This window comes from Vipera berus (assembly GCF_964194415.1).
Source record: "Vipera berus genome assembly, chromosome: 8".
Taxonomy (NCBI): Eukaryota; Metazoa; Chordata; class Lepidosauria; order Squamata; family Viperidae; genus Vipera; species Vipera berus.
In genome coordinates, this window is record NC_138211.1 from 10,195,554 (window position 1) to 10,250,543 (window position 54,990).

A 54,990-nucleotide genomic window follows, 5' to 3' on the forward strand; every position below is an offset into this window, starting at 1 on the left:
TATCCTGCATTCTGGTACTGGTTTTGACCCTCTTCTGAATGGGATGATCAAAAGCTCTGTGCGGTCCCTTAGTTTGCTGTTGCTTCTGGACAGTTGAGCCAGGGTAAAAGGAAAAAGCTCGGATCTCTTTGAGGTCCCTTTCTAGGCTGGCGGCAGGTCTGAGCGAGCTTCCAACAAACATCTATCTCATTGTTGACCTGGCTTGCATTGGTGGCAAATGGACTCTGTAGTGTTGGTGGTGGTGGAGGAGGAGGAGAAACAAGGTTTGCACTTGCCCAAGAAAGTGTACTTCCTTATACTTCCTTATATAATGAGACTCACACATACTTACACTTCCGTGTATTTAACTGCTGTGTTGGGCTTTCCTCTCTGACCACTTGCCCGTCATTCCAATCATGGTTGGATCCAAACGTGTATGATGCAGTTATTTCCCTTTCCTATGCTGAGCTGTGCTTTGCCTAACTGAGTTTGTTGAAGAAGACCCAGTGGTAACAGCACAGGTAGTCCTTGACTTAGAACAGGGGCCTCCAACCTTGGTAACGTTAAGACTTGCGGATGCATCATGCCGAAACCGTGCCCACCCCACTGCCGGCAATGGCAAAAAAAAGTCACGATATGTCACGACACATCACATGACGTTGTGAGTTTGACACCCCTGGTGTAAGGCATAAATAGATGTCTTCAAGAATTCCCTCCAACCCTTACAAAATGGGGGGGGGAATGGAGATTTTTTTGCCTTCAACCAGTCCGACGGTATTATTGTGGTTTGCAAGCCCACAGAATCAAATCCATTAAATGAATCGTTAATAAATGTGTTGTAGAAGCAGAACTGCTTGAAAGAAACGTTCTTCATGGTGGCCTTTCCTAGCTACAGGATTCCCACACACCAAGAACTTTTTGACATACCCCTCCTCTTTTATTGATTTTAATATTCTTCTTCCGTGCTGCCGTCGAGTCAATACTTTTTTTAAAAAAAATGCTGTTGTTTGTTTTTTTTAAAAAAAATTCCCTTTAGCTCCTCTCTCAAATGTATTTGCTTGTATTTCATTTTAACCCTGGGTAAATGTTCTGTTTTTGAAGCCTGGTTTTTTTTTTGTTTTTTTTTAACTTGAAGATCTGAGGCTAGTGGGAGAGGAATAGGGTTTAGAAATAAATAAATAACCAACAGATCAGCCAACTTGCGAAGACTTTCTCGCCCTCCTCCCCTTCTCCGTTCCTCCACCTCTCCTCCTAAATCGTATAGGCTGGAACTAACAGGATCGACTCTGTTTCATTAATTCCCTTTCATGTGCTCTGAAGGGATTTCCACCACACGTAACACATTTTACTCCACATTTATCATGGATTAAGAAAATGCAGTGAGCTAATGTGAACCGCCGATGCACTCTTCAAGCGAGACACAGGACAGGAGGCACTTGAGTCTGGGGGGGGGGGTTGTAGGAAAAGATTAAATAGCACACACACCCTCCTCCTCCTCCTCCTCCTCCTCCCATCCCCATATTCTTTTCCCTGGTGCAAGGACAGCCTTTGCATTGGTTTTAAAATCCCCTTTTGCCCCTCCTCTATGCGGCCGTTGGAAATTCTAATGAGCTGAAGTGTTGGAATCATAGCTAAACATGCCAGGAGGGCAGAACTGGACAATGATACGTATCCCAAATGATTTTCCTTATAGGATTGAACCGAAAGGGTTCTCCTCTAAGAATCTTCTTCTGGGCAAGGATGCTTAACATCCAGTGGAGGGATTCAACCGGTTCTCGGTGTGGATGCCGCTTCCAGAAATCCATTCTGGGCCCAGGCAACAAAAAATTAGCTACCAGTTCTGCCGAAGTGGTGCAAACCGGCTGAATCCCACCACTGACAACATCCCTGGATAAGGTGCCTTCCCACCAACGCTGGGTGGTCCAAAGAGAAACTTGAATTCTTTTATATGAAAAATGACAGGTAATCCTGATTTATGACTGCAGATGGGGCCAGAACTTCCACAGCCTTGTTATAAATGAGTCACATCCAATTTTATGACCTTTTTGCCCTTTTGGCCATGGCTGTTGAGTGAGTCACTGCAGTCCTTAAGTGAACCGCACGATTGTTAAAGGAATTGGGCTTCCCCTACTGACTTTGCTCGTCAGAAGCTGGCTGAGAAAGAGCGAGCAGATGACCCCAGGATGCTGCAACTGTCAGAAATAGATGACAGCAGCTAAGCACTCAAATTTTGATCATATGACCATGAGGATGCTGCAATGATTATAAATGCAAGGAGCAGTCATGAATCACTTTTCACAGTGCCACTTTAATGGTGGATGGTCACTAAACAAAGCAGCCGTAAGTCAGGAACTACCTGTACTCAAAATTCAATTTTGTGAATATAATTATAAAATGTCATACTTAAGGCCAATCCGAACAAAAGCACCTGTTAGCACACCCAGAGCTGCATTCTGTGTTCCTCTCTCTGTCTCTTTGTGTGTGTGCATGTGCCTATATATTACACACTATGTCATCTATGCAGTATTGCAGGCTAATTCTGCCGACTGCCAGGGGTTCAATCCACACCGGCTCAAGGTTGACTCAGCCTCCCATACTTCCAAGGTTGGAGAAGACTGGCCTAGTTTAAGTATAATCCACTTGCGGCCATCTGACTGCAGAGCGATAGCAGTAGCACTTAGACTTATATACCACTTCATAGTGTTTTGCAGCCCTCTTTAAGTGGTTTACAGAGTCAGTCTCTTGCCCTCAACAGTCTGGGTCCTCAGTTTACCAACCTCGGAAGGATGGAAGGCTGAGTCAACCTTGAGCCAGTGGAAATCGAACTGCCAAACTGCTGGCAATCCACAGTCAGCAGAATTAGCCTGCAGTACTGCATTCTAACCACTGCACCACCACGGCTCTCACAAGTGGAACATAGAGCAAGAAATAGCTCTATATTCGACTGTTGTTTTGCCCAGTTTGATCATAGAGTCAAAACTTGAATTATAGTTTAGAGCAGGGGTCATCAAACTTGGCCCTTTTATGACTCATGAACTTCAACTCCCAGAAATCCTCAGCAAGTATGGCTGGGTGAGGAATTCTGGGAGTTGAAGTCCATGAGTCATAAAAGGGCTGAGTTTGAAGACCCGTGGTTTAGAGACACATGCTAAACACTGCTGATCACAGATAGGCATTGCTCTACTTTGGACTTGGCTGGCCTGAAGGACCTTTGATTTTGCAAAGGTTTTGTCATCACCACCTAAGCTCCTACTGTAGGATTCACTCATTTGCAAATCTATTTTGCAACATCAGGGCACACAACAAGCCCTGCTGGATTGTAATCACTTTCAACTTTCCATAAGAGTTAGCAACCCATACCAGAAGCATAAGATCACAGAACAAAGTTGCTGGTCAGTGCTCCATTTCAGTTTATACAAGAGTGCCACCTAGCGTCTTCAAGTAAGCTTGTGATGACTAAACCTCTTGCACGATTTTCCACAATCTCATTTCTTCTAGACATGTTGCATTTCAACTTCCAGCATTATCACTTAGAATTCTAAGGAACCTGGAGAGCATTAAGCTAAGAAAGGCTAGTGTGTTTAAAGAGGTATTGCTTAGTGGCTGAACTATTTATTTATTGAGAGACAGAGAGAAGAAGAAGAAGAAGAAGAAGAAGAAGAAGAAGAAGAAGAAGAAGAAGAAGAAGAAGAAGAAGAAGAAGAAGAAGAAGAAGAAGAAGAAGAAGAAGAAGAAGAAGAAGAAGAAGAAGAAGAAGAAGAAGAAGAAGAAGAAGAAGAAGAAGAAGAAGAAGAAGAAGAAGAAGAAGAAGAAGAAGAAGAAGAAGAAGAAGAAGAAGAAGAAGAAGAAGAAGAAATCTTATAAAATATTTAATGTGCCTTATGAACAGGGGTCAGATGAAGAAAAACATATGTTAATGTTTAAGACATCTCACAATGTTACATCATGTTGTAATCCTGAGACTCCTCAACTATGTATTGAATTGAATGCAACATGCTTGTGAATAAACATAGATAAGACTGCACTCCAAACGTATTTTCTTTGCTGTCAGAAGTAGCAACTGTGTAGTGTTTGCAGCATTTAACAATACCTTCAAGGCCAATTAACTGATTGTGGAGTACGACAACGTTACATTGATTACTGCCTGGCTAACTTTCATAGGCATCCATTTTTCACAAACTTCACCCACCCACCCACCCACCCACCCAAACCCAGTGGTGTCCGTGTATCTGTGAGTCTGTGTGAAGACTGACATTGTGTGCACATAGTTACAGGGGCTGATCACGACAATGCCAAAACGATTCAACAACAAGCATTGTAATCTCAAAGGTGCTTTTTCAAAAGGCAATTGGATTGTTTTCTTGAGGGAGAAGAAAATGTTTCGCTTCTTATTCAAGACGCTTCAGCGGTTGTGACTGGATGGGGGCGGGGGGGTGGAACGATAGGTTCTGACGAGATGGGGGGGAATGGAATTATTGTGTTTTTTGCAGACATTTGATTGTTAGCACTCTCTCTGAGAGCCATTGGGAATAAACTGATGAAGCTTCTTAGATGAGAAGTGAAACCTCTTCTTCTTCCTCCTCGAAAAACCAGTTGCCTTTTGAAAAAGCTCCTTTGAGACAAATATGACCTGGGTGACTGAGAATTTCCAGACGTGCATTCTAATGTTGCAAGCTCTTTCTTCTGCAGCACCTCAGAGGCAGAGTTTGCCTTGCATTATTTCCTCACTTGTTCCCACTCTCCCACCCTTTCCCTGAGGATGTTTGATTCCCTGCTTGATCTGTTTCCTCAGGGGCAATCCTGGAAGTCCAGGCCTTTGTACAGAGGAGCTTACAATTCAGGCAAGCTTTGACTCCACGGAGCCAATTGCTAAGGTTTACCATTCTTTTGGCTAGGTGCAATTCTCCCAATTCTCCAACCTGTTAGCAATACATTCACAAGTCTCACAAAGTCTGGATGGAATCACCAGGTTTTATGGCTGCTAGTTGGTCCTCGTCATTTTTGCAAATAAAAAAAAAAAGCTGAAGCAATAATGGTACGCTGCTTGGCGGATGTTACAGATAGCAAGTTAGTGCCCTTTGAAACATGCAGAACTTGGAGCATCAAACCTACCATAATTACTTAAGGCAAGTCCAAGCAATCAGTGGAAACACTCTTAATCTAGAAGCAGGATCCAAACTTCTTCCGTTTACTAGGCAAAACCCATGAGCATGTGCAGAAATGCTTAGAGTTGACTTACTGCTACCTCTGGAAACAGTCACAGGAAAGGGAGCTGTCTCTGTATACACAGGCACATATATACACTCTGCCAGCTGTCTTTAAGCATTGATTTCCATGGTGTTGGGCTCCCCCTGCTGCTCTCGGATCAGATGAGGCCCAGCAGTCCGAACCAAGCGAGTGGCATTTGGGGCCCGCCCAGGTGAGCTTGGGGGTCTGGGGGGGGAGCTCTGTGTTCTGGAAGTGACCGGAGACCTGACAGGGGAGCGATGATGTCTCCGGGCAGCCCAAACAGGCAGTCCAGGGGACCTTGCAGGAGGCGGCGGAGAACTGGAGTAACTGGGTGGTGACGGTTGAATGGCCTCCCTGGAGTCAGGCACGGATTCCACTTCAGCTTCAGGAGAGTCCTTTGAGAAAGAGAAAGATACAGGAAGTTGTAGTCAGAAATATTGAATAGACTCGAACGATCCCCATGCATGGTGACCACTGTTAGAAAAGCAGATTGAATCCATGGATTTATTAGTGTTTAGGCAATTGCGCATCCCATTCATTTATGATCCAGGCTCCCAAATTAACTTCTGAAATTTTACTATTCACTTCCTTTAAGAGGAAAAGCAGTATGTCACCACTACTACAATATCATGTGTGGGAAATTTACAGTTGTCTATGAAGATTCTCAATCACCCAGGTCCCAAAGGTGCTTTTTCCAAATGGCAACTGGACTTTCTTGCTTTGAAAAATGTTTCACTTCTCATCCAAGAAGCTTCTTCTGTTCTGAACAGAAGTGCGCTGAGAGCTGAAGAAGCTTCTTGGATAAGAAGCGAAATGTTTTCAAAGGGAGCAACACAACCAACAAAGTCCAGTTGCCTTTTGGGGGAAAAAAACACTGTTGTGTACTGGGCTCTTCGCAAGCAGGAGACGAGGTGAGAGAGTTCAGGCAGGAACATGCTTTATTGAATAACAGAAACTGAACTAGTAACCAAGGCTTCTACACAGCTATTTATACGGCTGTCCACTAGGCGGCGGCCTATTGCCGCCCTAGAGCCAACCAATGGACATCCTGGAGACTGCTTGTCTGAGGAGCCAGCGACCGTTACACAGACTCCCCAATTAAGCAATCTCAAACAGCATTCAAAGACACATGGTACAGTTCAAGTGAAACAGGCCCAATACATTAAAAACACCTTTGAGACATAATCTACAGTTAGATTCTCTGTAGCCACCCCAGCCCTTTGAAATAGTCTTACCACTGAGATTTGAGGGGCCTCTACCCTTTTAGCCTTTCAGAAGGCTGTGAAAAACCTGGCTTTCCCCCTAAATGTTGGGCTAGGATGGGGCTGTCAGGAAGTCAGCAGTTTGGTTGGAAGTGGGAAAGATATTTTATTTTTATTCCATTGCTTTTTGCTGATTGTTCTGAGCTGCTTACTAGGTGAGATCACTAGCTGATTCAGCCGGTTATATCAGTTCTTTAAATAAGTAAATAAATCAATTAAAGGTTTGTTGACCATAGGGGAATGGTTTGTTATATTATTAATATTAAATAACAGACTATCAGAGTTGGAAGGGACCTTGGAGGTCTTCTAGTCCAACCCCCTGCTCAAGCAGGAACCCCTGTAACATTTCAGACAAATGGTTGTCCAATTTCTTCTTAAAAACCTCCAAGGGAAACGAGGTCGTCTCCAACAGCAAAGAGAGATCGGCCACAATCTTTTCCATTAATCCTGGAAGACATCACTTTATGATGCTGAAACTTTCCATAGGCTTGTCCATACCATCTGTATGAAGGTCAACTGTTGACGTGTCAGTTAAAAGCAGTCCCCAAACCACAAAGCCTGAGATATACCTTGTCCTGCAGGATGTACAAAGCCACTGGATTCTTGCGTTCGCGTTCACTGCTTCTAGGAACGACCTCAACTGCATAATAAAGCAAAAATGGAAATCGGAATCGTTTTAGGGTCTTTTTAATGTGTAAAAACAGTTCCTGTGAACTAGTTGGGAATGTGCCAGTGATAGGTAGCTAGCTTTGAAGGACCTTGTCGGTAAAAGACCAAGTTGTATGATTGCATTAAGATCTCTGTTGGTTGTAGACCTTTCCTGAGACCTCTTTGTCCAGCTCGGTTAATATATATCTGTGTTTGGGGCTGATCTGCACCTCTATTTACCAAGACTGAATCTGAAGTTAAGTAGCTTGCCTTGACCTCTACTGGCTTATGGTGCTCTCGTTGACCCAATTTAATGTTCTTGACTGGGTTACTTCAATTGAATTTGTCTAAAATAGCCTGTCTCTTCCTTTGCTTTTTCAGCAGCATAAACCCAGTGTCTCCAAATTAAAGCAAGGTTCCATTTTTCATGCTCGTTGATAAGAACCATCCACTATACATTTGTGTAAACCTCACTGAAAAGTTATGTAAACTACAAATCCTTGTCACAGCTTGGGGCCCAGCCTGACCTTAGTAAGATGGGTTGTCAATAATACGCTGACTAGGAATTCTGGATATGGTGATCCTGCACATCTGGAAAGCATCATAGAGAGATAACAGTCTGGGATGGGGTGAATTATTTTACCATCTTGTTTGAAGTGTTCGTCATTCTGATCCAGATATTCTGAGGAACTTTGCTTCTCTAGTTTCTTTTTGTTCCTATAATGAAAGAGAACCCAAGAGCTTGCCTTAGTAATTTTGCTTGGTTATGGTAAAGCCAGGGCTTTTTTTGTCATAGAACACTCAGAACAGAGTTCCGGCACCTTTTTTGGATGGAACCTTGTAGGGTGGGCAAGGCGGGTTGTATTATTATTATTAATTTTATTTGTATACCGCCCTTCTCCCGAAGGACTCAGCCCTTCTCCCGAAGGACTCAGGACTCAGTATGACATGTGTGAGTTCCGGCACATTTTTCTTTTACAAAAAAAGCACTGGGTAAAGCCATATTGAAATCCTAGGGATGAGATATCACATACAGTGGACAACTGGCAGTTCAGCTTCCAACAAAGCTGATCAAAATGTGTCCCACGATGACATGTGGAAAATGCCTGACTTATTATACTATGCTGCCCTCTATCCAGGTTTGCTCAATGTTACAGCAACTAGAAAGACCAACTAATGCGGTGGGGAGGGTTAAGAAACTCTCTCATCCAGTCTCTCATATATGTTTTCCACTAGTTCCCAGTATCTGCTTATATATCCCATACTGCTAACAAAATACTGGAGAAAAATGAGGGGGGGGAAATCTTGGTGCAGGGTACAGAGCCAAAGGTCTTACCTTTTGTGTAAGAGCCTTTAACCAACTTTTTGGGAGGCTCATGAAGAAGCTCTCATTAAGATAAATTGTAGGAATTGAGCTATAAGAACTATGGATTCTTATTAAGGACAACTCAAACAGTACTAATCTCAGCAATTGCAATGATGCAGAGACTAACGGTCTACTCTGGAGGAGGCAAGGATGGGTTTGATCTATCATGCTCCAGAGTTTTGAAGAAATAAGTTGATTGTGGAGTTCATAACAAAATCCCTATGCCTTGTGGCTCTGGAGAAACAAGGCAGTTCAGTATGTGGTCCTTGTTTGTGATTATTATAGACTGTCTCCAGAACCCTATTTAGCACCCTCAGCCATCCTCCAAAACAGATGAGTTTTACACTGCTGCTGTCCGACACCGATCAAGATATAGCAAAGGAATGTTGCCATCTATTGTCCAGTTGTAATGAAGACATGAGAACTGCTGATTTCTTCAGCTAACTTTGATTTCATTTACAATTCCTATTTTGAAAACTTAGGCTACTTCTCAATAACTAAAATATTATTATACAGAGCTCTGATCTTTGATCATCATCAAAGGATTTGATTTGATCCAGAATTTCACTAATGTGCATTATCAGGAAGCAGTTTCACATCCATCTACTCTAATCCAGGGAAAAGAAAGACTTGGGCTAAATTATTCTTTTCTACTTCAGGATCTGAGGTTTGTTCCAGTTATATGTATAACCTTATAAAGCAGCCGGCTGTACATTTTTGCTTATATCATTGCTTATATCTCTTTTGCTGAAGAGATATAAGCAATGAGAAGTGACAAATCTAGCAAGCAATGGTGAAAATGACTTTTAAAAAAAACAAAACAGTTTTGCAAAATGGATCTTTGAACCCCAATTTTGTTTCCCTTGTTGGCTGATCCTTCAACATGATTCATAGAATTGTCTTATTAAATATACCTTGGACTGCACTGCTAAATGCCTTCTAAAAGCATGCTTTCTTAATTAAGTATTGTTCCAAGCTAAATCCATAATTTCCCTTCCTGATTTTGCTGGGAAAAACAGAACAAAGGGTGCATTTCAACAGGATGGACATCATTTTGAAAAGTAGGATTATTTCAGATCAGCTCAAGTAAATGCAGTACTGACCTGGCTTGGATAACACCCCAGCACCAGAGCCAGCAGAGTTTCACCAAGGTTACAATAAAGCAAAAATTAAAGCATCTGCTGTTAGAAAATGGCTTGTCTTAAAATGTGTTTCATGTCATTTGGGAAAAATTTGAGGACATTGGTAATTGTAGATAATGCCCCGGTTCTATATTTCCCAATAGGGACATTATGTTTAAGTTATAAATAATATGCATTTGGGTTCATACTTCTTGGATGGTTTCCAGCAGGCACAGACAGTCACTAAGGTACCCAGAAGGAAAATTCCCCCGGTGGACAGGATTATATAGAGGGAGCTCCTTCCTGTGAAAAGACAAAAATTGAATTAGAAATGTGATTAATTAAATGAAAAGAGTAACACTTGAGATTGGCCTAAAGGATTAAACTAAAAGGCTGTGGTCTTATGCTGAATTTCTGATCTCTGAGAGAAAAGGGAAAATTATCAGGAAGAGGTTTCTGCTTTTACACTTGTATACATATTGTACATACATTTATATAACTAACAGGCTGGAACTCCTGAAAATTCAAATCAATAACTTACTTCTTTCCTCCCTCCCTCCCTCCCTCCCTCCCCCCTTCCTTCCTTCCTTCCTTTCTTCCTTCCTTCCCATGACTATTATAAGCTGCTATTCTTCCAAAGTAGTGCCTTAGCACCTTAATATTACATGGCAAGGGATAGCCTGCCAAAAATAATGTGTTTCCTTCAAGAACTGGAAGTTCACACCATGCAAAATTCAGAGAAAGACATTTTGCAATGTGCACCATCCGGGGCCATCTGGCTACAGTCTGTACAACTCTGGCCTTACCCTTGATTTATAACTACCTCCTGAGTTTTATTTAGAGGGAATATTTCACACTCTTGTTTTAGAGAATCCATGGAGACTTGGCTGCCTTCTTTGGCATTACCTGCCAACTCCAGCTTAGAAGCCAGCCAAACATCTCCATTCTTCTGAGCTCCCCTTTCCTTTGTAGGATACTGTCAAGGGGAAGGGGTCATGCCTGGGTTAGGTCAGGTTTCTGAACCAAAAGAATGTTTCGATTTAAAGATATTTTTCTCCATTTTTGTGTAAGGGGAATAATAGGTACCTGGGAGGAAGAATAGGAAAAGAAAGTTGTGGAAAGCTGAGTGGATGAAAATCTGACAGAGATTCTCTTCCTGTACATGTATCTATATATTTCAAGTGCTTCTCCTACTGCACAAAGCAACACATGGTAGAAATGGTCATGGGATGTAAATGAGAAGAAGAAGTCTATGGAGATTCTCAGTCATCCAGGTCATGGTTGTCCCAAAGGTACTTTTTCAAAAGGCAACTGGACTCTGAAGAAGCTTCTTGGATGAAGGGGCGAAACATCTTCAAGGCGGGGGGGAAGAAAAGTCCAGTTGCTGTTTGAAAAACCACCTTTGGGTTAGGAGCAGAAGGCAAAGTGAGCAATATAATAAATTCTTCCTTGAGTCAACCTTGATTTTTGTTGATCAGGCAGACACTGTTGTTTTCTTGGCAATAGTATCAAACTTCTTTGCTAATGTCAAAACTGATTTCAAGCTCAAAATTTTCCCTGTTTTACTCTTTAGATTTACATCCCACTATAATCTTTACTCTTCCTACGGCATCTCCTTTCTCATTACCCTATTATTTTCAATTTGCAAAAGTCTTTTCAAAGGCTTTCCAAAGTAGCAAACAGATCAAAATATACACATAAAAACGAGACTCACACAGAGCTATTAAACAGTCAAACTCTAGTTCAAAACAATAAACAGCACTTAACTAATCATCATTACCTCAATTCAAAAGGCTGAGGAGGAAAGCAACAAACAGAAGACACAACCCAAATCTGAAGTACCGTTAAGAGGGAACACTATATTAATCTGAGTTTGCCAGAACAGCTAGCCAACTCCCCAAGCCCTTATTATTAGCGCCATGATTATCTTTTTCTTTATATTTCTTTCTTAACATTTACGTTGACAGCAGCAAGAATCTTATATGCATGAAGATGGAAAGACTCTAATTCCCACAATGAAGAGTGGATGGTAGAGGTGATGGAGTTAGCAGAGATGGTGAAATTGACTACTTTAATTAAAGAAAAGAATTTATCTGGCTGTGTTTCTACTAGGAAAATGCTTCTGGACTTTTCTCAGAACTGAAAACAATGAAACTTTGATTTTAGGTTTTGGTGATTAGAATGATTTTAGAGTTACAGAAATGAAATGTTGTGAAATGTAACAAAAGGCTGAGGTTGTATTATTTTTGTAGTCTACTGCACCAAAGAAAGTTGGAAGTCATTCCTTATTTCTCTCATTGCTCTTTTCTCTTTTTTCCTATTTTTTTTTTCATTTTTATCTTAGCATAAAACTTAATAAAAAAAAGTATTCTGGAAAAACATTTTCTTTATAACATTACTGCCCATCTTTCTCGCAGAGTGACCCTGGGCAGTGAACAAATAGACGTAAAAACATTAAAAATATACATAAATATTATCATAAAACAATGAAAAACAAGAACAAAATAGTTAACATTCAAGATTTTGTACCACAAACAGGTATATGGATTTGTGAAGCTCACACTTACTGTACACCGTCAGTTTTATGGGAACACTTTGTCCCATGCTAATGGGGTTCTCTACCAGACAGCTGTAAGTGTCATCATCGGACATCAGGACTCTAGTGATGGTGAGGATTTTCTGATCATGGGAGAGGATCAGCCGGGAGTCATTGATAAGAGGCTTGTTGTCCTTCATCCATGTATAGATGGGCTTAGTGCCATTCTTGTGGGAACAGTTGAGAGAGAAATATTCACTCAGCTCCAGCACAGTTGAGGAGGCCAAGGCAACGTGGGGCTTTGAAACTGGAACTAGAATCGACAAAGAAAAAAAAAGGCATCTCATTGGTCTTGAAGACACAATAATGGACAAGGAAGAGGGCTGATGGGAAACGCATTTAGTGAAATCATTCAGGCTCTTCTGCTCCCCTTATAGATTCTTCACCAAGAGAAAGACAGTAATTCACATAGCCATTGTTTAATTGACCTTGATTGTATATAGACTGCTGAGCAGAAAGTGATGCCAGGTGGAGGTTTGTTGGGTTTGTTTTTTTTCAATTAAACCCAAGTCAGCTGCAGGATCTAATCTGTGAGATAAAGTAATCTGGCATTTCCAGCCTTTCTCTCAGCTGGCCCGTGCTGGGAATAATGTTCATTATATTTTCACTGTACCGGTTCCTCAAATGAATATTCTGAAAGCGCTTCTTAACGTAATCTCCAACCATGCAACTCTGATGATGGAAGGGATCTAATTTAAAGACTTGCAAGTGGAAGTTATGTCAGTATTGAACTGAACTGATACAGTGACATGGATGAAGGTTTCCTTTCCTTGTCAACTCTTTGAGATAGGCCAGGTCAGGAAATGGAATTGCTAGGAGTTTTACAATGCACTTCAATATAGTTGGAGTACTTTAGCAAAATCTTGAAAGCCTGTTTACCTTGACTTATACCCAACACAGTCATGATAGAATTTCTTGGAAGTTTCTTACATTTCTACTTTCTGAAGATTTAAATAACCTTCCAGGAAAGGTTCAGCAATCTGAGTCAAACCTACGGTCCATTACTCACCGACTCTGTATGCACCAAGGAAGAAACTATACAGTCAGACTGTCAGTCCTGCCCTAGTCACCTCATCATTTGATTACTGCAATGCATTCTACATGGGGCTGCCATCCCAACTGGTCCAGAAGGCAGCAACATCAACAGTGATGGATATACAGTTTCTTATAAGCCCATATAACACCTCCACTTTGCAAGCTGATTCTGATTCTGGTTGTGATTCAAGGTGTGGATGTTACCTATAAAGCCATACATAGTGTAGGAGCTAGTTATTTGAGGGACTACCTGCCACTTTGATCTTGACTCTGGTTAACCAGTGGAACAGCTTGCCCTCAGAAATCGTGGGTGCTCCATCACTGGAGGTTTTTAAGAAGAGACTGGACAGTCACTTGTCTGAGTTGGTGTAGGCTCTCCTGCTTGAGCAGGGGGCTGGACTAGAAGACCTCCAAGGTCCCTTCCAGCTCTATTCTATTCTATTCTATTCTATTCTATTCTATTCTATTCTATTCTATTCTATTACTCTACTCTAATTCTATTCTATTCTATTCTACTCTACTCTACTCTACTCTACTCCATTCCCTATCCTATCCTATCCTATCCCATCCCATCCCATCTTCTATTCTATTCTATTCTATTCTATTCTATTCTATTCTATTCTATTCTATTCCCATCCTATTCTCTATTCTATTCTATTCTATTCTATTCTATTCTATTCTATTCTATTCTATTCTATTCTATTCTATTCTATTCTATTCTATTCTATTCTATTCTATTCTATTCTATTCCATTCCATTCCATTCCATTCCATTCATCCTCTCTCAATAAAGGAGAATATTTGTAGCTCAGGTATGAAATGAGGAGTCCTTGGTGTTCTTTGAGCTCAGTTGTTTTCTTGCAGACATTTCATTACCAAACTAGGTAACATCATCAGTTACCTAGACTGTTCTCTCTCCACCCAACCCACCTCACAGGATTGTTGTTTTGGAGAAAACAGGAGGAGGAGGAAGTATTAGGTATGTTTGCCACCTTGAGTTGCCTATTAAGTAATAATGGCATGACAAGAATCAAATAAATAAATTCATGTGTTGTTTGGGCCAAGGAATATTAATGTTAACTAATATGTAGGTAAGATCAATAAAAATCAATAAATCATATTTTTTTTTCTAAGACCAACCTACCGTCCACTGTAAGATTAATGTTCATCTCGCCTGTAAAAGTGTCATCTGTGATGGAAATTTCCACCTCGTAGGTCCCTTCATCAGATAGCTGCAATTCATTGATCAGTAGAGAGCCGTTCTCGAAGATTTTTATCCGATCTCTATACTCTGGGCGCAGGTTCCCAATGATCCCTGTGCCGATGGACTGGACCACCGTCACCGCCTTGTTGCGTTTCACTTGCCATCTGATCACAGGCTTGTCATGGCTTGTGCTGGTGTATTTCACAGAGAGCAGGGCGGGCTTGCCGACTGTACCATGAATCAGTAATACTGGACTGGTGATATTGACTCCGTCTATCAGCTCTAAGGGAGGAAAAGAAACAAAAATATAACCGATATTAAACAGGAGCTCTGGTAGCACAATGGTTAGAATGAAATATTGCAGGCGAACTCTGCCCACAGTCTGGAGTTCGATCCTGACTGGCTCAAGGTTGACTCAGCCTTGCATCCTTCCCAGGTGGGTAAAATGAGAATCCAGATTGTTGGGGGCAATAGGCTGACTCTGTAAACCACTTAGAGAGGGCTGTAAAATCTATGGGGCTGCATATAACTCCAAGTGCTATCACTGTTGCTCTTGCTGACTCATTTGAAGTCGCTAAACATGCTTTCATGGTGCTAGCTAAGAGAATATCCAGAACTGATAAGTTTATAATCAAGAGCTCCCTGATTAGAAAGACTATGCTGAATGTGGATGACGGAGCTGCAGACCAACATAACCAGAAGACAACTCACTGGGAAAAGAGGATTGAGTTGTGAGGACCCAGTACATTTCTGTTCTGTAAGTGTACATCTTTTGATCTTAGTGTAGTTCCTAAGATAAAACTGGAGTACCACATTGTGCATATTTCATTTAAAAATCATAGCACCAATTTAACTAGAAGCTTACCGAGACCAATATTGGATGAGTAGAGCTTTTGTTGTGTGAACGTCACTAGATGGGCTTAAGGATCTCTGTTATTGATACAAAGGAGAAAAAGAGCAAGGACGAGATCTACCAAGTCATTGGATAATTAATTAAATTCAATAGAAAATAAAGGTTGGTTAGGTTGCAGTCATGAGCACCCTCGAGTGTAAACACTAATGAATGCCATAGGATACGGTTGGCATTGCATGGTGTGTTCATTACAGCATGCTTGTTTAATTATAGACTATACATTTCATTCCAGGACTGGTAATATAACTGGCTAATTAACAGGATTTCTGCAGCTCCCTAGCAGAGGCCTTAATGAGACCCTACAAGCAAAGAGCCAGAAGGGCTGAATGCTAGATTGTGCTGATGGGTGCTGTACAACCTATTAATTCACTGTGCCTAAATGCAACATAATTTAAACCCTGTTCAGGCACTTGCCAGAATTCACTTTCTTAGCTTCCGGGACTGATATAATCTAAAGAGAGTTGGAGATATAACATGGCTGACCTTTCCTTTTCTTTCACCCAGAAAAGTGAGACTATGAAACGCGGTGACAGTGTCACAGTGTTGGCTTGGAAGTGTCCTTTTGTATAAAAGAATGAGTTCACTGACATTTAGGCTAGTGTCAGAATGATAACAAAGAGATGGACAAGTATGACAAAAAGATGGTCAAAAGAAGACTTTTGCTCAGAGGTTTTGCATCCTCCACCCAGGAACCCCAAGATTCTATATGTCTGGAATCTTTCTATGTTGTTTGGAGATACCAACTTGTATACATGCTTTTTTTGAAGCTCTCATTCATTTCAATAGGCTTTGGTAAAGATTGAGCTGGATTACATGTGTCTTGCTGGAAAAGTCAACGGTGGATGAATGCCCTTCAATCTAAATTAAGAACTGCTTCTGAAATCTATTCTCCATCCCCACCACTTGCTGAATCTCTTTTTCAGAAGGTGGCTTTCACCATGCTTCTGCTGATATCATCTGAAATGTAAAAGGTACTTGTGGGTCTTTCAAGTTCATCCCATTTTACTTGAGACTCCATGTATGTATGTGTGTGTGTGTGTGTGTGTGTATATATATATATATATATATATATATATATATATATATATATATATATATATATATATATATATATATATATATATATATATATATGTTTTCTGAGGTTTTCGCGGGTGCCTGTATGTGGATCCTTGGTTTTTCGGGTTTTTCCCCGCGTAGAGCTAAAGGTGTGGGCGCAACGTTTCGACGGAATCCCATCCGTCATCATCAGGCTGGTGGCTTTAGCTTCCTTCTTCTGGGAGAAGCATGTGGCAAGAGGAACAAACAGCCACATGCTTCTCCCAGAAGAAGGAAGCTAAAGCCACCAGCCTGATGATGACGGATGGGATTCCGTCGAAACGTTGCGCCCACACCTTTAGTTCTACGCGGGGAAAAACCCGAAAAACCAAGGATCCATATATATATATATATATATATATATATATATATATATATATATATATATGGATCTAATTAAAGAAACCCTTCACTGTGAACACTAAACTGAAGAAGTTAGCGATGGAGATGAAAAGGAAGAAACCTTTAATTGACAGTACAGAAACCATGATAAGTGTCAATTCTGATTTGCCGAGTACTGCAGGACTGGAAAGGCTGCCCTAAAATTTTTGATATTAGGCAAAACTCATCCAGAGGAACAACTTCTGTTGTTTTAGATCAGCTCTTCAGTCCAGCATTGTTTGGTATGGATCTCTTGAGGTATCAGAAGGACTGACTTCTAAGACTCTGTTTCTATAGATGGAATCAGGAACACAGGATGCTAGTTATCCTTGATTTACAGCAGTTGAAGTTGCAATGGCACTGAAATAAGGGACTTATGACCATTTTTCACACTTACAACCATTGCAGCACCCCCCCCATGGTCACGTGATCAAAATTCAGACGCTTGTCAACTGGCTCACATTTATGACAGTTGCAAGTGTCCTGGGGTCATTTGTTCCCCTTTGGTGACCTTCTGACCAGCAAAGTCAATGGGGAAGGCAGATTCACTTAATAACTGTGTTTCTAAATTAACAACTGCAGTGATTCACTTAACAACTGTGGCAAGAAAGGTCAAAACTCACTGAACAAATATTTCACTTAACGGAAATTTTGGGCTCCGCTCTGGTCGCACATCAAGGACTACCTGTATATCCCTATAATGGAGGGAGAGTCAAGAAACCAGGACACACCTACGTGAGCACAAGGTTGAGACCGAAAACACATTTAATGTCATATGTGTCGTCTTTGGAACAGTTTCAGCTGATAGAAATATGGATCATTTGGGGGACCATCAAGTCCCAAACTAGAAACTATGTTCGTAGCGTGGAGCGGACTCAGTTAATTCCAAGGTCATCAGATCTATCGATACCCAAACTTCTACTGTTTTAGCTTGCATTCTCAGTTCAGGACAAAAAGAAAGAAATCCTATGCTCAAGAACGACATGGTTAAAAAGAAATGAGCAGAAACCCACATTTCTGATTTAAATTGACTTCCTTGTTGCCTCATGGGAAGTTTCTGAGGAGGTCTCCTTTTTGTAAAAGCACCCATGTGGAAGGGGCACAGATCAGGGAGAAGCACAGGAACAAAAGCAATTGGGATGAGAACAAATAATGTCAAACAGTGGAGGAAAAGCAAATCAGAGCAGTGTCCTCTCATTCATGTTGCTTTTCTTTTATTCAGATCTATTTGGAACTTTTCTTAGAAGAAAACAAAACAATCTGGGATTCCCTCTAGAGGTAGGACATTCAACTACTAGGTTTCACCCCGGATAGCTTTTTGAGATCAGCTAAGGACAGCTAGGTGCCAGATTGAGAACTTTAAAAATATACTAAAGCAGTGGCAAGTCATTTATGTCCACTCTCTCACAAACCCCCAGCACCACACACACACACACACACACACACACACACCTGAATGGATGAACTTACCAGAGTTCAGTTCAGTTTGAGGACCTCTTTAGCTTTCAATTATTCACTGGTATGCACACATTTCCACAAACTTTCCCACATTCTCAACCTAGGCTTTTTTATATTTATTTTCTTAGATGTATATGGCCATCCATTTATCCTGCCATGTTTGTAGGTAACCTCAGCAAACATTTCTCTTATATTCATATTCCACCGCTGGAATGGTCAACATCCAGCTCAAGAATCCAAATAAAACTCCAGGTTCATTCTGTTTCTGAAAATCCTACTGTTTATTGGTTGGTTATGTTGGTTATGTTGAAGCAAAACTAACTCTGAGGTTCCTACACCAATTCATAGACTTAAATAATAGTTTTCCCAGCCAAACTCCCAACATCTTACGTAATCCATATCAACAAGTCCATTTTGTCTGCTCCCCCACTTAAGCTAAAGGAAAATTGAAACACGGAGGCGCATAGCTGCCAAAGTTTCATCCTTGACAGGAACATGAATATACAACAATAAACAATGTATTGGGCATAACAATGTCTGTTTCAAAAGGACCTTGAAGAGAGATAGATCTACCTTCTTCACATACAGAGAGACCTACCCCTTTGCTTTACCTGGTTATTTTGTTTGTGGTTTTTTTTTGTTTATATTGCACTTGTGTCAGAAACACTGAGGCGCTTCTGGGTTGAAAGGATGAGCTGGTGACATCACCGTTACCCTGGGGAGACCCAGTTGGGGGCTCTTTTCATGTCCCCAGCAGGAGCTGGAGTGAAGTACAAGAACTCAACCCTGCTCCACAGCAGCTCATGGGTCTTGAACGCAGGCTTGCTAACTTCCAGCCCGACGTTTCAACCATCCAAGGCACTGTGCTCCATAACCTAGCTATGAAAGACTGACAGTGTTGTGGTCAAAATAACACCCAAAGGAAATGAACAGGCCAGAGAGGGGTTCAAACCACTGTTTATTAGTCCAGAGTTAGAAGCTTATCATGAATCATTGGTCTATTTCACCAAGAAATGCTGGCGAAAGAACAAGCACCACAATGCTAGACTGGCCATACATAGAATATTAATCAAGGGCAGCATTTATTACATTATAACTAATACAGTAGATTATAAGGATGAGATGGGCACTTTTAAGAAATAATAATGCATGTGTTCCTTGATAGCCAATAGTAGCCTCGGGATTCTACAGATTAGATAAATATTTTATTTTTATTAACAAGCTGTATGATACTTATCCCCGGGAATGAGAAGAGAGATACACCAGCGCACCTCCATGGATATTTCACCTTGTGTGACTTGAATTTTATAGTCCCTGCAGACATAGTACCAGGTTTCTTTCATAAAAGCTCTCAAGTTATATGTCTGTAGAACGCACAGAAATGTACAATGGAGAAAATATATAATGTTTCATTAAAGAGGGAAAGTATGCAACTGTGTTACTGGAGTATGCAATTTTATTCCAAGCCTCCTCAAAAATTAGACCATCCAAAAGCAGAATCAATTATTGCATGTCCATGGGGCATGGTTAAAAATAAATAATTGTGTAATTGTGTAATTGAAGCTTTACCTGTTTTTAGGGGCATCACGGCTGCCATTTTGCCTTTTTTATTATTCCATTTGGGGAGCCCTGAAGGGGTTAGCTATGGTGCTTTTTATCAGCTGCACCAAACCAGATTTTCAGGCTATATCATGACTTCCATAAATCTAACAGGAAAAAGGACTTTACTATACAGCTCCTTCTACCTTTAGAAATATATATTTCTTAATTTATTGGTGAGTGCATAACCAAGCCAGAAGGACTCTCAAACTGGTTTAATTTCAGATAGTAGCTGCTCCTGTCTCGTGTGTAGCCTCACCAGTTGCCTTTCTACTCTTGCTAGGAAGTGTTAAATGACATACCAGCCAGAGCTCCGCTATCTGTCTGGTAGCACATGCTTCTCTATAATTTAAATCCTATTGAATTATTTATTAATAGATATTTTTTTCTTCCTGCCGTTCAGCTAAAAATCAAGTGGCGTATGTATACAGAATCAGGGAAAAAGCTGGGTCGTATTTATAAGCTCAAAGTATAAGATTTTTATCACAGAAGGAAAGGAATAGTGAGCGCGTGGGGGAAAGAAACCATTTTTAAAGCTTATTTGTTAAATCTCACTCCATGACTGGGTGGTGGCCACGTTCTCTGTTCTTTGCCTTACTCCCTTCAATTCTATCCCCCAGCTCGTGATTAAGTATCTTGTACATACGTCCCTAATAAGTTGCACGCTTTTGTGAGTAACTTTCCCAATCCAAATTTATTTCAACACAATCTCCTATATATATTTTTAAAGAAGGAAATCATTTCTCATACATATTCAAAAACACTGAGTATTCTAATTCAAGATTCATCTTTCCAGCAAATACTATTTTCTACAGGTGTTTAGAATGAGAAGAAATGGACCCTGGTGGAATTGGGGTGTGGCTTTTACCTGGGACATGGTCAATCTCAGTCTCCAAGGAAATTGGCAAATTTCTTCTCTGTCCCTATAGGAAAGACCTCAGAGAGAATGGTTGTGAAAGGATGAATGGCATTTTGGGATCTCAGCTGAAGAGGGTATCTCTCTATCTCTCTATCTAAGCTATCTATCTATCTATCTATCTATCTATCTATCTATCTATCTATCTATCTAGCAAGATAGAAGATAGAAAGATAGACAGAGATAGATGTAGAGATAGATAGAGATAGCTAGATATAGCATCTATCTATCTATCTATCTATCTATCTATCTATCTATCTATCTATCTATCTATCCATCCATCCATCCATCCATTCATCTTGATGCTTTAAACTTATATATGTATATCAGTGATTGCATGACCTCTATAAATGCCATAGGCTAAATGAATAAAATCTATACTTTGTTTTCCATTATTTCCCCCCAATCAGATGCCCTCCATTGGTTGTCTGTTATGAGAGTTGATGTCCCAACCCATCTGGAGAGTGCCTGGTTGAGAAAAGTAGCTTTAGGCTACTGGAGGAAGGGAGGACGAAGTAGCTGGGTGGTTCTGGTTCACTGCAGGTGGGCTAAGCTAGCCCCTAGCTGTTCCTTTTGAGGGAGTTCTTCTAGGGTTGGGACACTCTGAATAGAGTCAGGAGTGTTTGTTCACTGAAAGACATTTGGAAACAGTTGGCAGTCATCCAAGCTGACTGTTTTGAAAGCTGTGTACTTCTAGTACATTTTGTATCCTGGGCAAAGGAGCTTCTTTGCTGGAAACAGGGAGGGATTGCTGGTCTCCTAGGCATCGGATCCAGCATTTGGGGGCAGACTCGAGACTGCCAGGAGCCAAGGACAAAGCTTTTGGTTGTGGAGCTTAGCTCCTTCCTGGCTCCAATTTAAAAGGCTGTAGTCTGAGGAACTGCAGCATTTCTGATTCATCAAGTGACATGAAAGGCTTGGCAACAACACCAGCCAGACAAAGGAAGCAGAGGCAGTTTCCGATAGGGATGCTTCTGGTTTGGCATGGCTTCAATAGGGCCCAAAATGGCCTTGTTCTAAGCAATGCACCTGCTCGTGGCTTTCAGCAGCCACTGTTGGGAATGTGAGAGTGTTTCGTTTGCTAAATTAGAATTAACTAAACCAGATGAAGTGTTACCTCAAAGACAAGGGCAATCTCTTTGATCCAATGAATGCATTTTGAGTTTTGAGATGTCAGATCAAAATGATGGCTAAATTGGGACTAGCACTGCACAAAGTCATTTTGACTAGAAGGTCGACATTTTCTTTAGTTCTTTTTTTCCTTCTTCTGAGGAGGGAAGAGGGCTCTATTTCAAAACATAGCATGGGGCTAGAGCAGGGGTAGGCAACCTCGGCTCTTTTAGGACTCATGGACTTCAACTCCCAGAATTCCTGAGCCAGAATTCTGGGAGTTGAAGTCCATGAGTCATAAAAGAGCCGAGGTTGCCTACACCTGAGCTAGAGCTTCCCACTCATCATTTCTACTATTTTAGGAATGACTGAGGACCCCGCATATGTTTCTGAGCATTAGACCAGGGGTCTTCAAACTTGGCCTTTATGACTTGTGGACTTCAGCTCCCAGAATTCCTCATATGCCCCTTTCCCCCAAATCGTCTACTAGACAAAGAAAACAAAGTTGGGCAGCCCTTTAAAAATTTCCAAGAGAAGATGGGAATGCCACCAAATTAAAACAAGCAATTCAATATAACAAGCCAGGTTACAAGAAGACATTAATCTGCATAAAATGAATCTGATGATTTCTTGGTCTAAGCTAGCTGGCATGGAATAATAAGTGTATTAAAAATAGAAATATATTATCTAGCTGATGGCAATATCTAGCTTGCCTTGACTAAGCCTTCACTAAAGCTAAGAAGGGTTGGGCCTGATTAATACAAGGATAGAGGATTACCAGAAAACCCCAGAGTTATTGGCTACACTGGAGAGTTAAAAAAAGACTAGGAAGTCAGAGGACAATGTTAGACCACCTCCACATTGCTGCCAAAAATAATTGCATGGACATGTCCATGAAGTTGTCAGGACTCCAGTTTAAATCAAGAAAGCCTTTTTCTTTTACTTTAGCATCTCATGTAATGGAGTAGGCTTGATCCTACAGCCTATATAGCTATTATTTCAGAGGGCCCCAATGTTCATTAAGCTATCATTTTCTGGATTCACACACCAAGCCATAAACCATGTTTTAGAACTGCAGTGGAGGAAATATACTGATATGGCTTATTACACACCTGATCTTCCAGGTTGCCAAGTTAATGCATAGGATTTGTGCTTTCACTCTTCAAAGTACTAGATTTGTTTGCTTTTTCAGGTGCAATCCTACCTGAGACCTGTTTGAAAATTTCCTAGCTTGTTTGCTTCCCCCATATGCTTTCCCAAGAAACAGACCATCTGACTACATCTGTTCATGACTAGTTAAAAAGGTAAAGGTTCCCCCGCACATGCGTGCTAGTCGTTTCCGACTCTAGGGGCCGATGCTCATCTCCGTTTCAAAGCCGAAGAGCCAGCGCTTGTCTGAGGACGTCTTCCGTGGTCATGTGGCCGGCATGACTAGACGCCAAAGGTGCATGGAACGCTGTTACCTTCCCACCATAGTGGTCCCTATTTTTCTACTTGCATTTTTACGTGCTTTCGAACTGCTAGGTTGGCAGAAGCTGGGACGAGTAACAGGCGCTCACTCTGTTACGCGGCACTCGGGATTCGACCCGCCAAACTGCTGACCTTCTTCATGACTAGATAGGAACAAACAAATCTAGTTCTTTCAAGGGCAAAAGCCGCAAATCCTAAGCATTAATTTGGCAACCTGTGTAAAAAGCTCAATGAACACATCTCCTCCACTGTAGCTCCTAATGCTTGTTTTATGACTGTATGTTCTGTGAATGCAACAAATAATGGCTTAATGAATACTGGGACTTTCTAAAATAACATCATTTATTGATTAATCGTGGCTAGTGGTACCTATAATTCACCCGAGACAACCATGTTAAGGTTGAATAAACTTTTGTTCAAACTAGAAATGGATGTTTCCTTTCCTAAGTATCGGAAATAGAAAAAATAAAGAAGTACATAGACATGGAAGGAAGGAAATGTAGATTAAATAATCTGGTGCAATTTTTTTCTGTGTCCAAGATAGGTGACATTCCTAAATTATAGATTGACCTATTATAGAGTAATGTAATTACATAACTATCTTTAAAGGATCTATCTATCTATCTATCTATCTATCTATCTATCTATCTATCTATCTATCTATCTATCTATCTATCTATCTATCTATTTACCCACCCACTACCTACCTACCGGCTTTTCCAGGCTGGTGTCCTACAAATTCACATCTTCTCCATCTAATTATCACAATCAGGAAAGTCTGTCATAGGTTATGCAGTAGTTATTATCTCCATGTTAATCTTTCATATATCAACTCTAACTAGACAACTTTAAAACTTACTAAAAAAGTATCTTTACTATACAATTGGGAATCTTGTAGTTATCCACTCCTAAGCAACTTACTCTTAATGTAACATATTCCATAATCCAGGAAGTGCAAATCACAAAATCAGCAGTGCCACTTGGTGTACAATTGCTCAGAAGCCAAACTCCCACTGAACTCAATAAAGCTAATGCCCAAATAAGCAAGTATACACAGTTCCTCTACATATTGATTCAAGAGAAAATTCTGCTAAATTCACTACAACTTCAAGCTTCCAGTGTGTATACGCACACATAGGAAATCTAAATACTGCTAATCCATCCTTTTATTTATGTCATTATCTTTCTATAAATATTGCCTACATAGCTTGAAAGTCAAACTACCTTGCTTTAAAAACATACCTGAGCAGAAGCGGTATTCAAGATGCATTCCTTCAAAGACTTCCCTAGATTTAGAGGTGCACAGATCTATAATCTACTCTATAAAGAACAGTGTATTAACTCGTTTTTGTTTTTTTTTAAACAGCCACTGAAATGCTCATTCCACAGAGAGCTGTGAAGGGTCAGAGTACGGTAGGTATTTGGACCATTCTGAGACTCTGCCTAGAAGCTGGTCAGTTCACCTCCAGGCATTCAGCATCCAAAGAGAATCGTCCTTGCTTTCCACAGGAGCAATTGCTCAAATACCTTTTGCCCAAATGTTTTTAAGAAGGCTGGTTTCCTACCTGCATAGTAGATTACAAAAAGGCAAACGATATGTACGAAAGCCGGAGTGCTGAGAAGTCGGGACAAAGCTTCTCTTTCTCTCTTCATTTTGGGTTTAGCTTTAGATCCCTCTCACACACAATTAGCATGTTTTGTCCACTCCAAGCACGTCGCTTAGTACGGCTTGGAGTTGCTCTGCTACCACTGAACTCTGCCAAGTCCCCTTTCAATAGACAGAGCTCTGTGTGTTGTTGTGGATTGTTGTGGAAGGGTTTGTTGGATTTTATGTTTTTACCCTTCTTTCTTTCCTTTGGGTCAGACCTAAGACTTGGTGAGCTGAGATCCTTCATGCCAAAGATTAGCTAATCATATTTAAAAACAACGCAGACCGTGTTTCTGACTTTCAAAGGCAGCTTCGCAGGAAATTCCTGATTTAAAATTGTGGAAAGACCCAGAAACTCAACATTTCTGATTTCGGCAGGTAGCAGATTTTCCCAATGCACATTCTTCTAGAATAAACCCCACAATCATTCCCAATCAAGATGAAGTTACATAGTCCCATATATGTTGAGAAGTACTAGATTAAATCACAACAGAGAAGGCTATCCTACCTTATTTTCAAAAGTACTTTTAAGTACCAACAATACAATACGTGACAAAACAAATAATTGCTTGGATTTTGTGGCTTTAACTTGAACCCAGCATGGGCACTGAAGTACAGAAACATATAACCTCTGTTTTCTAAAACATTTCCAAAACTTGACATCATAATATAATTTTTAAGAGGGCTGAAGAGGAACATTCCTAAACACAAGGAGAGAAATATCCATCGTAATTAATCAATTTTGCTTTAATTACCTTTACCGGTGAAATGAATTAAGGTATCCTGGCTTCACCCATGTTTTTGTGGGAACTCTGGCATTCTATTCAAAGGCTGTTACTCAGCCTTCAATGTTTTGCATACAGAGAGAGAGAGAAAAAGGCATAAGAAAAGGGGAAGGGGATAGTCATGTTTTTCATTTGATGTCTTAAAAACTGTTTATTGCATTCATCTCCCAAATTCTAGCAGTAAAAGTTCTCTTCTTTGGGAATCTTTCCTTTTACAGAATGCTGAGCCCATTTCCAAATGTTTTGATCTATGAGAGATTGTTCGTTTGAAGACCGGGTTTCCACCCCCACCCCCCAATTTTTTCTAGAGGTTTCTGTAGAAACAACCACCTTATCCAACTGAAATTTGCAACGGTGCCTCCATAGAGTCAGGAACTCACAGCAAAGAAAGATAATACAGCATCCTGTTGAAAGTTGCATTCAATTAGCTTATCAATATTTTCTGTAAAAGTATTTCTGATTGTATAATGAACTAAATCCCATTCCCAGAACTAAACCACAATGTACAAATGGGAACACTGCACGTGATGTAGCATAGACTTAGAGGATTACAATGAAGATTTTGTCTCCTCCAGAGAGACAATTTGGCACGGTCATCTGCTACTTTGACCTATCTCATAGATATTATGATAGAAAGGGTGGAGGGAACCAGGTGATACAAATGGATAGAAATAGACAATGCAAATACCGTAACTAAAACTTTGGTCCAAATAATAAGCTTGCCTCGCAGCAGGAACCAATGCTTTAAAATTATACCTTGATCTATGAGTTTAATCTGCTTAACTGCTGTTCTCCTAGAACTGTCCTAAAATAATAACAAGATTGCCTCTGAACAGGAGACAATGCCTTAGAAATATCATACTGTTTGGAAAGGTAGAGGGTTTTTCCCACTTCTTTTTTTTAAAAAATGTAGCTTATCTTTTTAAAATTTGTTTATTTTATTATGTTTATGTACCCACACATATCATTTAGTGTGAGTCTGTGATACATTCTGATCTGGCGTTGCTGATTTGTTGCAGATAAAAAGTAGATTGCAAAACATTTGGAGAGTTCCATGCTGTATTCATAGAAGCAAACAACTCAGCTTTTAAGAGGAAATGGCTTAATCATTACAAATGGTGATAAATGGTTGCAGTGCAGAAGTTTTAAAGACAGACCACAACATGACAAGAAAAGCAATATAGGAATCTGTCAATAGATAGGAGTGTGTCACATAATGAAGCAAAAGATTCCAGGAAATGGCAGTGTACCATTCACTTGCACAATAGATCAACACCGGACATCCATTCTCAATTAGATACCAAATGATCTTAAAAGTCCTAGGCAATGCTGGGTATATGATGTCATTCAATTCAAAGATATTAGTTGGAATCTTCTTCCAAGATGTCAGAGCAGTTGAAGAGCAACTTGAGATTTGCACGCCGTAGGAGATTGACTCGGGGTATAATTAAGATGCACATACGTCTGAATTGGACGGGGTGCAACTCAAGTCCGGGCTGCATTGCAAAACTCCAAATCACGCCCAGAGGGCGATCAACAGACGTTTTCTGAATCTCTCTAGTCCCCTCTAGCGGCCGCCTGTATTTTCGCAGCCCTTCCTAACTCATCCCCAACTCTCTCTGAGCGTTTGGGCTACCCAGCCTATCAGCTCCGCTGTAACAGCTTCAGCAGCGAAAGTGAGACGCTGCCTTTCATTTAAACCCAGGCAGCTGATTGGCGGAACCCCGAGCCTTGGTAGGAGGGGCCTTGAGTTAAAGGGCGGGGTCAAACTTCAAATGGATCCTCCTCCCAAAGCGCGACCAAAGGCTGTAAGAAAGAGAACACCGACCAATTACACGGCTGGGCCTGGCTTAACTGTGACATCATTGCCTTTTCTCCGCATGGATTGGTGCCCGGTGGAAGACGGGGAGGAGTCATCGCGCGGTTGAAGCGGAAGTGGCGGGAGGTTTTGAAACGACGGTTGGAGAGAGAGAGAGAGAGAGAAAAGCGAAGCGGGGGTGAGGAAAGAGACGCGAGTGGGGGGGGGGACTGGTTGCCATGGCAGCGGCGTCAGAGGTCAAGCGGTACCGGTGCCAAATCTCGCGGGAGGAGGGGTTGCCATGGTAGCGGTTGACTCCGAGTCTAAATCCGAGCCAGGACGGGGAAGCCGCGAGACGAAGGTCGGCCTCTGGGATGGCGTGAACCCGGAGGGACGCGATCTTTCCTGCGCGGGCTGTTGCGGACAGGTGGGAAGGTTCCCCGCGGGCCGCGGAGGCAGCTTGTGGGCCCGGGACCGGAACGAAGGGTTCCCCAGTGGGTTCTCCGGGCGGCGGGTGCAGCCCGGTGATGGCGACCTCACACCGTCTGGCAAAAATCTCCCTCGGTAGACAAAAGGTTGGGAAGGAAGCGTATTAGAAGCCCTGGAGGGTGGCAGGGGGCCAAAAGGAGGTAACGGGGGGGGGGGGAATAGGATAGGATAGGATATATGGAATGTAAGGGAATAGGGAATTAATAATAATAATAATAATGATGATGGTGGTGATGATAAAGTTATTGTATTATTATTATTATTATTATTATTATTATTATTATTATTATTATTATTATTATTATTATTACTTTTTTTAAAAAAAGTGGGTGTTTTTATATCCATGTGATCCGCCTTGAGTTGCCATGTGTGAGTTAGGTGGCAATATAAATTTTCTTAAATAAATACACACACACATCCCACCAGGCTCAAGGTTGACTCAGCCTTCCATCCTTCCGAGGTAGGTAAAATGAGGACCCAGATTGTTGGGGGCAATTAAGCTGACTTTGTAATAATGCCGCTTGGGGTGTGTGTGAAAGCCCTAATAAGCAGGCATATACATAGAATGAAGGCTACTGCTAAGCTTGTAAGCCGCCCTGAGTCTTTGGAGAAGGGCGGGATATAAATGGAATTAAAATAAAAAAATAAAAAAAAGTTGGAAGGGACCTTGGAGGTCATCTAGTCCAACCCCCTCCTCAGGCAGAAAACCCTATACACTTTCAGACAAATGGCCGTCCAGTCTCTTCTTAAAAACTTCCAGTGTTGGAGCATTCACCGCTTCTGGAGGCAGGTTGTTCCACTGGTTAATTGTTCTAACTGTCGGGAAGTTTCTCCTTAGTTCTAGGTTGCTTCTCTCCTTGAATAGACTAGAAGATGGAATAGAATAGAAAATAGAATAGAATAGATTTAGTGGAATAGAATAGAATAGAAAATAGAATAGAATAGAAGATGGAATGGGGAATAGAATAGAATATTGTTACTTTAAATGTATATTAATCAGCATACATTAAAATGAGGTGTCATTGTCTACAGCTCTCGCAGGATACCCACCTCCAATATGTACTGCATAAATATGACCAAAAAAATAATTATGCATATACCCACATATATTCTATGGCACAGAGAAACAACACAATCTAGTTCAGATGTACGGGGAGAAAAATGAATCTTGCGAGTTTCCCAGATGGATGGCATAGGGAACAAAGCTATTACAGAATCTGGTAGTCCTGCTAGAAATACTTCAAAACCTCCTCCCAGAGGGCAGCAACAACGCAGCCCCAATGCAGTGTTTTCACATGACGCCTGCACTTCCTTGTGTTCTTACCTGGCTATTTATATACTGTGCCCCACCTTTTAATAAAGTTCCTTGCAGAAAATGGCACCTTTAATGCTGAGAATTGTTCAGATATTTATTGTTTACAGGTGTGTGGACAGGCCTGCAGACATTCAAGCAAATGAGCAGGTGCATCTCTGTAATTTTTAAATGTTACATCCCAGCATTTTGCCACAGAGCACAACATGGGAAAAGGGTACACTGTACATACATAGCCCCCCCCAAAAAAAAAAACCCAAAAGAATTCTATTTAGCTCTGTTCCATAAGGCCCATGGTCTTTAAATCTCTGGTGAAAACTTAGGAAAAAAACTAAAATACCTTCTTCTCAATCCCCACCACCACCACTTTTTTTGGCCCAGCCAGTTAGGAAGACCTAATTCTATTTTAAAGTTTTTAAGGGGATTTCACATAATGAGCTAGACTTTACTGATACATGATGCTGGCACATAAATACAGCTGGGTTTTTTTTCCTTATAATCTAATGCTTATTGAACATAATTATGTCTTTCCATAGGAAACCCTAGCCTTACTGCTGTCTTGTTGCTGAGATGGTACCTCCCAAGAAGGGGCTGCAACAACATGGTCCCCAGAAAATTGCACAGACTAAATTGAGGCCTCCATCAGTCAACTGGAATGTATTAGCAGGAAGAACTCAGTGCATAGCACCTGTTGGGGCCTGGGTAGAGAGCGCCCAAGATGATGGAGAAGAGAGCCCAGCTTTTGTGAGTATTAAGTATCAAGATACCTAAATCAATATCAAAAATTCAGACTGTTAAACCATCTGGTTCACTTTCTACTCCCAACTGGCAGTGGTTAAATGAAATCTCAGACACTTCTAAGGTTTTGGAGATGAAATCTAAAACTTCTTCAAGTTGTACCGTAGTTATCTAACAACTATTTCTGTTCGGAGAGATTCTGTAATGGCAATATACTTTTGAATGGTAAACATCAAAACAACTTATAGTTTTAGGCTGTGATTTACTCCTTTCTTTTTAATTAAGCTAAATGGGGTATGTAGCCCTGCAGTTGCTGTTAGACTCCAATTCCTGTCATCTCTGATAATAGGCCATTCTGGTTAAGTCCCAGAGATACTGGAATCTAACATTTGGAAGGACACTGATTGGTGTTATGTTTAAATTAGAATCCTTGTCATCAATTGTGTTAATGGTACAAATCAAAAGTGTATAATATGTGTCTTCAGTATTAATAGGACCTACCTATACAAAGGGACGCGGTGGCTCAGTGGGTTAGGACGCTGAGCTTGTTGATCAGAAGATCGGCAGTTTGGTGGGTCGAATTCCAAGTGCCGCGTAGCAGCGTGAGCGCCTGTTACTCGTCCCAGCTTCTGCCAACCTAGCAATTCGAAAGCACGTAAAAATGCAAGTAGAAAAATAGGGACCACTACGGTGGGAAGGTAACAGTGCTCCGTGCGCCTTTGGCGTCTAGTCATGCCGGCCACATGACCACGGAGACGTCCTTGGACAAGCTTTGAAACGGAGATGAGCACCGGCCCCTAGAGTTGGAAACGACTAGCACGCATGTGTGTGGGGGAACCTTTACCTTTACCTTTATACAAAGTGATCCTAAGAATGCTTTCATAAAGGCAAGAGTGTTGTATTAGCAAAACGTAGTAAGCAGTAACAACTAGCGAGATACTATTCTGAAGTCTGGTTCCCTTGTTTATCTGTTTTAATGCTAATTATTTCTATAGGCCACAGCTATTCAGGTTGAAAAAGTATACAAAGAACAACAAAAAGAAAAAGAAAAAACATTGAAACGTTTTCAGCAGGAGGTAAAACACAGGGTGAACCAACGTGTTAATCTAAAGAGGAAACAACAGCTGAAGACCTCTTACGAAGCTGTAAGGTTCTATTTCTGTGAAATACGTCTGTGAATGTCTTCTTGAAAACTGAATTTCTCTGGAATAAAAAGGCATCAGTTTAGTTTGGGGAGTACTGTGGTTGTAATCGGTCTGTTTATTTTCTTAGACATAAATGTAATTATTTTAACCTAACTAACAAGTGTTGGGTGGTCTTGATTTTTGAATGTTAAAAGATCTACACCAATCGTTAGTTCCCCAGGCTACTTAATTACATATTTCAACTGATGCTGTTAAGCCTTTCTTGAGGTTATTTTAATTTATATTTACTGCAATTTAATTCTCAGATAGCTATTTCCCAAATACTTAAGAAAACTATTTACTAGATCCATTTGTCAATAAAATGATATTTCAAAGGTTATTTTTAATCATATGTATCTGTTGCAGTTTACAACTGCTGATCTTACCGTATATTTTTGCTTTCCAATTATTTGATACCTGCTTCTTTCTCATTGTCATTTTAAGCTTGTATGCAGCTCACTCTCACACTTTTTTTCTCCTTTGACAGGCCCTGAAAGAGAGCTCTGTTATTATAGGGTTTTCAGATTCTGCGTTGCGGTTGACCCCCAAGAAAAATACATGCCTCTACAGATCTACCAGGGATTCTGCCATTGGCGATTCCAATGACAAAGTCGCCTATGTACAACAGGCTGATTATGAACCGGAGCAGTTCTCAGAGCTGGCCAAAACTGTAAATGTTTTTTTTTTTCTGTTTTCAGTTCTCTGACTTAATACTTTAATTAAGTATTAATACATTAATACACTTAATGACAAGTAAACCCTGTTTGCAACGTGTACTGTCTCCTTCCTTGTATAAATCTCTTCTTTCAGGTAAGGAAAACGGTGCAACAGGTCCGTCACAAACTGGCTTCTCGAAAAGCTGTTCCAGAAGGAAATGTTTCAGAACATCCAGGAGGTGCTCATCAGAATCCTCCAAAAAGACAGGTCACTAGTACAGAAATGCTTATAATGTCATGCATGCTAAGAACTGTAGTATTTATTTGGCTGTAAAGCAGAGAATTAAATTTCCATTTACTAAGTTTTCCTTAAAATTGTAACTCAAGGCATGGCAGGAAAATTGGGCATTTAGGCAACTGCAAGCCCTGGTTACCACACTGAAGCTTCTGCCTACTTTTGAACAGCAATAGCACTTAGACTTAGATACTGCTTCACAGTGCTTTACAGCCCTCTCTAAGCGATTTACAGAGTCAGCCTATTGCCCCCAACAATCTGGGTCCTCATTTTACCGACCTCGGAAGGATGGAAGGCTGAGTCAACCTTGAGCCAGTCAGGATCGAACTCCTGGCATTGGGTGGAGTTAGCCTGCAATACTGCATTCTAACCTTTGCGCCACCACAGCTCCAAGAAATAGGAGTAGATATCCTTTTTGAGAATTCTGGCAAATGCAGCTGCAAATCAACTGCAAGTTATTAGGTTACAGAAGGATCTTCCTTGCACCATAATACTTATGCAACCTTGGAGGGACACATCTCCACATGGATTTGCAGAAAACGTAATGAACAGAGGTCCGTCATTAGATTTGACACTCGATTTCATTTTTATAATTTTTGAAGACCGCAGTTGCAATTTAGGGTTATTGCTGGCAGCCAGCTTTTATATGAATTTATACAAAACCTTTGGATAGAATGTCTGGGTTTCTTTTTAGAACTCAGAACCTTGCCACACCACTGCTCTGAGCCCAGAAGAGGGTGATATGGGAGAACTTCTTCTAAAGGGACACCATGATCTTCCAGCAGAACTTCAAGAACAAGAGGGAAGGAATTGGGACAACACAGAATTTCAAAAAGTAAGACTTCTCAACTATGAGACTTGTAACTAACGTCGAGTTCAACTAACCATCTGCTAGGGTTTTACATTTGGTAGTCCCAAGAAAATGGGCGTTCTCTGCCATGTCATCTGCCTTATGCAACATTCTCCCTCCCTTCCCCCTCCCCTCGCAAAGTTAGCTCCATCCCTGTTAGAAGTCGCTCAAGACCTGGTTATATCACCAGGTTTGGGAGTCCCAGGGAACCAATAGCATTCTAAGATGGCTCCACCGTTGGACTACAATATGGAAATTGAGGATTTGGTACAATACTGTATGGCTGCTCATCAAAACCAACCCCCCCACCCCCTATTTTCATACTAATATATTAATAATAGTAATAGGATGTGGAGTATCTTATTCTTCCCTTGACAGTGTGGGGATGTTTAAGTTTGCACTGTTGCACACCGTGCAAGAAGAAACATCTTGAAAGAAAATATGAAGAAAAAGCTATCCAGGCTTCCACGGTAGCCTTTTATGATCGCATATGTGACTGTTACAGAAGCTTACACTCTTGGTTTCTTTTTTTTTTATTCCAGGTAAATAATGAGGCCTTGAAAGGTAATGATCCAGCTGATCCTGAGGCCCAGGCTGTTCATATATTCTGGCCTGGAATGGAGAAGGAACAATCAAAGAAGCAGGTATATAGTCTTACATGAATTTACCTTGTTCAATATTATGATAACTAAAAGGGAGATTCCTTTGATCAGGTACCTAATTATGCATCTCATTCCTGATCCCTGAGTAAAGACTAGAATTATTGTTTCTATCCATAGGTGGCAGCACTAAGCAGCTGGGCCCGATCTTAGATATTACCAAAATCAGTATAGGTCGACTTGGATAAGCTGTCTAAGAATTCCAAGGCTGATAGTGAGGCTGGATAGTGAAAATTTAATATACCGGTACATCTTTGAAAATGGCAGTGACAAACTTTGTGTAACAGTGCCAAGATTTCCTGTGTGCAGTTGCTAGGAGTCTTTATTTAATTGTGATCTAATTGCTAGCCGGCAGAATGAAGTCTAACTGAAGAGATCTATTTGGTGAACTTCTCCAATAAATTATAAGGATACCGTATAACCTTGTAATATGTATATCAGTGAAACTCCTTAATTATTAAACGCTAAAAATAGGAAGCACTAGAATTTTTAAACTGTTAAGATAACACAGAGAGAGCTAATGTCCCAATTCATGCATGTGTGTGAACAGGTATGTGAAAAACAAATCCAAACAATGTCAGGATAGACATTTTTTACTTTTCAAAATAAGCCAAAGTTAACTTCTAGATTTTCTATCTCTCATGTGGAATGCCCAGGTTCCTTGGCTGGAAGGAAAAAAGACATTAAATTTTACACTTTTTGTGTTAATAAAGCTAGAGATAAATTGTGTATTATGTGATGAGTTTAACGATACATTTGAGAAACCTCTCAAAAATTTTAAAACATAGTTCCTGCCCACTGACTTGCAATCTAATAGGATTCAGAGGAGATTCTAAGGAAAGGAAAAATATACCGGTTCATCATGTATTAATTCTTCGGCCAAGATGGTGGACAGGCAGCAAAGGCTGTAAAGAGCTCCTCCAAAAGTAAAAGTTTTATTTTATTTTATTTTATTTTTATTTTAACTTTTTAACCTCTTTTAATATTGTATTTTTAACCTACCCCTTTTTAACCTTTTAAACAGTTATTTGAAGTTACAACTCCCAAAACATCTTAGGGAGATATTTACGAGAGTGAGATTCGAACAGCTTGACACAATGGTCAGATATGGGAGATTTCATGCTATACTGTACAATGAGTGTCTCTGCATTTACGGAGCGGCAGAGGTAGAGGACCTGGCTCACATCCTATTTGACTGTTGCCTGTATAAGAGGGTGAGAGACAGGTATCTTAGTCTATATACCAAACGAATGACCCATTGGGATCCCCATATCAAAATAACTTACCTTATGTCCGGCCAGAACTTGAAAATAACATTTAACATAGCACAGTACTTAAACAAAATGACCCGGTTGAGATCTGCATATGTGGGACTGATTGGGGTAGATTGCAAGGGCGACTCCGAAATATAATGTTATCATATTTTATCTATATCTTAAATTGTTGTACATTATAGTTTCATTTTAGATTGTATTTTATTACTATTTCATCTTAAATTGTATTTTATTTTAATTGCATTTTAAATTGTATTTTATCAAATTCCATTTTAAATTGTATTTTATCAAATTCCATTTTAAATTGCCTTTATCAAATTTTAGTAACAATTTGTTGTTGGAACTTTGCACTTTGATATGGCCCAAGGGCTAATCAATGAAGACTTACTATTAATTCTTCATCTAATTATTTCATGAGAATATATACTCGAAATGTAACCATTGAGAACCCAAAGAAATGGCAGGTGGTCCAGGTGGAATCAATGGTATGGGCCTTGCTGTATTTATATGCCTTTGCTGTCATCAGGAAGAAGAATAAAGTCAAAATTTTCTCAATGGTATATGGAATAGCACGATCCAGGATTAGGATCAAACTGAAACTCTTGGGTGTTTTTTTTGTTTGTTTGTTTCCGTAGCACCAAAGCCAGTATCTGAGGTATAGGCGCCTCTTCATGGATATCGAAAGAGAACAAGTGAAGGAACAGCAAAGACAGAAGGAGTGGCAGAGGAAAATGGACAAGTACATATTCAGTAGATTATTATTATTATTAATTATTAATTTTATTTGTATACCGCCCTTCTCCCGAAGGACTCAGGGCGGTGAACAGGGCAATACATATTAAAAAGACAGAATACAAAAATTAAAAAAAATTAAACAAAGTGCCCACAACTCTTACAATTGGTTAAAACACATTTAAAAGTAATAAAAACCCAACCCCATCCCATCAGGCCAGGCCAGCTTGTTCAAAGAGATACATCTTTAGATCGCGCCGGAAGGCGCGCAGGTCGGGCGCCATCCGGAGTTCAACCGGAAGACGGTTCCATAAATCCGGCGCGCCCACCGAGAACGCCCTCCCCCTGGGGGCCACCAGTCGGCATTCTTTGACCGGTGGCACCCTGAGGAGGCCCTCTCTGTGGGAGCGTATTGGGCGGAGGGAAGTTGATGCCGGCCGCAGGTGCTCCCCAAGGTATTCCGGACCCATGCCATGTAGGGCTTTGTAGGTCAATACCAGCACCTTGAAGATGACCACTCTTTTTTGCCTATAATTTCTGGAATGTAAAAAAAAAGATGGTTAATGTGCCTTTGCATAAGTAGGTAACGGATGAAGGGGTTCTGATTTTAATTAAAGTTCTCCACTCAATAGAAATGTTATTTGAGAACATTTTCTCCTTGCGGTCAGCCTTTCCAATTCAGCAGTCTTAGTACTCCCCCCCCCCTCTTTTCTTAGCATATTTGGGGAGACAAAATGAATCGTTTCAATTTGCGCTATGAAAGTAAAGGTACAAATAATATCGCTCTATGCTTTCGAATAAAACTCAAACACTTTGGCCACCTAATGAGAAGGAAGGACTCACTGGAGAAGAGCCTCATGCTGGGAAAGGTTGAGGGCAAGAGAAGAAGGGGACGACAAAGAATGAGGTGGCTGGATGGAGTCACTAAAGCAGTAGACGTGAGCGTAAATGGACTCCAGAAGATGGTAGAGGACAGGAAGGCCTGGGGGAATGTTGTTCATGGGGTTGTGATGGGTCGGACACGACTTCGCAGCTAACAACAAAATACTTTCGAAAGGAAATTCAGTCTAAGGAACTACTAGGTGATAGCCACTCATTTTTGGTTTGTAAAAATGCCTTTATGGAGCTCAGAAATAAAGACCAGACTGTTATTTTACTGTTCAGCACACCAGCTTCACATTTCATTCCTTTTAGTGGCCAGGAGAGTATCAGAAATAACTGACAGCTGGCAACACAGCTGTTGTGACCTATAGCTTTCCCTTTCCTGTCATAGTTATGGGGCCTTGGTGCAATAGTATCTCATCTGAACTACGCTAAAATAAAGTAAAAAAAAATGGTGCCAAGCTATGCCATTGTCATTTTTTAAAAGCACATCTGGACTCCAGAGAAAATTTATTTTATCGGATATAGTTTAAAAAAAATAAAGTGGTAAAAGAATCTTAGGTCACCTGAGCAAGTTGTGCGTTGAAGCAGAGATTCACTTTCTCATAATATCTGAGGAATCTTCTCTTATGATAAATTCCTTCTTGGCAGAGCCTTTTTATATATAGGAGAGCATGCTGTCCTTTATTGTAAGTATATGGTTAACTTGCCCTTGCTCCCATAGCATTTTACTAGTGAAAACTTTACAATGATGCAGTAAAGTCTGGACAAATATTGAGTTTTAAAGAGATTGCCTAAGGGGGGGAAACAGCAGAGTTAAACAGCTACGTTTTCTTAAGCAGTGTGGTTTTCTAAAACAAATATTTTTCCTTTTAAATTCTTGTGTTTTTCCGTCAATTTGAAGAGCTTTTGATTTAGTAAGCTGGCAGCAGCTACACAATTGCCTCCTGCTGATTTGGGCTGAAGGTCGATTTCACCCACCATTCTGTTTCGTGCAGTGACTAACCAGATCCCTCTAGGACAGGGGTGTCAAACTCAATTTCATTGAGGGCCGCATCAGCATTGCGGTTGCCCTCAGGGGGCCGGGTGGGTGTGGCCTGAGTGGGCGTGGCCTACTGGGTGGGCATGGCTAAAGTGCATATGGCCTACTGGGTGGGCGTGGCTAGAATGCCTAAGGCCTACTGGGTGGGCGTGGCCAGCTCTACATCGTTCGCATCAAGGGTGCCTATGGGGGCCTGGGCAGGAGTGGGACAGATCTGAGGGTCTCTGGCAGCAGGAGAGTCTCTGGGCCAGAGCCAAAGCAGTGGGGGCCGTTCCCTCCCTGTTTCCAGGATGGCTTCGGGGGCCGCATGAAACCACTTCGCGGGCCGGATCCGGCCCCCGGGCCTTGTGTTTGACATGTCTGCTCTAGGACGTCTAGAAATTGCATAAAAGCAATAACTTGCTTGTGCCCGATTGACTAATATTTGGGAATATCTTTCTTCTGAAAATGGCTACTTTCATAAATTGTATACAGAATGCCCTAGCTGGAATACTCCTTTTCTCAGGGTTTATCGTTAGAAGCTCTCTCTTTCTCCGCAGGTTTTATTTTCATGGTCCCCTAGCTGCTCTTTTATATTTGCTATTTCGAGAATTTTTGTTGTTGTTGTTGTTGTAAAGTATAGCTGGTTAGAAACCAAACATTTGCAGGTAAGGGGGGGAAAGAAGTTGTAATGTGAAATACACAGTCAAGTGTACCATGCAGAAAAATGCTAAATCAGATACAAAGCTGATTGCTATGTTTTCAACCTTTGCTGAAACTATAGTAGCAGTAATGTGCTTTTAACCAGATTTTATAATCTTCTCTTTATTTCATATAGAAATTTGACAGCCAAATAGAATGGACAGTTGTGTTCCTCTAACTTTGGACTCTGTACTCCAATACCTAATGCAGAATGATTGGAAATTTTGTCTGCCACAGAATTAGGAAAGAAAAAGAGTATCGGCGCCGTGCAGAGGAACAGAGGATACAGGAAGCAGAGCGAGCAAAGGAGAAAAGGACACGGGAGATGGCTCCACAAAAAAATGCTCACCCCAGGGGGAAAACTTGTGAAAAACTACAACAGTTGAAATTGGAAGACCCTGAAGAAAAGAAAAAACTAGTGGAAAGAGCACAAAAAAATAAAGAATATTCCAGGTGAGTTAAAAGTCTCAGTGGGAGTTTAGAATCCAATAAACAGGCATTTACAAGCACTGCCAGACCAGAACAAACATTTACCTAGTCTAGCTCCTGACAAAGCCTAAAGGCCAAGGTCCTTCCTGCACTCTAGTATCTCTCCGGGAGATAACTGATGGGTAGCACAGTCAAAGGCAACTGAATGTCTCCAGGTGTTGAGTATTTCTAAGAGTTATATCAAGCTGCTAAACCAGCAAACACCCCAGTAACCTGGTCAAAATGCTTGCAGGTGCTTCCAGCCAACCTTTTCAGTTGCTTATCCTGCTCCAGTTTCTCACAGTAAGTTGGTGATAGTTGTAGGACCGATAGTTGTAGGAATGGCCAGGCACAGCATCAGCATCTGATTATGGACAAGCAGAATGACCAGAGACCACCTGAGGCCCTACATCCACGGTAGAACATGAATACAAGGAGTACTTAGAGAAACCCCTGCCTCTGTATGAACCCATCAATTTACTTGCAGCTCTCTTCTGTGGGCATCTGGATGACTGGGAGTGAGGAAGTTCTCAGTAAGAGAGGGGACATTTAGAGGTTTGTGCCTTTCCCGAATTTTTTCAAGCATTTCAGATATGCGGTACAGCCCGATTTAAAAAAATCACAGTAGGGGAGAAGGAATGCCTGTTATTTCTAATGTCCATTAAGTTGCGTATAACATCCGGATGAAAATACAGTAAGAGTCTCATCTTGCTGACCTATTAAATCCAGACTACATTATATTGCTGATTCTTCTCTGAGGTTTTGTGTTTTGAACTTACTGCAATTATATTAGGCTTCAGTACCTTTTCTGTAGCTAAGTGATTGAAGATGTCCCAAGTAGTGATACAGGGTATTTTTTTCCCCAAAAAAAAGCAATTAAATGATTTAATGTTAATATTTTAATTGCTTTAATTTTCATAATTAAACATTTCAGGAGCTTCATTTAATTTGCACACCGATTGAAAACGATACTTGATGAATCCTGCGAACTTGTTTCCAGGTCCATAAAAGCTTGTGTCCTAACAAACCTAAGTAGCTTCATAGCTCCTTTTTTTGGTTTTGTTTGTTTGTTGCAGGAAAAAAGTAAATAGTTGAAATATGCTGGTCAGATTTCTGGGCCAGCCGGAAAATTTGATTCTAGCACTGAGGCTTTGAAATTTATTTTTTATTTTTTTTATTTTAATTCCATTTATATCCCGCCCTTCTCCGAAGACTCAGGGCGGCTTACAAGCTTAGCAGTAGCCTTCATTCTATATATATGCCTGCTTATTAGGGCTTTCACACACACCCCAAGCGGCATTATTACAAAGTCAGCTTATTGCCCCCAACAATCTGGGTCCTCATTTTACCTACCTCGGAAGGATGGAAGGCTGAGTCAACCTTGAGCCTGGTGGGACTCGAACCTGCACTAATTGCAGGCAGCTGGGGTTACTTGAGGCATTAGCCCACTGCTCCACCAAGGCTCTGTTGGTGAACAGAAACAAAAATGTGTTTTGCAGATACGTGGAAGCCTTACGAGCCCAGATGCAAGAGAAGATTGACATGTATAATATACATTTGCCTCCTTTGTGCTTCTGTGGGTTAGATTTCTGGGACACTCATCCCGATAGCTGTGCCAACAACTGTATGTTCTACAAAAACCACAAAGGTACCATATCTGGAAGTCCCCCTTGCTCCATTGCTTTCAGTAGCCGTCCTCCTCATTTGGATTTTATTCAGTGTATTCTAAAACAGCTGGTGCAATAGAGAAGGCAACTCAGATGTCACTGTGCCAGATGTGCAAACTGACATTGAGTGAGATAATACTGCTAATCTGCCATAGCTCTGGGAAAGTATTTTTAATTACAGTTTGTGTGAAATATCTTCCTCCATGCTTTTCTCTTGCAGTTGTTGATACAAGATTTGAAACAAATTCGGCTTCTGCCTCAGTTTGAGAGCTTTTCAGTTCTGTGAAAGGGAAAGCTCTGAATCTAAGTTACAATTGTGGTAACCAGCTAAAAAATGTTGGCAGTTAAATACTACATAAAGAACAGCCAGAGGTGTATGCTATAAACAAAATTAGGTTCCAAGATTGCTTGGTGTAATCAGGTATTGTTCATTCAGAGCTTAAAGCAATATTTCTTTTCAAAGCTCCTGAAATAAAGGACGTAAGATGGTAGGATACTGTACTTCACAACAGAATTTGCTCACACTTTCATTCTTTGCCTATCCACAGCTGTACGTTCTGTTTGGTCACATAAAATCCCTGCTGCTTCATACTGTAGAAAACTGTTTTAATTATTGTGAAACCAGTGGAGGTTCTCTCCTCTGGAGAAACTCCTTTGTATAAAGAAAAGCTTTAATTTGTGACTTTGTTTATAGTGCAAAGACTTTGAACAGTGATTCTTATGGACAAGCAGCGCAACCTAAAGAAAGAAACCATTTTGCTATCAGACTGATAAAACTCATAGCTATGCAGTTAGATAAGAAATTCTCTAAGCTGCCTGGAGTCAGGATGAGTGAGCTGAGTGGCCAAATAAATAATATAAATTTTCTTAATAAATAAATTGCTGTGCTGAGTCAGGTAAAAAATCTGTTCAGACTGGCATCCAGTTACTAACCAACAAGATATGACTGGGAAAAACAAAAGCCGTGACAATGGAAGCCCTGCCCCAATTGCAACCTTCCTAAAATTTGGTACGTTGAAATTTAGAAAAGACATCCTCTAAACCAGGGGTCTTCAAACATGGCAACTTTAAGACTTGTGAACTTCAACTCCCTGGCTGAGGAATTCTGGGAGCTGAAGTCCACAAGTCTTAAAATTGCCAAGTTTGAAGACCTCTGCTCTAAACTCATTTTCCTTTACATTTTTTAAAAAAAAAAAACAATGATTAAACCTGTGATTGTACCTTATGGTAGTAAAATCCATGAACGTTGTTTGAACTACTACATTGACTGTATAGCCTATACCATTGTAGAGAACATGTTTATTTTTTTTTAAGTAGCACATAATTCTCCACCATGCTTTTCATTGCTTTTGCCTTTTAAACTATCACAATAAAGCTAATTTCTCTTTCAGCATATGCTCAAGCTCTGCAAAATGTCATCTCATCTTGCGATATTTTGGACAGGGGCTCAAACACAAGGCTTTCCGTCCATACCTTTGCCGTTGTACATGCTCGTTCTAAGAATTCCTGATAGAAAATTGTGAAATTGGTGCCGCCTCCTCAGCCTTGCCCAGGTGCATATGAACATATCACTCCTGAATTTTCTCCTGGGTTGGATTGAAATAATAAATTTAGAAAGGAAGTCTTCTCACATTTGTTTACTTTTCCAAGACTAATAATCTGTGTTTTGTTGTCTACAAGATGCTGATTTGTCAAAATTCTTTGTTATTGGTTCATGGGTGGAACACATTCTTAGATCAATTTTGTGCCCAGCCAGATTTGTATCTGTCAGCCTGTGAGACTTGTTGTGCCCAAAGTTTAGGTGGGTTTTGTGCTTTGGGGGTGGGATACGATATTAAGATATATTCTGTCTTGTGTTGGATTTCAAACCAAGATATCTGCTTCCTCCAAGATTTGGAAGTTAAATTGCAAAATGTAAACCTCGGTCTTTAGGAAAACTTTTGAAAGGGATTACTCCAAAAGAACAGAAGTTAGTAATCATCACAATGTTTAGTCAGTGTCAAGACAAGATGAAGGAATATTCACATTGAAGAAACTGAGAACGTAACCCAGTTTCTAGAATAAAATGAATTGAGTCTCCTACAGAACTTATTTTTAATTTGATGTTGGCTGTAGACTGAGAGTCTTGTTTGTGATTTGCACATTTGACGTAGGACAACTAAGAATCTTGAAGTGATACACACGTCTATGCATTTTTATTATTATTTGGGTACATATTTGAACAGGAAATACCTCTGAACTCTTTATATTTAAAAAGTGAAATTTTAAAACTGAGTCTCTGGTACACGTTGACCTGGAAGGTTGTTATGTCAGCTTGTCTAGTTTTCAAGCTTTGCAGATATAAATGTTAGGTAACGTGCAGACAAACAGTTCTTTGCTCCTGACATATTCCAATAAAAATGTTTTATGTTTTATATCCAAGTGTCTATTGTCAATTCTGCATATCTGTTGTGAATTCTGGGAATAATAACACATGAAAAAGATTTTCTGCTAAACCATGTCTGCTTCTTGTAAATTGAATTGCTTATAAAAATGATTTAGCAATAGAAATTGAGGGGATTATAACATATAATTGCATTTTTAATGTCTGTGTGTTTTTCCTGCAACACGTGATGGTATAAAAATAGCTTCAGATGCTATATTTGTTCATTGTTTAACCAAGATTTTTAAATAACAAAACGGTATTGACTTAGCAGTGTTCCAAGTTGCATTACAGGTGCAAAACCGCTCCCAGTTATACTCTAATTACCACTATAGTTGATAATGTTGGTTACTACAATCTTGGGGGAAAACAAAATATGTATTAAATCCTCAGTAGTGAAAATATTCGCTACTCTTCTTTTCTCTTCAGTAGATGCATTAGACTTCCAGAATTACTATGCAGGCTTATGGTTTTCTTAAAATATCTGTATCATTTTCTACTGATAAAATAGGAAAATAGCATAGATTTTTAAATCCCCATAAATGTGGGCATATTAGCTTTATCCTTGGATTTTCTTTAAATGGTAGTATTAAAATGGGATTATTAACAGATGTAAATATAGAAGTTAAAAATCTTGCTTCAGTCTAATGGTTATAGCAAGTTTTTACGTCTTTTCAGATAGTTCATTTCCAAGGACAGTCTAGTCCTGTAACTTTAGCACCATTTTAAAGCTCAATAACTTTCTAAATGGGTGGAAAAAATAGATCTGTACTTAGTTATCTTGGCTTTTTCCTACTAAACATCTGCAGTCTGGTATATATTATATTTTGCAAAAGTTGTATTGGAAACTTACATATTCACCTATATTTCTATTGTAGAATTAGACTGCTATGTCATTTCTCTAAATTACATTCTTTGTAAGTTAGCACAGTGTCGGTAACAATGTAAAAAATATGATTCTCTATTGAAACAGCCAAATTTTAGGTACAATAAAAAGCAAATACAAGGTAAAACAAGAATGATATCAAATGAGACTCCTAGTCTCCCCAACTCTTCATTTTATTTTTATTTATTTTTTTTATGTTTTTATAATGTTTTACATTTTTAAATTTTTTTAATCTAAACTATTCAATTGTTAATATTTTAATTTATTGCCTCGTCAACAAGACGATAAATTCTACCTCTGGGATCCAATTTCATTCAGACTGCTATGGATCCCGAACCAAGAATGTGCAATATGAATTCAGATAAAGCCAGCCATAATACTAGATTGTTTTGAAAGCATGAGCTGGTTCACACAAGAAGCAAAATATAATGAGGTTGGGTTAGAATGGGTGTGTTCTGTGAATCAAGCCATTGTTTTTTTTTATGGCATGGTGTTTTGGAGGAACATTTTTACAATGTATTTATATTGTATTTTTAACCTTGGTTCAGCCACCCAGAGTCACTTTTGTGAGATAGGTGGCCCTATAAATAAATAACATGCTTAAATTTTGGTTGTATGCTATTAGATGGATACATGTGGTAGCAAGGGTCAGAGAAATAAAATCCCAAGAATTCAAGAGATGGAAGAACTTTAAACAAAAATAAAAGCTTGGATTTGGCTCAAAGCCATACTGAAAAATCTCTGTCTCTTGCTGATTTCCACTGCCTGTACAACATGGTGGACTATGCCAATAATACTATATTGGATCTGGAAAGCTATAAAGTGTGGAATTTATTGGCTGGGTGGTCCACACCCACCCACCCACCCTGAATAAATTGCCTTCTCCTCTGTCTCGCCTTACCTGAAGTAACCTTGCTAGTTAGGACCAGAGCAACCTGGGTTCTCCAACTGTGCAAAAGGTCACTTAATTGTATGATGTTGCTGATCAAAGTAGGTTTTAATCTGCTAATGAGAATGAAATACAGCTATACATTTATAGAAATGTTCCATAGGAGTCAGAATGACCTATGAGTAACTTGAAGTGCCTTTGGCTATGTAGATGGAAACTAGTTTTTTTGGCAAACTCTTTGCCATTGGCTTGAAATACTTTTACTACCTCTAGAAACAGACAAAAGTGAAGGTATCTTGCAATGTCTACTTGGCTTCACCGTTAGAAATGCTGCTGGATAAAAGAGCAAGAATGCATCTGCACAGTGACATTTGGCTCCCTAAGAATCTGTTACATTGAACAGTTCAGGCTATCATATAAAGCCAATGTATTGGATCTGTTAATTATTTTTATTTAGCACACGTATTTTATTACTGCATTTTCTTTTCCCTAGTTTACCTTGGAACTAGACCTTGTGGTTTTATCTTTTGATTTAATGGGGTTGTAAGACCTATCAATAAACTATCTGCTTAGAAAGTCAGTTCCTGGGTTGCAGTCCCCCAATTTCCTTCAGGGTGGATATTTGGAGCACCTTCTCCCTGTTAGGTCTTGTAATGTAGGGCATCTAAATTCTACCAAGTGACCATCCAGAAGGTAACCAGATTCCAAGCTATAAAGAAAGCTGCCACATACTGTAGATCGTGGGCAAAAGCATTCAGTCAGCAGGAGGTGTTTTTTTTATTTATTGTCACTCTGCTGGTTTTAATGCAGTTTAACTGCCTTGAAGTTTCCATTGTGGCAAAAAAAAGATAAATTGCAAATTTGAATAGGTAGATAAACACATAGCCTCGAAAACGTTGGACATACGTCTCAATATAATGCAATCCTCCTGTGTTTGTTGTTAATCCAGGAAATGGTAATCTCAAATTTGTTCACCTTTGCATAAACTTTGGGAAAATACCCCTTCCCTTTAAGTAACTGCACCAAATATTTAAAAAAGTGCAATGCAAGTTTTTTCCACAGTGCTTTATGAAGCTTGTTTTTCTGTTAACTTGTACTTGCGTCGCGCCTAACGCAAACCAAAAAAGCATTTGTAACTCTAATGGTATCCTTTAATGCTAATTATTAGCCGATAACTCATGAGTTACTTGCGTCAGCAAGAACAACAAACCCCTAATAAAGCATTTAAGGCATGCCATGATACTTTTTACATAGGGTCTCGCCCTTTGCAAGTCATACACTTCTTTCTGGAGTGGTAACTAATACCTAGATAACAAAGAAAATGAACTTTACTGTGGGTTGGAACAGGCTCAACTTTTAATGAAAAGTAATGAGGAATCTATAATGTTCTAAGAGGTCATCTGTTTAGCATACGTTTAGAATAAGATATTCCCCAGTAATTGGTCCTACGGGCCTTTCTGAATAGGAGTGAGGTATAAGTGGGTTCATGCTGACTCTTGCCACTCTAAAACAAGGGTCATGGGGCAAACGGCTCCTTAAATGTTTCCCCACTTATTTCTCTCTGTGGTTTGTTTTTAAGCTAACCATCTATTAGCCACCAGGAGGCATAGTTAGACAAATCACAGGCTGCAGAATCTACACAATGATTTTTACTGTAGCTGTGGATTTGCACAAGAAGGGGAAAATAATGAATTTGTGTTTCCAAAACAGAAGAGAATAGAATATAGAGTATAAAATAATATAGAAAATTAGAATAGAATAGAATAGAATAGAATAGAATAGAATAGAATAGAATAGAATAGAATAGAATAGAATAGAATAGAATAGAATAGAATAGAATAGAATAGAATAGAATAGAATAGAATTCTTTATTGGCCAAGTATGATTGGACACAAGGAATTTGTCTCCGATGCATAAGCTTTCAGTGTACATACAAACAACAAAGTAATACTGGTATAATAACGATACCAGTAAGAGAAGATAATAGAAAAGATTCAAAGGCTTATAATAATCCAGCTTGTCTAGGAAAATATCCTAGACAAGACAGTACTGTGGGAATTAGGTGTTCAGCAGAGTGATGGCACGAGGGAAAATAATGTATACAATGTTAAATATATGCAGTGTTGTATGTTAATATATACAGTGTTGTTTGGCACATCTAATTGTCCTTGACTTACCATCACAATTGGGAGTAGAATTTCCATTGCTAAGCAAGGCAGTTAAGTGAGCTGTGCCCAATTTAACAACCCGAATCAAGCACAGTTGTTAAGTAAATCATGCACTTGTTAAGTAAATCCAACTCAACCCCTTTGAATTGCTTGGCGTTTTCCTTGGAAAGTTTAAGATGGGTGAACTTTGAATCCCGACTCGCAACAGGGCTTCCAGCAGGAGTTGAATCCATTTTAAACTTGCTAAGGCTGAGGAGGAATGATCACCCCTAGACTCACCTATGCATAGAAACCATCGGCTGCCCTACAGACAGTAATTATACACTTTTGTTTTGCTCATGGGGAAAAATAAAAGGCCTTGCTTGAAACTTGTTGACCATTTACAATTGGAAATTCATCTTTCACCATCACACCAAACAGGTCCTGATCCAGACAGGGGAAAAATCATTAGTTTTCTCTAGGAGGTATAATCACATTTGCTTGCCAACACAAGGAGGATTGGATTGCATGTTCCTATCACCAATAGGAGGCTTAAAATATAAGGAACGGGCTCGTGGTGCCATCTTCTGCAATATTTCATATAAATCTTTTAGCATCTACTGTTTTCTTTGGTTCAAACATGGCAGAGAGGGAATAAACATTAAATCAAATTGTGCAGTAGCTCCTGTTTGAAGAAACAATGAATACCTCTATTGCTGGGAAGAAAAACACATGGCCAAATTATATTGCCTTCGTAATGTTACTGAGGATTATGATAACAGATTTTATAAGCGTGATTCCTTTAGGTCTCTGGGACAATGAGTAACAGGTTTCATCGCATTATATAACTTTTTGCCATCACAACAATAGTTTACTTAAAGAGTTGCAGACTTGGAGGAAAGTATAGTTACAAAATGTAACAGACATACCGTAATTTGATTGAATAAACATTGTTGCAAAGTTACATTTTTTTCCACCAGGTCTAAATATTCAAAGCCTTTATGCCAGAAGGTATTGTTTAACAGGCAATGAACGTGCAACTGTTTTTTTCTGCATATTTTTGAAGGTGAAAAAAACATTTCTCCTCCTTAGATGTGTTTGTGTGTGTGTGTGTGTGTGTTTCTATGTGTGTTTGTGTGTGTGGAGTTTTTGTGTTTGCAAAAATTTGTAAAACCGTCTAATTACCTAGTAAAATTCACAATTTCATCTATACACAGTGGTAATTCAGGAGAGGAAGAATTGAGATAAAGCTTCTGTAACAACTGAAACTTTTCTTGAATTCTAAGCAATCCCTAACATTTCCAAAAACAGTTAATAAGTGGAATTTTCCTCCAATGCGATTTTCCCGTGTATTTTACCAGGAAACGTAGAGAGGGCAGGCTAGAAAAGTCAGTGCCCTCCTAACCATACCCAAGCACTCTGAGTTTGTTGGCAATGTCCATTTTCCTCTATGAGTTCATGGTGACCTAACCCTAACCCTAAGGTGTATCTTTTTTTTTTTAATAATTATATATAATTAACTTTAAAAAATGAATAAGCTACAGATAAGTTTGAGAGTTATTTTCCTTCTTGAAACAAATGTTGGTTGTAAAGCATTCATTACCAAATCAGCTCATTTAACTCCTGGGGTGATGAGAATATAGTGAATTAGAAAGTGGAACTGGACGATGACTTTTTAATTTGTTGACAGTTAGCTGATGTTGCTTTAATGTTGCCATAGCTATTGGTAATATAAATCTAAAGTATCTTTAGAACCAAAGGTTTTTTATCAGCAGTCATTAAAAATGATCATTTAATGCCTTACTGGGCAATCTAAGTCAGGAGTCATTGACTAGGTTTCCTAGAATGAGAAAAGTGGCATTAAGAGTTAATTATCACTTGGTGGCGTAAAGCCGCTCTGAAATGTTTGGATAAAAAGAATTATCTTACCGAAATGAAAGCATAACATAATAAGAGTAGCCTAGAAAAAAAGATAAATGCATTCCTTGATTCATAGTGACAAAAGTGCTTCAGATTTACTAAAATCAAATCCCGCATTTTTTGCCAACCTTGCAAGGAACACCATCAATGTTCATAGGATCCAAAAGAAATAATTTCAATGTTGAATTTTGTATTAATCAGCTCTTTCGCTGCCCCTTATGTAGGAGAAGCATTAGAGGGAAAAACCCAGTTTAGGTAGTCCTTGACTTATGACCACAGTTGAGCGCAAAATTTATGTTGTTAAGTGAGACACTTGTTGAGTTTTGCCCCATTTTACGACTTTTATTGCCACAGTTAAGTGAGTCGTTGCAGTTATTAGTAACTCTGTTGTTAAGTGAATCTGGCTTCCCCATTGACTTTGTTTGTCAGAAGGTTGAAAAGTGTGATCACATGACCTCAGGACATGGCAACCGTCATAAATATGAGTCAGTTGCCAATCATCTGAATTTTGATTGTGTGACCGTGGGGATGCTGCAACAAGTGCTGTTAATATTTTACAAACACGTAGCTGAAATAAAACTTTCTTGATGAGAATTCTGGTATTTTCAAAATTAGCCAAACAGTTTGAATGGCAGAACATTATTAAATATATATTTCCTACACTGGCAGATGGGCTGGTGCTTCACTGCATCGTATTGAATCAAATGATACTGAATTGTTTAATCTCAACATCTGTGTTGCTAATTGTGATGGAATTTTAAACATGCGATTGTGTTTTATGCTCAGCACCCGTGAGCTAAATACATTCATTTCTGAAATGAGAAAAACATATTTATAAACTTTTAAAGTGTCTGCGTAACTCTAATTACTTTTTCTGTTGCGCACCTGATTCTTTAATCTCCACTTAAATAAAATGGGAAATCTCTCAAGACTCCTTAATCTATGTGCCACTGGGTTTATTTCTTGAAAACTCAGAGATAAAATAAACCAGTCTGCAGAATAATAATTATCAGTAAATAGGAAAGTGGCCATTTTGTTAAAACATGAGAATTATACTTTACTTTCCTCTGTTGAATCAGCTTGCAAACAAGCATATCTATTGGAATTTGAAGAGAAAAGGTTTTTTTTATATATATATACTCATCAATTGTGCGCAGAGATAAGAACTGGTGTTCCCAAGGAATCTAAGCCTTTTTAGTTATTTTTCTCTATCTTCTCTTCAGTATTAATACATAAAAACATTTATTTGTATAGTCTTTGCTTAAGAGGATTATCCATTAGTTTTATAAATTATCAAGGTTACTGAATACCACTTTATTAGCTTCCCTATACAAATTGCAGAATTTTAGTCATTCTCCACTTAGATACTAATGTCTCCTGTCAGCTAGATATAAGGGGAAGATGATTGCTTTTATTCACTTTATTCCTTTCTGTATTATATCTGGGTCATTCATTTAGATTTCTAAGCAGGTGAATATTTGTAAAATATTGTGGAACAACTACTCTTTCTATTGACATTTAAGAAAATTTGATCAAATTCTTATCCGTTCAACTGCTACATTCTAATTTTCTAAAATAACTCCAGGATTCCTGAATTGTACCTGCAAAAAGCAAACATAGATTCTGAATCCTCAGTGTTATTGATAGATATAGTCAGGGCATTTTTTTTTTGTCATAGAACACCCAGAACGGAGTTCCGGCACCTTTTTTGGATGGACCCTTGTAGGGTAGGCAAGGCGGGTTGTATGACATGTGTGAGTTCCGGCACCTTTTTCTTTTACAAAAAAAGCACTGGATATAGTCTAGAGATGTAATTACTGATAGATGTAGTCTATTATTTAATGCATTTCATATTCAGAAACAAAAAGGAACAAATGCATCAATTTCACTTGTAGGTTCTTGCTTGAAAGAGAGAACTGTGTTAACTTGGATTGTGATTGGTTTGTGTCTCTTTAAATGCTCAGAACATTCCCAAGCATGCTTATGCTCAGGCCTCCTAATGCATGGATTTGTACACAATTTTTAATTTAAAAAAAAAAGACAGTTCAGCGAGCCATGGCTTCTTTGGTTCATTCTCCAGACCAAAAAAAGTACTTTCTTTTTTTCCCCAAAGGATCATCTTTTCAGATTGCAGCTTCTCAAATTCCATACAGCAATTTTTGATGGAATTTTAAATACATTTCAATTAAAAGTCCAGTTTTTCAGCAAGCAAAAAGCATAGGTCAAGTTTGAGAAGCAAGCTGACATCACCTCTCTGCAGGACTGACTAAATATTTGCAGATAGCTTATCAAGAACAGAATGAAGTGCAGTTCTCTCTATCTCCAAGTAGCGTTATCAAGATTTGAATGGAATGCTTCTAGGCTGTTGGAGAAGACATTAGGACATGGAAGGCAGCATGTGCATTAGGATTATAAACAAAACGTGATAGTGAACGAAGTTGGAGTAACTGAAAATATTCAGTGTGGAGCCAGCAAAAAGACTACACGTGTTGTGGAGATACTTGGTGTGTGATGGTATTCATGTTTACTGAATTCAAGCAGGGTACCCAATACCTCTTCCTAGGGCAGAGGTCCCCAACCTTTTGGGCACCAGGGACCGGTTCCGTGGAGAGAGGTTTTTCCACGGACCGGAGGGTGCATGGTTTTGTGTGCTACCTGCATGGGGCTTTGCTTGTCTGTGCGGACTGGTTGCTGGCATGCTGTGGACCGGTATCGGTACCAGTCCACAGACTGGGGCTTTGGGACCCCGTCCTAAGGAGCTCAGCAGCCCACAAAAAAAGTTAAAATATATAGGCACTAGCCAGATGGGACATGGTTTGAATTAAAGTATTCCTTATCGTCACAGAAATCCTTAACTCCTTAAACTCCTTTAATTTCCCAGCACACAGACAGACTCGACCATAGTTTCAACTGGGAAACTGTAAGCATCCAAGATCAAGCCAAATCCCAAAACTCCAGGGAATTCCTGGAGGCTTGACACTCAGACAATTCTGCCATCCACAGGCACATTGAGATAAACAACATCTACAGACCACTCAAATCAGCCAATCAAGGAACTGCTAAGAAGACTCCTACCAACACTGACAGGGCAAGCCACTGGTATATAAAAATGAGAGCAAGCTGCACTCCCTTCATTTGGCAATGAAACATATATAAAAATAAGAGCAAGCTGCACTTCATTTGGCAATGAAACATCTGCACTGCAGAAGCTCATTCCCATAGAGAAAAGAAGCAGAGAAGTCATTGTCACCAATAGTTCCCTACTCCTTCAGCCTCCATGTTATCTTGCAGGCTTCTCTCAAGGGTCTTCAAGGATTCCAGAGCAATTTTGTCAAAAGATCCAAGGGACTATCACAGAAATCACAACAGTCACCTTGATGAGCCCTTCCTGTAGGGTTGAAAGGCACTAGGGCTGATTTGGTCCCAACCCCTTTCTCCAAATTTTTTTTTTTAAAAAATGCAACAGTGACATTGAAAACCAAAAAAAAAAATGAATTGCACAAATGACTTAAATGGTGTGGATGAATCCAATGGCTTCTGCTGGTGCTGAAAAGAAAACTCCGCCTGGGGTTCTTTGAGACGGTGTAGGGGAGAGGGAAATGTTTCCTCCCAGCAATGATCAATTCCCACTTTGCAGAGAAATTTACAAAGTGTTTTCTAACAAAAGTCTCAGCGTTCAGTTAGGGGACTGGAGGCTAAAATATACAAGGAACGGCTGCTGGAATTGGGTATGTCTAGTTTAATGAAGAGAAGGATGAGGGGGGATATGATAGCAGTGTTCCAATATCTCAGGGGCTGCCACAAAGAAGAGGGAGTCAAGCTATTGTCCAAAGCACCTGAAGGCAGGACAAGAAGCAACGGATGGAAACTAATCAAGGAGAGAAGCAACCTAGAACTAAGGAGAAACTTCCTGACAGTTAGAACAACTAACCAGTGGAACACCCTGCCTCCAGAAGCGGTGAATGCTCCAACACTGGAAGTTTTTAAGAAGAGACTGGACAGCCGTTTGTCTGAAATGGTATAGAGTTTCCTGCCTGAGCAGGGGGTTGGACTAGATGACCTCCAAGGTCCCTTCCAACTTTATTATTATTAAGTTGGCAGCCATCCAGATAATTTTCCAAGTAGGTCTGGGATGAGGAACTTGCATCTAGAAAGGTGAAATGCCATTTCTGTTAGAGCAAAAAGGACACTTTATCATGCAAGCATCCCCAAGTATTGCTAATCATCTGGTAATATATTAATAAAAATACGAACGCTGAGATTGAGCATGAGGTGGTGCAAAATGACTTTGAGCAAAGGTGTCTCACAGTATCAAAATGAGAAGAAAATGTGTTCTCTTATGAACTGGATACAAAGATTGGTTTAAGGTTTACTGGAAGCTCTTGGAATTATGTTGATTTATGTGTTAAGTGAAAGGGTTCGTTATATAGTTTTTAAAAAGACTAATGGTTTATAAAAAAAGAAAGATGGGTGGGTGGAAAGCTTGTTTTTTAAAAAAAATAATTGTTATTTTGCATAAACACTCTTGTGGAATGTTCTCCAACTTTGTGTCCATCAGATGTGGAGTTGCAGCACCAGAAACTCCCAGATAGCCAATTCTGATGGATATTTTGGGTGTTCTAATTTCTAATTTGAACTATGGTGCTGGAGAAGACTCCTGCGAGTCCCTTGGACTGCAAGGCGATCAAACCGGTCAGTCCTAGAGGAGATCAACCCTGACTGCTCTTTAGAAGGCCAGATCCTGAAGCTAAAACTCAAATACTTTGGCCACCTAATGAGAAGGAAGGACTCGCTGGAGAAGAGCCTAATGCTGGGAAAGATTGAGGGCAATAGAAGAAGGGGACGACAGAGAATGAGGTGGCTGGATGGAGTCACTGAAGCAGTAGGCGTGAGCTTAAATGGACTCCAGAAGATGGTAGAGGACAGGAAGGCCTGGAGGAACATTGTCCATAGGGTCGCGATGGGTCGGACACGACTTCGCAACTAACAACAACAACAAATTTCACCACATCAGACGATGGCAAGTAGAAGAGAAAGCTACCCTACCAAATAAATGGGGAGGGGGAAATGTCTTTAAACTACCACCCAGACTGACGGGGTGGGGTGGGGGAATGAAATGTACAAATAGTTAATGACCTTTTTGTGACACCGTCTCGGGGGGGGGGCAAGTGATGATCATTCATTTAAATACAAAAGTCATGTATTCAAAGAAAGCTAATGCAATTATTCACTAGTTACATTTTGTCCTGTTCTTTTATTTCAGAAGATGAAAGGAGAGCAGGGAAAATCCAAATATCTGTAAATGTGGGTTTTCTTTTGGGTTTTTTTTTTAATTTTCTGCCTTTTCTAAATCCTATCAAATGAGTAAAATTTACCATGGGCACTGAACTCTTATGCTCTTCCTTTGCAAGCTGTCCTACCCGAAGAAACATCATTTTTCCATTTAGATTCTATTTTAGTTTCTGCTGATGGAAAGGTTAATCATGCGCTTATTATACTTCTCTCTCATAAGATCCTTGATATAGTTTAAAAAAGAAATTAAAGGAATTTAGGTGGGGGGGGGGGGAAATGGCATACTGTTTTCTCTATGATCTCAACTTACATTTTCTCCCAAAATCAGCCTGTAGGTTAATTAAAGGAGTAAAATCAAAACAGTAGCATGAATACTTGAATAAATCTAACAAAAAATAAGTAGTGAGACAGTTTTCAGTTTTCACTGAACTCTTCCTGTAGTTCAGGGCTTTTCACAGCAAATCTATTTCACAAAAGGCCTGTCATTTCATTCTGAGCACTGAAAGCTTTGAGCATCATTCTTTGAAGGAAAAAAAAATCAAATTCAACACTCAGAAACAGCCTCAAAATGTATCTCCATTAGAGAGACGTGGGCACATATATGCACCTGTTGCCAACAGTGGGTTTCCTGGGTAGGAAAATCATCACTATAATCCACCTGTGTGTTTGGTACAGGTGGTCCTCAACTTAGCACCGCAACGGAGCCCAAAATATTTGTTGCTCAGTGAGACATTTGCGAGTTTTGCTCCATTTTTCGACCTTCCTTGCCATAGTTGTTAAGGGAATCACTGCAGTTGTTCAATTAGCAACACAGTTCTTAAGGGAATCCGGCTTCCCCCTCGACTTTGCTTGTCAGAAGGTACGAAAGGGGAATCCCACGACCCCCGGAG

The 54,990-nt window shown here is 39.9% G+C and overlaps 2 protein-coding genes across 3 annotated transcripts; one reads left to right on the plus strand and one right to left on the minus strand.

Annotated features, from left to right (window-relative positions):
- Nucleotides 1-5,297: 5,297 nt before the first annotated feature.
- Nucleotides 5,298-25,037, minus strand: HEPACAM (hepatic and glial cell adhesion molecule; the record flags this gene model as incomplete). Its single annotated transcript, XM_081333438.1, has 7 exons — nucleotides 5,298-5,603; nucleotides 7,040-7,110; nucleotides 7,762-7,835; nucleotides 9,815-9,908; nucleotides 12,173-12,454; nucleotides 14,380-14,721; nucleotides 24,950-25,037. The coding sequence occupies 7 exons, from the start codon at nucleotides 25,035-25,037 to the stop codon at nucleotides 5,298-5,300; spliced, it is 1,257 nt and encodes a 418-aa protein (XP_081189564.1).
- A 2,686-nt stretch (nucleotides 25,038-27,723) lies between these two features.
- CCDC15 (coiled-coil domain containing 15) lies at nucleotides 27,724-42,960 on the plus strand. 2 transcript variants are annotated; one of them, XM_081334005.1, is made up of 11 exons: nucleotides 27,724-27,814; nucleotides 29,953-30,160; nucleotides 31,150-31,299; nucleotides 31,826-32,008; nucleotides 32,149-32,262; nucleotides 32,984-33,124; nucleotides 33,682-33,783; nucleotides 35,708-35,811; nucleotides 38,647-38,862; nucleotides 40,377-40,525; nucleotides 41,936-42,960. In XM_081334005.1, exons 2-11 carry the CDS (start codon nucleotides 29,987-29,989, stop codon nucleotides 42,052-42,054), a joined length of 1,452 nt encoding a protein of 483 aa, XP_081190131.1. In that variant the 5' UTR covers nucleotides 27,724-27,814; nucleotides 29,953-29,986; the 3' UTR covers nucleotides 42,055-42,960. The 2 variants fall into 2 exon arrangements, with proteins under 2 accessions (XP_081190131.1, XP_081190132.1); XM_081334006.1 differs by lacking the exon at nucleotides 27,724-27,814 and adding an exon at nucleotides 27,848-28,042.
- The last annotated feature ends 12,030 nt before the right edge of the window (nucleotides 42,961-54,990 follow it).

Bases quoted from the DNA above. Each gene is read 5' to 3' on its own strand.
- CCDC15 (XM_081334005.1), top strand. From the start codon at position 29,987: ATGGTACCTCCCAAGAAGGGGCTGCAACAACATGGTCCCCAGAAAATT. The intron at 32,263-32,983 runs GTCACTAGTACA...GTTTCTTTTTAG, and splicing joins AGAATCCTCCAAAAAGACAG to AACTCAGAACCTTGCCACAC. The intron at 38,863-40,376 runs GTGAGTTAAAAG...TGTGTTTTGCAG, and splicing joins AAAAATAAAGAATATTCCAG to ATACGTGGAAGCCTTACGAG.